This window comes from Telmatherina bonti (genome assembly GCF_933228915.1).
Source record: "Telmatherina bonti genome assembly, chromosome: 23".
NCBI classification, from domain to species: domain Eukaryota; kingdom Metazoa; phylum Chordata; class Actinopteri; order Atheriniformes; family Telmatherinidae; genus Telmatherina; species Telmatherina bonti.
The window spans coordinates 11,563,726-11,635,814 of NC_136632.1; the positions used below are offsets into that span (position 1 = coordinate 11,563,726).

Sequence of the window (72,089 nt, forward strand, 5' to 3'; positions counted from 1 at the left end):
ATCCATGAACAAACATAAATGTAAAAAACAATTTGCTAGAAACAAGAAAAACGGGGAAAAAATTCATTTTCTGACATATTGTGCACACAAAGAAAAAATCTATTTCAGGCTCAACCTAAAACTCATTAAGTAGTTTTGTTGCTTAATTCAGACTAAAACAGTTGCAAATATAAAGTGACTGAAATCGTGCAGCCTGAAATAACAGTACAACCACATTGCATCAATGTGTGAAACGTTACAGCAGCATAGGAAAGACAAAAACAGCCATTTCCCTACAGAAATGCATCTTACATCAAAAAGTCTCACCAAGAGATGACGCTGTTCAACATCATAGTTTTGGGATCATGCTGATGCTTAATGTCTCACTCTTCGTCATATCTAATGTCTTGCTATGTGATCATGTACATGTTTGGTGTTGAAATGTGTTTTTTTTTTTGTGTTCATGAACTTAAGATGTATCCAGAATGGGTTTTTTTTTGTTTTTTACTGTCTTTTCATTTTTCCATTTATAAACATGGGATTTAGGCGTTTACATACTTGGTTATAGCTAATACATTTGGTTACTGGTTTAACATGCATCATGTCATCATGAATGCTACCACCCAGAAAAAAAAAAAGATATACCTTAAATTCTCACAACTTTAATCATTTCCATAATTTTCTAACAAAAAACAAATATAAGTTGAAGAATAATGGGAAAAACTACTGGTATTGGACATGAAATTTAGGTTAAAATTCTGCTGATTTACAGCAAACTCCCTCCATTTATATTATTTGGTGGACTGGATAATTTTTCTTTGGCCAATTATTAAAAAGATGACAGTCAGGTAACACAGTTCTGCAGATCTGAAGAGTTTTCAGAGGTCAGGAGGACCTCACAAAAAAACACAGCCAAATATATGCTAGTGTTTGTTTTATTGGCCATTCGTTAGAAATTGTTATCTTTAGAGACACAGAGTAAAGATCTACTTTTGAATATAATTTGCAAATAGCATTTTGTGTTGTGTTCAAACAAACAAACAAACACATATTTCTAACTGGAAACTTGAAAATCTGGACTTCTGAGGAGTTGAATGTAGTTTCATGCTGCTTTCCAGAATATTCAGAATTACTGACATAAGGTCTCATCTGAAATACCAGCTTGTCTTTTTTAAATGTCCTTTTATTCAGCATCCAAGTTGGATCTTTATTGTGTCTTTGTTGCCTTTTTTCCACAACAAAAAACACAGAAAGGGGTTGAAGTTAGCAAGTTTAACTGAATATAAAAAGTCAAACTGAAATGGACAAAAGGCCAGTGAACTCTGAACTTTGGCTGTACTCTAGCATCCACTTCATGGCCACCACACATTTGGACATGAAATGGGTTGAAAAAGCAATCTGGGCGGCCTAGCCTGATGGATAACGACAATAAAACAAGACATTTGGTGTTTGTAATGTCATATGGTGCAATAATCAATCAATGTACTTTTGAAGACATGTCTGTAGTACAGTATTAACATTCACAAAACACTTCTTATTGTTTTAAAATGTGAGAAACATGTGAGAAACCTTGAATTAAAACAGGTAATTTGACGCAACTTTATAATTAAATGAAATTCAGATGTTGCTCTGCTCACTCTAAGAAAATTACACATAGCTGTGTAGAAATACCATATTTCTCAGAAGTAACTATGCTTGACTGATAGCAACTTTACTTTAAATGTTTTATTATGTTGTTCCATAAAATGAAAAATGATGACACATTTTTCCAGATAATTGTACGACAGACAGCAGAGCATCAGTTCGGTGTCTTCAGCATATTTTTGCCCTAAAACTCTACAGCTGCTTATGTGTGCCTGAGCCCCCTCAGTGTCAGTCTGTTCAAAGTAGCTGCTTCTTGGCACAAAGGCAGACACAGTGAATATGAACAGAATAAACTCCAGACAATAAAAAGGCACCACATCAATAACGGCTCGGCTTGGCTTAGTAGGGGGGCTTATTGGGGGGGGGGGTTATGTGCATAAGGGTGTGCCCGAAATCCAATCTTCCACATTTTCTAACACGTACAGCAGGCTTAGTGCAAATATTATCACGGCATCTATTGCGAGGCAATCTGGCCTTCCCCATATTGTTGGCTTTTTTGTGCACAAGCGTCTGTAAACAGCCGAGCAGAAGCTGAATGTCGCCTCTGTTGTTTTGCAGCTCCGGGAGAGGCTGTGTTGGTAATGAGCAGTAAGTTCAGCGGCTTCCAACCTCGCTGCTGCTGTGCCTCAGCTGGCCTGCGCAGCGTACTGGAACAATAGTGCTGGCTGTTGTTTCACTCCAATGTCATTTTGTTAAGACTCTTATCACATAAGCAGAACTGTGTTGAGGATGGCTTGTCAGAGTAATCCCATTACTACTTTGTGGCAGTTTAGTCACCTTCTCTATTTAATGCCTGTAATCTCTTTTGAGCAATATTTTTAAACGGCTTTGTTATCCTTTCAGCTCTGTGATGGATTTTTACATTTAACTAAAGAAAAATAGTAATTCAAAGCGTCTTTGTGCAGTATTACAGACTTTAAGTGTATTTGTTAATTAAAAATGAAAAGGAGTGAAAATAGACCACCTGCGATGACAGAAAAACTTAAAAATACATTGAAATGGATTTATTAAATAGTCCTTATGACATTGTTGCATAAAATAAAAAGTTCAATAAACCTGAGAGAAACTTAACATGCAACTCAAAGATAATCATTTCAGAGTAGTTAAAAAAGAAATAAATTGTGAAACTAAAGGAATGTGTATTTACAATAGCTGAAAAAAAAAAACAAAACAAAAAAACGTCACTAAAGACCTTCGCAGGGAACATGGCAACAACATCTTGTTGCAAATTGGAAACTTGGCATGAATGATCCCAGTCAGTTGTATTTGCTGGTCAACACAGTGGGATTGCTCTGCTGTGGTTGGTGGTTACGGTTGGTTGGTCCCCAACACTGACAGCATATAACAAACCTTTTAAATGAAACATTTAAATCAGTTGAATATAGATGCTATACATACACTACAGTACAGCTCTTAACCCTGTACATTACATACCTCGTGATGTAATGAGCTGGATGAGTTTTTAGTATTTATGTTTATTGAGTATGAGATATGTGCTGTGGATGGATTGTTATTTATTATCTATTGATTTTAAAATAGAACAGGGTTCTTGAGTGCTCTGAAACGTCATAACACGTATTGAATTTGTGTCTGTTATCTGTAAAATGCCCTTTGGTGACTTTTGTTGTGAGTTGGCATCATAAACATGAACTAAATGGAATTAAACTGAAGCAACACATTATTAACGGTTTTCTGACAGTCAAATAAAAAATAAATAAATAAAAAATATCAGTGTTTCAGCAGATTCAGTGATTAGCATTTGCACCAAGACAGTTTCTACGTTTAGATAGGAGTTTATATTCCTGTTTAATTCAGTATAAAAGTTAATTCCACTTTAAACTGATGAAAAACGACCATGCAAACACTTAATTCCTAATGCAAAGCATATTCACTTTTTTTTTTTTTTTTTTTTTAAATATACATCAAAAGAGACCCTTGTATAAAAATACATGAAAGAAATGGTAAAATGTCATCTAACTGCTCTTGCAGCACAAAAACCTGTTCCAATTCTCCTTTTTTTTTTTTTTTTTTTTTTTTTTTGCAGTGGCACAGCTATCCAAATGGCCCCCAAAGTCCCACTTGGAGAGCAAAATGTCCCAGTTGGAGAGCTAACTGAACAGTACTCCTTGATCGTGAAAAGGGCCACCTTACCTCTGAAAAATGGAGGAGCAGTGCCAAAGGGTGGAATTTGGTGCTCCACGTGTGATAGAAAAATCCATGCTATCATGTTGCAGCTCATCCTTTTGTGCTGTGACCTCGCACCCACTCAAACTGCCTGCTGACCTCTGATTTAATAGAATCACGGAAAAGATGTTTTAGAGAGGCTGTAAAGGGCACAAGATCTGTGACGTCTGAGTGTGTTAACTTAAAAACAGAACCAGAAGGAAGATTATGTGACTGTCAACAGCAGTGAAAAGGAGGGATTGTTTCGCTAGCTGTAAGATTCCCACTATTAGCTATATAAGCTAGTCTGTCTAGTGAAATAAAAACATGTTTATTGTTTATTTATTTAGTTATTTGTCATCAGCAACACATTTTGTACCGGTATAAATAATGTGTAAATGCCCAAGTTGAGGAACAGCTTCTGTAACTGGCATGTGTAATGACATGTTAAATAGCCATGTGCTCCGTTGCGCATGCTAATTAGCCACTTGGCGCTCCATGCATGCTGGTCTTTGTAAAGCTTTGATATGTAAAGATCATTAAAGAACACAAGGATGCAGGAAACCATCAGAATTAAGGTGTATATGCTTTGTTCATGATTAAACTATCCTGTCTATGGAGTTTTATTTATTTATTTTTTTTTGTTTAATCACAAAAACCAGAAATAAACACTGATTTTGACAGTTGACATGTTTCCCAATTTATTAACCAAGAGTGGGTCAAAAAAGTCTAAAAAGTCCTTAAAGATCTCTGAATTCATTACTCATGGCCTTTTTCCAAGTACATACACATAAACTCAGTATAAATATTCAGTGCAGCATCTGTAACGCCAGCTGTTGACCACACAGATGTCATCGTGGCATTAAAATACCACATCTTGGTAGAGTTGTCTCAGAATTCTTGCCCCATTGAACAAATGACTTTCCTTCAGTGATTATATGAGGCCTCTATCTTAGGTGCGAGCAGTCACGTCTATTAGATCTATAAATCATGTTAGCTGAGGGGTGCGGGGTGTAAGGGGGTGCAGTGAGAGCTCAGGGTCGTAAATCTCATTACCTGAGACTGCTGCCGACCCCCCCGCCGCCTCATCCTGTCCTCAATCTCTGCCATTATCAGCTGACCTTGACCGCCAACACAGACACTTACACTCAATCAGGGCTGGAGAGCGTGTGCCTGTGCCTGTGCCTGTGTGTGTGTGTTTACCTGCCACATTTCTATTGTGATATTTGGAGCTCCGCCCAGCTTAAATGAAGGAGTGGGAAATTTTAATGGGAATATCAGTTTATTCTTGCTCCTGTCATCTTGCCATTGGCTCATTTTGATCTAGCCAATCTGCTTGTCTCTACCACTTTGAAGGTGAATACACACATTTTTAGTTAAAATATTTGCAGATTTCCCTCCATTTCCTACTAACATCACTAACATCACTACTGACAAAAACCTCTTAAATTTATGTGTCTTACAAAGAAGGAAGAAAAATAGAGCTTTTTTACTTAGTTATTTACAAAATACATTTTCAACAAAAGTCCTTTAGGTTTGACTGATACCTAAAATGATTGATTAGACATTTTACTTTCCTCTATTAACCAGACAGATTGCTTTGGTCCTCGGTTCAGGTGTGCTGAGTCACTTTCGATGCAGCTGTATAATGGCTATTAAATGCACACCTGTAAGCACATCATGGTTCATTTAAAATCTAATGATGTAATGTTGAAAGGCTGACCTGTGAGCATGGAGCACTCAGGCTTTAACAACTGTCCATCTGTCAGAGAGGTGGAGCAGAATGGGAAAGGCTTCAGAGAGCATTTAGCAACAACTAAAAACATCTCAGGTTAATGTTATTTTGATGTCTTGTAAATTCCCTTTGAGGGTTAAAGTGTTGCTCAGAGCGACATTAGCAATGTGTCAGAGCAGCACGGCTCTCTTTGGCAGCGTCAAGAAATTAACTGCTTATCTAAAATTAAATGTTTTCCGTGAAAGTTTCTGGATGATGGAATGGAGCATTTTCTGTCTTTCTTTTTTTTTTTTTTTTTTTTTATTTATTTATTTATTAATTTGCTCAACTTTTCATGGTCTATATAAACACAGTCCATTTACCATGTAGTGCTATCATCAAATACTTTCACATCTGCACCACTGCACCATTTTTATACATAAAATAGACATTATAAGCAGTGTTGTTAGACAGATGTGTACACCAGATAAATCCTTTATGACTGCCAGTGTATATAGACTAAGTGTGCAGCATTAACAGAACTGGAGTAGCATCCACTTTGCAGCACTGCCTTCCAGGGTACACACCTGCAGCTACACAAAGGATGGCATTTGATTGCATCATGCAGAAATCATAGTTTCTAATAAACATAGCACTTTGGCATGATGGACTGGTGAGAGCTGCCAGCTTTCTAGCAGATGGGAAAGAAATGAATCAATCTCATCTCTATCTTTGTTTGCATTTTGTTGATTCAAATTTAAATATTTTTCCTGTGAGGTTTTACGGCGCATAAAGAAAATCAAGTATAAAGGAAAAGTGAGTTACCCCAAGTATAGTACCTGCCTGGAAAAATAGCAATCATATTCTGTGTTCTCCCCAATGCCAGTCAGATCTGGTGCAGATAAGCAGCCTTGACAACCTCAGTCATTTGCTTTGGGATTATCCTCTTAACTTGATGAAAAACCTATTTAATGAACTGTACAATCACAAAGAATTGATTTCAAGTTCATTTGTGGTAAAAGTGCAAACTTTCCAGTGTATCCGTCACGCTGGTTTGCTTTGAAAAGCATGAGAAACTCCAATTCATGGAGTAGATTTTACATGAGAGCTAATTTTGGGGAGCTAGCAAGATTTGAAAGTAGCATCCTGTCTTGGCTCCTCCCCCTCTGGTTTTGCTCCTTGCCTGATCCAAGGCTTTTCTCTTACCTCCAAGGAGGTTATGTTTTTTCCATCATCTATTGGTTTGGGTTCTAGATAACTCAAAAAGTTATGGATGGATTTTAATTACATTTTTTAGGAGTTGTTGAAAATGTGAAAATGAAAAAGTGATTTAATTTTGGAGGTGATCTGGATCGCCGTTTGGATTCAGCAATTTTTTAAAGGCCGTGGCGGAGGTTTGTGCTCTCCGAGTACTTTTCTAGTTTGCAGCTTTTTCCACCAATGACTTTCTCTTTCTTGGCTGTTCAACGAGAGGAGGCAAATAAACCGAGCCGGGTCGAGGAAATCCTTCCTGCATTTTCTCAGCCATATTTGCCTTCCAAGTTTCTTCTTCACTACTTTGTATTTTCATCCTAACACGCTATTTATATGCGTGTGCGTTGCAGGAAGAGGAGGAGGAGGGGAGCCGTGAGAAGCTTGCGAAATATAAGAAATGAACAACTTCAATTCGAACCGAATGTTAGGATTGGTCAGAGTTTTTACAGATTTACAGTAAACCGAGGGATCTAACTATATTCCTTATTGTTCATGATTACAAAATGTATAGACTATCAGGACGAGGAACCACTTCACCCAGAGCAAATAAAAAAATGTCTCTGAGCAAGATCACCAACCCCAGCTTTAACATGTTTAGTCAGTCTGATAAGAAATACAAAGAAACACTTGCCATTTATCTTTGGTTGGTCGTCTTCTTAACTGGACCTGCTCTGTGGACAATCCTTGTGGATTTGGGTTAGGCACAAGGGTTTCATTAACTGAGCATTTCATTTTGTTAATGCTCTTTCACTCCATAATAGAGCCTCCTGTGAACACAGCATTAATAATGTTTAAGCATTAGTAGAGTTTAAAATTTTTACCTAGCTGGTATAATTTAGATCTGCAGTCATCACGGATGCAACAAATGCAGAGGGAAGCCAACATTCACATGTTTTACAAAGAGACTATTTCTTTTTTGGCAGTTCCAGCAACATAAACTTGGCAAAACTTGGAGAAACAACGATAAAGTGCCGTCAGGTCACCCAGGGTGAAATGTCTTTTTGTTGTGTAAATCAAGCCTCTGGCACTGCCCCTAGTTTCTCTGCTGTCTGGCTGCGATCACCTACTGAGCTCTGACTAGTCGCACCACAGAAACAGAGATAATGAATGTTAGATTTCCACAGTCTGCTGCAGCTGCTTGTCTCCATAATTTTCTCTTTTTCTTCCTCTGCTTTCTGTATTTTCTGCAATTTTGATCCCATACAAATCTCCCTTTACTGTATGTAAAACCAAATTATTGCACATGTCATTTTTTGTGCAATTAAACCATAATTCCAGATAATTGCATCAGTCACTCCAGGAACCTGGCAGTATGTCTTCATGCAATCAGCTGCTGTACTTCAAAGGAATAAAAATAATTAGACAACTAACACAAAAATCACTTAATAAGAAATAATGACATTAACAGGGCCTTTATTATGGATGTGGTGGTGATTCTGTTTGCAGCCTTCTCCTCTTCACATCATCTCCTAAACTCTTTTTTTCCTGTTTCCTGCAATGCGTCTTAATGGGTTTTCATGCCTGGAGCAGATTCAAGGCTGGAGTGAGAATCTTCTCCATTGTGGTATGTATATCTGGCTGGCTCAATAATAAGTCATATGAAAACATTCAGCTATCACACAACCCCCAAACTGTCACTTTTCCACCACTGTGCCTTTAGGTAAGCAAGTTCACCGTGAATAATTCCACCATAGCAGCAGAGAGCAAATTTGCCCAAAGGAAGATCCTGAAAAGTACATCATGTCTACCCCGGAGCATCTTTCATGGGATGGTGACAGCTTCAGTCATGTTTGATAGGTGAGGGTGTGCAGAGCAGTAATCACTAGTAAATCCAGATATAACACAATGCAACAGAAGACATGACCTGGGGCAAAGCAGTCTCTATGTATTCACTTACACTAATAAGTAAGTGGATTTTGAGATCATTGCTAACTGGACTGGACTGTCCCAGTACAGCCAATGGACATATGGTTATATATTTGTTCTTTGTTCACTGTACAAGATGAGTAGTATGGCTAACTTTTGGGTTAAAAAAATATAAGATATGTCCCATAATCCCAAGGATACTGACAAGATTAATTATGACCCAGAGCCGACTTACATCTAAAAACAGGTGCAAATGATTTTGCATGTGTAGACTTTTATGAATAGAAATTTCAGAACCAATTCTATCAGAATAAATGCTGCAGGTATATTGTACATCCAGTACCAGTCAAAGGTTAAGGCTTAACTGCTCATTCAAAATGGATTGGGTGGGTGTGTTCGCTTTATAGTGGATTAAAGGTCTTTTAATGTCTTGGGTAGGAAATGAAATAATGGGGATTCCTGTCAAGGCAAAATGACTTTGTCCCTTCGGGTACAAGTACATCTGCCCAAGCTGCAATCTGTAAATGAGTTTCTCTGAGTGAAAAGAGTATGTGCAGCTCTGGAATAAGTTTTAATATAACATTTATCGACCAAAGCATTCATAGAGACTCCAAAACAGTCTGGTGCAAACTGTTGAAGACAAAAAAAAAGGCTGCAGAATTTAAATGATTTTCATGTAAAAAGTTGAGAAATATGAAGTGCTGAGTCAAATTCTGTGATTTAATTCAACCCTTAAAGTTTACACTTTAAAAGAAAAGTTTACACAAGAAAAAAACAAAAATGTTTAATTATATTTTTTCTTTTTGTTCTTGTAAATAAATAATAAGAATCAATGTCTTTTTAAACAAACAGCTAAGCTCACAGTAGATAACACAGAAACAATAGTAAAATGGTCTAAAATGGAAACAGCAATGAGATTACAAACTCTTTTGGCATTACATTACCAAACTAAGTGGTGGAGATGACTCAGGCAGTTTTATTTCCACTAATCTTGTGAAGCAGGTTAAGTTTTAGACTTTAGGCCACTCACAAATGCCCTGGGCGACACTAAAGTCAAGGAGAAAAATGAAAGCGGCCTTGTAAAGTGGTGAAGACATGGTATGACTTCACTTTGTGACACAATTAAAATCATATGACATTGGCAAGCCCATTGTTACAAAAAAAATCATTTTGCTATTTTTCAAGCCAGTTTTTGTGGAGAACAGAGAAGGTTTGGACTAATCAGCATCTCCTATTGGCTTCTTTAGATGGGTTTAAGGTGTGATAACAGTCATCAATGGTGACTCGTGTCGTATTGCTTATGGCTTTTTCATGAATTTTTTTCTCATTACATGTGTTAAATTATCCCTATTAGTATTTATTAAAAGTGTCTGTCCTTTGCAGGACTTCTCAGATGTAAAAATACTTGGGCTGTAAACATATTGTGTATGCATATAGACAACCTTTCAACAGAAGAACCTAGCAATCTAGCATGCTTGAGCTCATTGCACAATTAAAATCCCCATTGAAACCTGCTTCTTTCAGTTTGTAGGTCGCTGCTTCACCGAGCAAAGGTTGTACCAAAAGACACCTATTGACAGCTGGACTATTTATTTAAACAGATTTGTTCTTGTTAGGCTGAAATGATGACCTGAAGTGCTTTCATGATGGTTTTGGGTGACATATGCTGAGGCTCTAGCATCATCCTTGACATAAAGTGTCCAAACTTTTATTAGCCTGATGATAAAACCTATCATTTTAGGGGGAATGTGGGAAATTTAGTTTCTATTTTTTTATTGTTTTGGTCTCAGTCACACACACACATACCACAAATGTCATTTCTCTCCTTGATGTACTCTCCGGACCACCTCACACTACCACGTATCAGGTTTGTTTTTCTCGTATCTGCTCCATCAGAGAGTTGCTGGCTCATTAGTGCGTGGTGCCCCTGTAGGGTCCCCGGCCCTGCAACCTCGCCAGCCAACCTCCAGTAGCCCCTTGGGCACTAAGCCACAAACACAACAAATCACTGAAACAAAAAATCCCTAATGCCTGAATCTTTACACTTCAAAAACACAATTATGCTAATGCCAGGAATCATTTCCCATTCCAGCTCTGATTTAATGCGGCCTTTTAGTGGAGAAAGCTAATTAGAGGCTTTAATTAACATGTGCGACACAAACTGAGAGAAGTGTGAAGGAGCCTGTCGATCATGGAGGAGCTCAGCGAGGGCGATGAAACGGGGAGAGCGGGAAAGGGAAGTCTGAAAGCAATGCAAATGAGGCGAGGGTGCGCCACAGGGAGGCGTGGATCTCTGCCGCTACAACGCTTTCTGTAAATATCACTGTGACCCGTAGACAGAGTGGAGTCATCTCATTAACACAGACTGGAAGGTGTCGCCAGTGCTGAGCCCGTGAGGGTCAGCGCTGATACGATGCAACCTCAGCTCAGCCAGCGTACCATCATTAAAACTGTGACAAAACACGCAATTTAAGCCCGTCTTCTGTAATGCTGATATTTCACTCCATTCACATCCTCCTCTCCTGGATAACTACCTCAGGGAGGACGCAACCAGTACACAGCTGGACATTTTCCTCAGCTCTCCGTGCTAATATTTCTGTGTACAACATGTTGCATAGAATTATTGCAGTAATAGTTTTCACACAGCCTGTGCAGATTTCTGTAAATTAAACAGCAACATGTAGACAGGAGTCACCTCATTAACACAGACTGGATGCTGCACTCTGCATTGTAGCCACACAAAGTAAGCTCAGGCTTCCTCATTATTGGTGTACACAGATACCTCTTTAGCTTTTTGCAGCGATGCAGTTTTCACCTGAAAATCAACGAGGCCGACGTGAAATGGAAAAGTGAAACATTAGACAGTAGCTGAAAAGAAGAAAAGTCAAAGAAAAGCAGCGACTAACGACTAAACCTTCACACTTCTTTTTTCTCTTATTTGCAAGTTCTGTTGCATAGTCGGTGCACTTTAATTACCGGCATAAAGATATCTCAGGCCTTGTTCATTTTTCATTTTAATGATTTAAATACATTTAAAGTGGCTCTCACTTTTTTGAGGGAGGAGTTTCATTAACACACATTAAGCTGGTGGTTGTGTAGGCTGCAATTTTCATACTTGATGTATGGAACAATAATTCTGCTTACATTGTTTCCTCTTGATTAGTAGTTTATATATTGCTTGACAATTGCCTCGGTTGGCTTTCCTTTCTCATGCAAGCAGTTTTCATTGAGCGGTTTAATTTACTATAATACATTTCTGCAGATTTAATAAAGCAACTTTTCATTTTTTATCAGTTTATTTTTTCCACATTGAGGGGTCTGTATGGGCAACAAGGCTCATTATGCTTTATGTATTCCACAAAACTGTGTAATAGATGAGAGTGATACATCTTCAGAAAAAGTCATTGTTCTTGCAGTCTTTGTGTCTCTGGAGACTAAAGTCACTTTGCTTCTACTTTTCTGAAGCTCTTTGTGAGCTAGTATGACTAAATAACTCCAGTACTGTATGGGCACAAAATTTTTTTCTCTTGGGAGGAAATTCTGCAGCGAGGGACCTAAAAGTGTAAGTGGAATGTGCAGCTTCTTCTGATGGCTGCATGTATACTGCTTTAAAATTCATAGAAAGAGTAGTACTGCTGTCTCCTAGATATTTTTTTCAGTGTTGATTTGTACGATTCTTCTTTACATATTTTAGTCAAGTTGCTAACTCATGCATCATGAGAATAAATATTTCTTTGTATTTTTTGCTCCAGTGCATTGCAAACCATATAGCATGTACTAAAACTATACAATGTCATTGTGACACATCAGACTAGCACTTTATAAAGTCTGGTTTTTTTTTTTTTTTGGCTACTCTCTACCTCTTTAGGGCTCTTTGTTATTGACTTTGAGAGGAGACTCACCTCAGAGTTCGGGACAGCCAGTCTTTTCAGTTTCAGTCGCAGCTATCACTCTCAGTACATCATGTTCTGTTGACCTGCAAGAAGTACAAAAAAAAAACAAGAAAACTCAGCGACATCAAGAATCCCAAGTCAGATTTATCAAACCATATCTTTTGACATGTTTTGTTAGAGATAGAAATATATTTATTTATATATGTTGTGTTGCATATTGTGTTGGAAAATGTTTCTCTCTCCAACCAGAGAAGCAACTGTGGGCACTCCTGTGCCCATCCTCCACCTCTTGAACAAATTTTTTCATACAGCCGTAGTTCTCACTTTGACTCAAGATCTGTGCAATATTTTTATCTAAATGAAATAAACAACAGGATACATGTGATGTAATCCTCATTAAATTTATATAAATAATTGTATAATTATATAATTAATATGTTTAACCAAAGGTAAATGTTTCATTAAGGATGACCAGGATTTTCATTTTGTTTTAGACTTATGTGACTTATCTCTCGGTTTGGTCTTGGAGGCCACAGTTTTGATCTTCTTGCAACTGTTTGCATTTACCAGAAAGGTTTGGTTTATGCTCCATACCTGCTAAGATCTAATGTTCAGATCATGGTTTGATTTAAGAGCAAGCCCTTCACATGACCAAATCTGTTGTTTGTTTAGAGAAAATGTTTAGAGAAAAATCTAATCTGCGCAACTTCTTACAAAGAAGGAACTTTAATAGTTGTTCATTGCAAGGTGTGACAACCAGATTACCATCTTAGTGTTAACCGCCAGTACTGTTTTTAAACTGTTTTTTATTTTCCTGTAATTAGTCGACACTAAAGGAAAATGAGCCAATTGAAACAGTCTATCTCAATGGTTGAGGTCATCAGATTTGAACTTCTGTCCTTCGAATAAAAAATTGGAGTTTACACTCCAATGTCAATGCAATATATGTAATTTTAAATGTCCTGTCTTGTTCTGATTGAACTTAAATATGTCTTCAATCACTGTCCTGATGGGGCTGCATGAAGGATTTCTGTAAATGAGACATTGATGTTGTTTTGTCATGACGATTTGATACTCTCGCAGTGAGACACAGGTGCATTTTTAACATTTCAAACAAGATGCCCTTGTACAAACACTCACCTGAATTAACAATGCAGCAGGGCAACACTCATATTATGCACTTCACAGTCAAGGTCAGTGACTACTAAGTGGATATAAAATATGTTCCTTGCTAATATGATAAAACAGAAGCTTGTTTTCTCCAAGGACATCAGGAGAAGATGGCAGTGCTGAAAGTGCATTATGGGCTCATACTCTTTTAGTACCATTTGGTTATCAGGAAATATTACTTATTATTATTATCATTATTACGCTGCATTTATTTCAATTATAGTCGCTGACTAAATGTCACATATGGCTCCATTTTAAGTGTCGGAACAGTTATAACTTCACCAAAGAGTCATTACTGCTAAACCTCTCAGGTGGTTTCATTCAAATGACTTTTTCCAACCTATTTTATTTCTATATTGATCTGGGATTTAACCCACGGTTGAGCTAGCTCCACTTCCATCCCTTACAACTGTAAAATGAGTACAGCTGCAAAGATTAATTGATTGGTCATGCAAGCCCAGTAAAAGTAACAATCCTTTTGATAAAAGTTGAACCATTTTCCAAACATCAGTGTCAAAGTTTGACTTTTCTGTTGCATGTGATAGTCAATGAAATATGTTTTAGACTCCTGGCAGATTGTAATGCAGATTTAGAAAATGGCAGCCATCATTTTAGTATGTAGGAAGTTTTCATGGAATTTCATTGAGGACATAATAGTATTTAATGATGAAAAGAATTTTTGCTTCATCCCTCTATCTATTTATTTTAAAATGGAGGCCTCCACTGAAGTATGTCATGAAAACGTAATAAACACTACAAAGTCTCACTCTGTCAGTAAACAGTATTTCATGCCGCTCATAAAGAAATCAATATAATGCAGAGAGATGGAGCTGAAAAAAACAAATGGAAGTGTTGCTGAGGCTGGCATCAGAGGGGCCTTTATAGTGAACTTGATTAAAAGAAAATTGCTTTCAAGTGCTCTCAGCAGGCTGGGAGGTTGAGTGGGTGTGCTCTTGTGGGTTTCGGGGTGAAGAAACAAGATGAAGAAATGCTTTGAAACTGCCTGAGGACAAAGAATGTGGGGGCACTAGTGACAACACGGTGGCGCAATATCACAGCTATCACTTTCAATCCATCTTTATTTACATGTCACCCCTATTAGCAAAAACTGTGCATAAAAAAGAAGAATTTTAAAAAATAGTTTTAAAATAGTCTTTAAAACCATTTATGTTGTTTTGTTAGAGATTTGTTGGACAAATTCTGGCTAATCTGCCCTTAATGCACAATATTCTTTACATCAGATAGGGATTCAACACATCTGTTGCATTATCTGAGACAGGGTGGTGTTCTTGTTGTGTCAAATACACACATAATTAAACCGCATAACTATGAATCTCGGCTTGTTAAATATCCACCTGACAGAAGTGTCAGAGGGATGGGGATGTTTCATTTTGAAACTGTCAAATTTGTTTAATTTATTCCTTCTTGAATTCAAAATTACATCAGGAGATCAAATACCGTTCCTGATTTCCATGCAACTTCCAGCTAATTGGCTTTTAGAGAGTTGAATAATTGAACCTCTTGGTTTTAAAGTAGCCAGAGCTTCATGAGAAATCCATTGGAAATCCATTACTGTGCAGAGCTAAACTTATATATTTTTTAGAAGTGCTATCCAGAAATTAAATTTGCATTTGATGTGGTTCAAATATATTTCTTCACCACTGTGCTCATTAAAACATATTTTGAGTCTATGCATGTACAAACTTAACATGAGGAACAAAAGTGCATGATGGCACACAGATGTAACTTTTATACAAGTGCAGCAACACCTAAGCATGATTGCATCACTATGTAAATGTGTTTTGCATTATTTTTCTCTTTTCCATTGCAAGCTTCTTAAAGAAAACTGCTTTACAAGTGTACAGAAAAATCTGCAAACAATGAAAATGATTCAGATCCTCTTCTTCCTTCAGGTTTACTTTGATAGGCTGTGCTTGAGTAGACTGTGTAGACTAATTCTCTGGTATCTGAGCATAATCTGAAGTGATTGAACACTGCAGCACAGTAAACAAAGGAGCTTTTCAAAGATTTTTTTTTCAAAATAACTCTCTTGGTGAATAATTATTTAGCATGCTTCAACAAAGTGAGCGTGTTAAGTTAGCACAGCTAAATTACAGCTGTTACTCCTACTTACTTATTTAACTTCTTACTCATTTATCTAGCTATGAAAATTTTATATTTTGATATATTTTTATTTCATTTGAAATATTCTCAGTTCAAGGTTGCCAATATTGAGCTTTAGATGTTTAAATACAACCTAATATCTCATATGAAGCCACTGGTAGCAGGTTGTTAGCTAGGCTAGCATGAAGCTGAAACACTGAAAACAGCTAGTTTGACATAGTGTGAAGGAAACAAAAGATATACTTACACCCCATGTTCTTATTCACCGAGCGTTAAATTTACCCATTTGTAAAAGCCGATGAGTACCTCTGACATATCAACAAGGTTTTGTTGCAGCATTACTGTTTGATGCTATTAGCAAATTGCTAACTGTAAGAATTGCAGAACTAGTCTGATGGCTATGCAAACACATTCACATGAAAAATGAAGGATTGAGGAGCAAAGACTTTCATTCTAGAGACATAAGTTGGAATTCTGTGGAATGACATGTAGTTTTGATACTAAAAACTACTTGATTTAGCTTAGGACAGGGCCAGTGTTTAGCTTGTGATACAATGACATGAACCCTGAAAAAAAATATTTTTCATTTGAGAAAGAGACTGTGTACAGTGAGTTTATATGTAACACCAGCTACAGCTAACAGCATGTAGAAATTACTGAACAGATAAATTGGGCAGAGACCCAAATAAATTTTAATAATTAATGTTAGAAAGGAAAGCTACTACAAAACAATAATAAAGATTGAAAATCTACCAAAGAAAAAGCTAAACAAACCAAAAATATAAACAAAAAAAAAAAAAAAACATCTAAAAATTATTAAATGCAAGTGGCACAAAATGTCAGAAGAACCACTGAATTAAATTAACACTAAGAGACAGCCATAACAAACAAGTTCAGAGTTCAGTGCCAGACTTGAAAATATAATAGCCATTCTCCATCATGACTATGAAGGAAAACAGAATGCTAACTAAATAGTCATATTTTACATGCAAATGATTTAAAGGGCTAAAAATAGATTTTTAAAAATGGATAGTTAGGGATGATACACATTAATGGTCATAAAACTTCCAAATTAACCACTATGGACTCTAAAGGAGACACCAGCACCTTTTGATAAATGCATATCATGTAGCAGAGTGGGAGACCTTTGGCCAAATTTAGCTTATAGTGTGTTGTGCATCTCTTTCCACTGTAAATCTTTTGAAAATGTCATTAGTTTAACCTGCATAAACACTAAACTTTAAATGGATTTTCTTACCAATTAAAGGCTGTATCAATACCATGATGAAAATGTTCCTATAGAACCTTTTTAAATATCCATACAGACAAAGGCTCACTCTGCTACAATGCATCAAATGCCAACATTTATGTTTAAAATTGTACATAGTTCCTTATATAAAAAAGCTACATATTTATGTATATGGTTTTTTTTTTTTAGTTTTTTTTTTAGAGAGGTAAGTAATTAACAAGTTATAAAACATTATTGTTAGAGTGAAGAATTTACTCAGAAGAAACCTGGTCCAGTCATGTAATTGGATTATAATGTTTGATGTGTGCATATATTTTTAACAGTGGGCAATATTTCTTATCATTCATAAGAAACTTCAGTGTTTTCAGTGGATCTGCAGATACAACTAGCTTAATCCTTTTAAAATGGCTAATACTGAATCATTTATCAACTTAGCAGACCACTGTTAATCATTCTTGAACACTGTGTTTATTTATTTATAATTGACATGATGCATTTAATAATAATTGAGAAATTATAGTAGTGGATGGAAATGGCACAACAGCACATACTCAAATAGTATGAGCTGCCAAGTCTGTTTTTACAAGTACTTTAAGAGCAAAAAGTCTGAGTTTTTTTCACTTTGGTTTCTTTAGGAATTATTAAGTTGTAATATTTTTTCCTTTCCTTTTTTTTTTTTTTTTTTGCTTTATAGATATTGAAGAAGAAATTCCAACTACCTGCTGTTTAAGCTGCATCAAACCTGTGTGCAGACATGACCAAGGTAAGTTAGCAGCTTTTTTATGAACACCATGATAATTTTCTCATTCAAGCTTGTTTAATTGTAAAATGCTTGTTTAACTTGTAAAATTCCTCATTTGGAGTTGGAAAGCTAAAAACCTTCGCTTGATTCCAGTGTGAGACAACCCAATTACTCAACACTTTACATTACTGTCATAAAAGAATTGTCATGAGGCAATGCTGTACTTCGTTCTCTAGCCTACCAGTTCGGCCTGACTCGTTTGCAAAAGACACAATCATCAATCGTCAGGTCTGAGCAACAAAAGAATTTGATTAGTATTTAGAGAAAAATATGATTTAAGCACCCAGAAATCTCAAGAATAATAACAATAGCTCTTGATTAAATCTCATACATTTTCATGGAAGCTGTTGTCACCACCACCTGCAGCAAGAAGCATGAAGAAGAACAGAAATACTTTCTGTTGTGCTGACATATAATCTGAGCTCAGTACCTGCCTCAACCACACAATTTTAATTAATTATTGTGGTATTTCTATGAGTGGAGGCCATCCAAGCTTAGATGATGGGTGAAGGTAACTTCCTATTACAACGATCTCCAATTTCCCTAAAAACCCAAATGTGCCTTTAAATGTTCAGTATATTGTGCAGCAGCTTATGTGTGTCCATTGAGCCTGGCAGCAGGCCCAGCTTGAACTAAATGGAAGGAAAGCATGGACTGTGTTGCTGGTCTGCTGCTCACATCATTAACTTTAAAGGATTTAGTCTATAAAATGTTTGGATTTTACGATATAAACAGACCAAAGTCTTTTTTTTTATACTGAAGCTATGTAAGGCAAAGCTGACAGTTGCAGTGGTTTGGCATTCGACAGAAGGTATTGCCCACAGACGGACACAGAGACAAGTCGGGACACTTCAGTGACCATGCTCAGATGGGTGAAATCCCCTGGTCCGACAAACTCATCCCACACGATCGATGGCTGCTGTGACAACAGCTCTTCTCGTCACAGGCTGGAGAACAAGCTGTTGTGAAGGTCTGAGAATGGAAGATAGGCCCCGGAGGGGAGGCTTGATTTACGACCTCGAGTCGACATGGAAGCAATGTCGCCCACAAGCCTTAGACGGCTCTCCTGCAACATCAGTCTCCCTCACCCTCTCTGCATGCCTGCTTCGCTGCTTGTCCTCCTTCCAGCGCTTCTTTCCCTGCCTGCTGACAGCAAGAAAGGCTGCAGTGACATACCACCTAGAAAAAATAAAAATAAAAAATTCTCTTCTTTACCATCAGTTCTGTAAAACCCCAAATGTCACCCAGCTGGTTGTAGGTATTCTTTTTATTTTTGGTTGTTGTTTTTAGCCAGAGGGAGAGGATGCGTGTGGATGTTAAGACATATAACACAAGAGATGGAGCTAATTTTAACATGTCATGTCACTTTAGCTCACTGAGAGATAAAGTGAGAACACTCGGGAGGTTAACTGCACTGCCAGACTAAACAACAACCCTGCAGTGAGAGATAATGCAGTATTTTGTAGGGGACATAGCTTCTGAGACAGAACAAGTCTGTGGCATGTATAGCAGCAAAATATAGGCTGTCGTATTCATTGCAATTGCTCAAGAAACATCACATCTTAGACACACTGTAGGGGTTAGGATGTTTTTTTTTTATTATAAGGCAAAGATTAAAAATGTTTGATCGCTTAGATTTGCAAGGCTGTTTTCTCCCTTTGACACTTCTTTTGTAGTCAGTGATTGAACTAGTGGAAAGATTGGACTGGTTTGGACATCTTGTAATGTTGTGTTGTAATATAGATATAAGTAGCTTAATGGGGGAGGCACTGACAGCAGCTCTAATATACAATACAGACAGACTCAAACTGACATTTTAAACACCTTTTACCCGACTAAATGGGATCTGCCATGAGTCTGTTCAGCTCTTAACCATATATTCTGGATCTTTTAAAACCCCAAAGTCCTTCCAACATACAGTGGCAACCCCCTCCCCCCCCTTTAATCTGCTGTCGAGCGAGCGAGCGAAGACACCCTCTCGCCTCCATCTCTCTCCTGAGCTGTATCAATATTCATGGGTCTGCCGGGTGCGTTTGTGCGATGGCTGTCTCATTAGCCTTTGATCCCGTTGCGCGAGGGCTGTCGGTGCGTTGCCGCGCCAACAACAGAGCAGCGTTTGAAGTGTAGAGAGAACAGCTGCTTGCATTGATCTCCATATACTTTCTTTGCCATCCATACGCACGTCCACACATACGCAGATGCAGCCCAAAGGCACATGAATACATGCATCTACTGTAAAACTGCACTTGGCTCAGCCTGGGATGTCACTCTCATAACCACTTTATAGCAAGCATTGTAACACTGCTAACACAGTGTGTAGTTGAAACCGATTAATAGAGCAACAAAAAATGAATGAGCTTTAGTTCTGACAGAGGATAATGTAAATTTAGCTCATAAATTGATAGTATATAAGTTCTTAAATTTGGTGAAGATTAACACCTTAAAGGAACATTTCTTTTTTTCTTTTTTTTTTAGTTTCCTCATATTTTCAGACTAGCTAAAGAATTGATTAATGAAGAAAGTAATTAACCATGAAAGCAGAATTCATGCGGTGGGATCATCTCTAGCTTTATGTGTTTATCAACAGGTATTATGAACAAATACAGTCTCTCAATTTGGCGGGCAACATAAATAACTAAAGACCATTTTAGCAGAGATTACATGGGGAACATAATGTTTCCCATGGAAAATTAATAATGAGTGACTTTTCATTAACAGGATAGCATTGCTAAGCCACAACATCACACAACAAGCTGGAACAAAGCTGCAAAAAGCTCTGTCAAGAGCTACAGTGAGGCTGAGAGAATTATGATAATTACAGAATTACATGCTAAAACCACAACATTTTGCTCAGAAGACTAAATGAATAGTGAACAGAAATGTCCGTGAATGGGTAAATCCTTTGCCAGTCAGCGAAATTTTGCTATAAAAACAGAGTTGAAGCAGCCAACATGAAATGACATCATCCCATATGAACCTTTGAGACAACAGTCAGTGACATTGGATCATTTCACACCGCTGCAAAAGCCTTGCAATGATTTTCTAAATTACCAGCATTTTAATCACAGGACAATTTCGCTTAAACCTTTTTTTTTTTTTTTTTTTTACAGTGTATCTTGAAAAAAAAGGGTCCAGTTCACATAACATCATGTGACATCTGCACAAAGACTAACCCTGCGTTATTGCATTCAATAAGTCTCCCCCTGAAATGGGATCTGCTTCACATTAAGCCCAGTTAAAAATGAAGACTTGGAGCTTGTCTGAGCTATCGCCCCCATAGGAATAGGTTAGCCGATCAATACCGCCAATGCGTGTGATAACATTAAACCACCCTTAATGGCACTAATGAAGAGAGTGGCTGACAGATACTAAGGGAAGGTTGGGTCAGAGAACCAGCCTGTTAGCTGTGAAGAGAGTTCATTACATAAAATCTGATTCTGAATTATTGTCACATTGTAGTTCAGCTTTTTTGCTTCAAGAAATTATGTGAAACAAGTGTTTAAAATTAATTGTAGCAAAATGTTGCAGTTAAAAAAGCTTTTTAGAGCACATGCAGGTAAGAAACAGGATTAAAAATGTCTTCTTTTTTTTTTTTTTTAAACTTTTTTGATGAGTTATTTGTGATCAGAAAGATGAAAAATGAAAAAAAGGAAACACCCTCTGTGTCAAGTTTGTGAACTCTTGTCGCTGTCCTCCGTAACATCAGGTCACAGTGAACTGAGAAAGACCATGATTGTTGGAAATGTTATCAATCTTCAAATGTCAAAGAAACAGCGTCTCAGCAGAATTGCCTCTGACATTTTGATAAATCATACCCCATTTTGCTCCGACGAGACGCACACACATATATCACACACACAGAGCAACCTGCTGCTGAAAAAGACTTGTACTTGGCAGGATCTTTGCAGGCACACTCTATTAAACACCCCCAGTGCCCGACTGCTGCTGTCCTACAGTCTTGATAAAGATGAAAAGAGGGGAGGCACAAAAGGGGAGAGGTAACTTACCTCGCAAGGGACTGTCTTAACTTCTGGACCGGCGAGGCGGGATCTTCGGCTTTTTTCTGTCTTCTGTCTTCTCAGGGATGGAGACTCAGGAGGAGAGGTGCTCCTTCGCTGCCTCCTCCCTGCCTCTGGCTTGCACTGCTGTCTCAGCCCCTCTCACTATCATACCTCCCTCCCCCTTTTTTTCCCTCCTCTTCTACTCCTCCCCTTTTCTAACCTGCTCCCTCCTGTCGTTCCTCTCTCCTGCACCATCCTATTTCTGAAACTCAAGGGTGACAAAGAAAATCAGGGTATTTATCGATAGTTTCAGCTCTTTTTACGGTGGTAAAATTAAAACAAATCTCATATGTTACTGTTGCTTTGTTTAGGTTTTTTTTTCTTTTCTTTTCTTTTGGTTTGGAAAGTCCAAACTCTGTAATGTGAAAACATACGGTAATCTTTTTTCCGTCTTATCCATATAAGTGACTCATTTCCATATGTGAAATGCAGAAATTTCTGCTCGAATTCTTCTTTATCTAGATGGAGGTATTCAATTTCCTGTGTTAATGCAGTTAGCAAAGCAAAACCAAAAGATGTTTTAATTAATCTTGTAAAGATAAGGACCAGATATTTTTCAGAGGCAATAACTGGAAAACTGTGGGTATTTGTGCTTTATAAGATAGTTATTTCAGTTAATGTTTGGGTTCTGAATGAAAAGAACATAAAGAACAAAAAGAGGGAAGTGAAACAGAAGAGGTGCTGATGCAAATCTTGCATTTTTCTTTTTCTGTTAAAAACACAATATTTGCATCAGACGACCACTTTCGGATTCCTCAGTACTGACCAGCTCTCCGTCCTTTTTTCTCCTCATCTCTTTCCCCCTCACTTCCATAGACAGCCCTGCGCTGCTTCTGCCCCTGTTTCCATAGTGACACTTTCCCCGACTCTGCCTCGACATAATCAAGTGAACGGGTTGGGGGTTGGGGGTGAGACAGGGAATTGTGAGTAGGGTGGGGGGACGTTGAAGGAATGGCCGAGATAAAAACATGAAAAATACAGAGATAAAGGAGCAAATAAAGAAAGGAGAAAAAAAAAAGATGTTAATAAAGATGGTCTGCAGCAAACAGCATATTTGGCTCAAGTCCTGATGTTGGGCTCAGATCAGGTGCTGTGGAAAACCTTGGCATATGGCTAAAATAATTATCATGCTCATCAGACAACGAGATGGCCACTTGTGCTGTGCGACGATGCTCCCACCAGAGCTGAAATGAATTATGGGAGAGAGTTGATCAATCTGAATTTTAATGCGAGTGTTGCACAGCATGGGCTTGCTGCATGATGCCAGGAGAGATGGAGTAAACATCTTCGAATGCTGGAATAACATTACACACTGCATTTGTAGGCATTATAAACCATTCTGCTTTAATATTGTAGCTACGCCATCAGCTCGGGTTGACAGTGTGGGCCTATTTGGTGATGAACCCATCACTCTATTTGATGGATATCTAATAAATATTTTACAGTTTCATGTTCCGGTGTCATTAATCTTACCGGCTTTGGTGATCCACTAACTTTTCCTGCAGCTACAACATTATTCGGCACAGTAAAAAAGTGTCTGCTAACGAGAATGTACACTTTCCATCCTTGCAAAAATAGAACCAACATATTTGACTCTGTTGACATTATTTGCAATTGGTTGGGTGACCCTTAATATTTAGGTCCCTCCGCCTACTACATGAAGATGCAAACCAGGACTGTGTGGGACAAACATTATTAAAACACTTTAACAAATATCAACATTGGAGGAAATAGTTCATGTAGGAGGTGTTTGTTAACCCCATAAAACTAGAAAGTGGTCATAAAATTTCGGCCACCCTTTTAGGGGTGGAGGGGGTCTGTCTTTCATCAATATTCATATTCAATAGATAAAAAGTACTTTATATGAAGTTTAGCCAGCTGCTTTGCACCTTATCAGCCCATTAAATGATTATCAGCTTTTATAACTTCCACAGATATGATTAATCAGAGCCCTTCTGTGCCCCCTCTTAGGCTCAGTGTTATCACTTATTAATACAGCCGCACAGTCCACATACACATTACTAGAGGAAGAACTTTACTCAGATTTGACCATTTTTAACCTTCAGTGTGAGACTTTTTCTCAAGAACTGTTCGGTTAGGTTGAGCATCAAAAGCTTGCATGTAGTTGAGTTGGGCAAATATAACAATTTGTCTTCAAAGTGAAGCTTTCACTTGACAAAATGAGAATCTATGGTCATAAATGCAAGAGGTTGCTGATCCAGTGATCAGAATGAATAATGCATGCTGTCCAGTCTACTAAAGGGTGCAGTTTAATCAAACTAATGCATAATTATGGAGGATTAGAACTGATAACAAGCACTAATGAATTTATAACATCAAAAAGGAGGTAATGCCACTATTAGAGATGAGCGTTAAATGATGCAGCTTCATCCTTTTGTGGTCGAGTAATTAACAACATTAAAGACACATCTACAGCTGTTTGCATACCTTCATATTTTACTTTTAGAAGTGGTTGTGTTGCTGCTGGATGCAGCACATGCATTCCTTCCTAACTGATAATTTTGTACAGTTTCCAGCATCCAGGGTTGTGATGTTCCCTGTCATTAAGACAGAAATACATAGCAAATCCTCCGTATGCGTCAAAGATACATTTGTTTAATTTAGAAGAAGCAGTGAGTGTCCTCAAGAGGAATAAAGGGGATTATGTTGTTGGAGATCATAATTTTGTGGCAATAATCACCATTGAATAGGATTACTGTCTGCTGCCGTCCTTCCTGTGTGATCAACGAGCAGCAGCTATATGACTTGTGAATCATCTAATTCCATATCGATCCCACGAGCTACTGTGTTACCGCCTGCTCTGCCAGCAGGAAGGTCAGGAGGCAGGGTGAGCCGCTCATAGACCCGGCACAGATTTAGAGCTATGATTAAAATTATACTTCTGCAGAGAGAGAGTAACCAACATGAGCCTTATAGAGTACCATTTCTCACCACATAGCTCAAATGCTCAAAACTCGCCTGTAAAACAACAAGAAAATTAATTTCTCTTTTATATGAAACACAGTGATAAGACAAAGATTTATATTTAAATCCCACAAACTTGGATTATTATGTAAATCTGTGTTTTTATTAAAAATGTCTTGTTTTTGTCACTTTTGCACATTTGCAACCCTCCAGAAAAATTGCATATCCTCTCCTTCTGTGTGACAAATTAGATCAGCTGGGCTTCCCCCTCCAGCCACGGCGTTGGCAGCGGCCCTGTCATCCAATTTGGTGATAGCCCTGCTTGTAAGAGTGCTACCTTGCCAAGCACAAACTTGTCTAAAAGATTTATGTCTCACTAACTCTAAATTACGATCTCAGCCTGTTAGTTATCCTCAGCTTTAGTTTAGTTGGCAGAATGACTGACAGCCGGCTGATTGGGGAGCTGTGGATTTCTGTGCCCTCAAGTCAGATTCTGAGGGGGGGATTCGACCAATTACAGCTCAAGGGCATCAAGACAAGGTGCAGAAGGTTGACGCCAGTGCAGGTTGTACTCTAACCCCTGATGGGGTTGGTGCACGCTGGAGGGTACAGAAGGATGCAGAAGCAGGGAACAGCAGATATTAGAGCAACACAATGAGACTTGGCAGGTTATGTCTCTCATAACTGAAAAAAGGACTGTCAAGCTACAGAAGGGAAAAAAGCAAAAAAAATGACAAGAATGAAGTTTGAACATGGTATTTCCTCTCTTTTGTTAATGAGTTTTGTAGATTTTACTTGTTTTATATTTATTTTACTTCACAAGTTCATTAATTTCCTGCTTTCCTTATTAAATTTTAGTAAATTCCAGAAAGAAATTAATATTTCCCTAATTTAACACCTCATTTAAACCTAAACAAAAAGGTTTCCATGCATGCAGATGTTTTCATTCTTTTGCTTTTTCTTGCCAGAGTTGTTTCCAAACTTAAATCAGAAAACTTCCAACAATGATCTTTTTCACATTTACAACAGCTAAACCTACATTGAAAAAGTTTTTACTTTCTTCTTACAAAAAAAAGGTCTAAACGTTAGAAATACTAGAAACAAATTACATCTATGGTGTGTCAGACTGCCCTCATTTTACATTGATCAATAGTGTTGTGGTTTGTAGGCTTTTGCAGCCCTGAGCTATGAGCTCCTTGGGTGACAAGTAGATCAAGCTATAAACACGCATGTTTTTAAACTCAACCAGTGAAGATCCCACTGGAGCAACTAAAAGATTTGTTGTATTTCTCAAGACCTGATTCCTGAAAAATAAGCAGATTTTCCTTTTAAAAATACATCAACAGGTCAGATTTTCAACTCAGTTTTAAAACTCTGTTGTGCAACGACTGAAAGGGCAGTGATACTCGCAGTTGATTGTTGAATAAAGCTAAGAAGTCCTGTACAAACAGAACTAACAGAGTTAAAGATTTCCCAAAAGAAAAAACACGTGAGTATTTGCAGATTTAATCTTTCGGTGTATTTTATTCTATTCATTGTTAAGTTAAAAAGTTGAATGTTAAATGACCAAACATGCTGTAAAATACTGTAAGCAGAAACATTTAGGTGTGAAGCCTAAACATGTAACTAACACGCATCATCTCGCGCTAATAACTGGTAACACACACTAGGTGTTTGCAGGATATTATGATCTCTACATGTCATCAGTGTGTGCCCACTTCCAAATGACTTGAAAATTAAAGCTAAAAACTGGTTTAAAGTGGATTCAGTAGCAACGTGTCATTCAACATGTATGTATTAAATTATTTTTCATGAAGCAGTGTCTACTGTTTGTACAGTTAAAGTATGTGTGTGTGTAGTGTGTGTGAGAGCGACAGAGTTTGTGAAGAAAGCACACAGAGTGAGAGCAGACGCCAACTTGTAAATGATGTCTTTCATCTCTCGACTTCAGATGTGGCTGTCATCCACTTCCATTATACGGTGGGATGAAGTGGGACACACAAGACAGACCATAAGACAGGAGGGTGAGAACAAAGGAAGCCAAAAACACTCACACACACACACACACACACACACACACACACACACACCTTCTTGGTCAGTTTGGACGTGTCTTAATGAAAGAAATGGTAAGGAATTACTCTTCATACTTGAGCCTTCTTTGAAATGTTGTTGGACAGATCATTTTGGCGATATCTGGGTGTAGAATGAGCTGCATCCTCGGCTCCCTCGATATATAGCACAGTGGTGCCCTTGAGAAAGCCACTTAAACCCCAAATCGCTCCAGTGGAGCCACTCAATGGCCAGCAGCAGGAGACTGAGTGAATGCAGAAAGAAAAAGGCTGAAAAGGTGGCAATGAAACCCCCTTTTAAGGATATTTTTCATCAGAAAAAAAAAGAAGGCAAAACCCATAGGAAAGAAAATTCATTCAAGCTTAAGCTACAAGGTGGAAAATAAAGGTCCCCAAGGGACGTTAAGTCGTTATATTACAGGACATTCCTATATTAGACTTGAACAGACAGCCATGTTTACCTTGGATATCCCAGATCTCAGTACTGCCTTTCACTCTGTCTGATCAGATTCGCTTCTTATGTTTTAAGTGATGTAGACAGCAGTCAACAAGGACCGACTGAAAGTTAAAGCCTCCTGTCACCGTGTTCCGCCGCCGTTAAATTTCTCTTTGACAAAGTGCTTTTTTCCAGTCACTCCAGCTGCTTGCTGAGGGATTTATCTACACATTTATAGACAAAGTAAAATATTTCCCAAATGATCCACTAATCGGCTCTTATTAAGAAAATAAAGCATTTACTGGTTCCGAAGCTGGAAATGGTGATGTATGCTTTGTATAAACATTTTACACCTTTAAGACTGATTTGAGCCTTTACTTTGAACACGAGACCTTTTCAGTACATTTAAGCACTTTAGAAATCATCTAAGTTATCCTTTAAACTATTTTTAATAAATAAAATGCAGTTTATTGTGCTTTGTTTTAACGATGAGCCCAGTTCTACTCCCCTGTGGTATCATGTGAGCTGAAAATACAATCAGACAAATGTAATAGTTCATATGGCAGCAGGAAAACAGTACTAAATAAGTTTAACAGCAACAGAGAGGAGGAAGAGGGGGGCGAGGGGGGTATTCATCCTGCACAACTGATCTTAATGAGAACTGCATGCAGAAGAGGATAAGTAGCACTCCTCACCTTACATACCAAGACCTTGGCTGCTGAGACGGCTTCATTAAGCCCACCAGAGTATGGACTGTCACTCCTGAAAACGGTCAAGGCGGCCAAAGGAATGGGAAACAACAACACAGTAATAACATTGACATTTACAATAGGCGTCGGGTATCATATCCAATTTCTCCATGCACTCTCTTAATTCCTTTTTAATTGCTTTTCCGTGTTGGTTCCGGGATAAGGCTGTCTCTCTTCATTTATGAAAATGGAGAGATGGGGACAGTGAGTGTGCGTGTATGGACAGCTGATGGTGTGTGTGTGTGTGTGTGTGTGTGGCTGTGAGAGTGGATGAGAGGTTTTAGCGGTATCAGATGCTAAAGTTGTGGCGTTGCATTGAAGGCTGTTTTAAAAGAAGCATACACTTTTTTTTTTTTAGTTTAGAAGATTTAAGCTACTATCCTGACTTATTCATTCAAAAAGAGATTCAACAAATAGCATATAGGCTGCATGTTTATGTTTATGGCAACACATTAAAGCATCCTAAAGAATGAACTATTGTTTTAACAGAAACAAATGCAGATGTATTTTCAGGATTGAATAGGATTGTTGATTATTTTCACTAGCTGTTGAATCTGCATCAATCAGGATGCACCAGTGAATTCAAAGTGATTGTGACTCCCATTAAAAGTATTTTATGTGGTAGAGATATACTGTTCAAGCTCAGCTGTTATTGTCCCAGGTAGTTGAGCTCCCAAATACAGGACTGGACAGGCATACGGTGGCAAGCTTGTATTTAAACAAAACTAAATTCCAACTTAGTAGAATTAAAACAAGACAGATGGGCTAGAGGATGCACTAGCATATAAACTGGGAGAGGTGATTAGATTAATAGATGCAGGTAAGTGATGACTTAAGTATTTAATGATGAAGCAATGAGTTGGAAGTTGTTGAGAATATTTATGGGCAAAGTAGAAAACCGGAAAATAAAACATAGACATCAACCAAGGACTAAGATGGCAAAAAAAGTGAAATAAACTACGAAACATGGAATTAGTGTCAACACTTATTAAGCACAGACAAAGAGTGAAAAACTACAGCAAAACACAGCATAGTATCAAAACTGACAACCAGGGGATCTTAACATGACACTAACCTTTATTCGGCAAAGAACTCTTTTTTTTATTCTTTACTGGACAAACAAATGCCTCTACATGCTAATCCATAAAATCACAGAGCCACGGTTCTCCACAGCTCATCCCAGCTTCCTCACGAAATCAATCTTTAGCATAAAAACTGTTAGTGCTCACCACTAAGTACTGTATAACCTTTGTTATTTAAAGAAAAAACATATCCAAGTTGTAAAAGCTTGTAACATCCCCCAATATTATAATAACCCTCTTTTCTGTGGTTGATTAGTTCAAATTTCCAAGTATTTAAATGAACACATGATAAAGGGTTAATCCCAAGAAATCAAAAGACAAACACAATGAAGTCAACCAATTGTAACACCAACTATTTCATTGAGCCACATGTTCACTAAAAGTATATTTCCCTCAAACCTAAGCCCACCGTCTTCTGGCTCTGTAATAACTCTGTAATAACTACATCGATATGATTTCCTGTTCAAATAAAAACAGAATGAAAGGAACAATCAGTATTTGGAGATCAATTTTTTTTCTCTTGACTGAATTTAGGAGATGCAGCAAGATAAAAGCAGTGGTCTTGCTCCAGGTATTTTCAAGGCCGAACAGTAAACCACATCGATCAAGCGTCAGGTCCATCACGCTGGTGACTGACTGACGGTACAGCCCATTGCACCACGTAACTTGGCAACCCTGGAGTTACTTTTATCCAGCAGAGTGTGTGGTGGTTAATCAAAGCCCATAATTTCCATAATTCATGGATGCCCATCTGTTTGCTACCTACTCCCATGCCCAGTGCAGAATAAACTAATTCAGGAGAGGGGCCAAGGGGCTATTTAATGACAGCATCCGCCATGGCTTATCCACACACAGTAGAGGACACATACACAAGGCACACACAGCAAAGTCTAATCAATCTTCTGGCACAAACTATAATTCATTCTAAACACAATTGTTTAATCCATCTATGATGCAATATTTGCTTCATAATTTACACACCGAGGTAGACAAATTGGGTTTCGTGAGTGTGTAGTCAGCCCGATGGTATCGTGCCTTTAGAAGACTCACATGAGATCTCTGATCTCCATCCAGACAGTTTCTCACAAAAGTCTTGTCACACGCAGGCATCACAAAGATTTACTTCTGATAAAATCAAACTACTTTGATGTAATTGCAAGTTCTGTGTGGCTCTTTGATAGAGTCAGTAGAGCTCAGGATAAAGACAAAAGCTGGGACTACAGTCGTATGAATCAGGGATAAGTAAGGCAGCCAATATAGCAGTATACCTGGTGTTTCCATGGACTGATGCACTGATAAAATGTATTTTTAAATCTTTCAAATGTAAATATTAAACTTACTCAGTGGTGTTTTAAATACTATGTAATATTTGAAATACAGATAGTAATCCAATGATATTAATTAAACAGGCCAATGCTGCAATAAAATCTGTCATATTTTCCTTTTAAAAATGTTTTCGGAACAATAACTGCATGGTAGATTAGTTATTTTAAGATTTATTTAATGATAAACACTTTATATGTTCTACCTTAAGGCTGATTTATCACTACCAGTGAATATTATTACAAAATTACCAAAAAAAAAAAAAAAAAAAAAAGGAAATTTGTCTTTAGTTGATGTTATTCCATTGCATTAAGTGTTTTTTTTCTTTTGTTTTTTTTTTTTTGTTTTAAATACTTTTAGAAAGTCTGTTTATTTCACTTTTAAATGGTGTCACATCTGTAAGAAACATGCATTTGTTGGATCAGCAGCAGAGTTGTGTGTGTGGGTTGTACCTGCGAAAAACTTGCCAATTCAAAACTCTTATTCGGCCACTGAGACTTGTTTTGCGTCATTTTATCAATCAGATTATTAAAGTTTCAATTACCTTGTAATGCCCTAAATGCAGTGGAGTTTCAACATAAGAAACATTTTTTAGTTTGCTTTATTTAAGATTTCCAGTACAACTGCGCGGTGATGCACAGTAATAGAAAATTGATCAATCTAATGATAGCGCTTGGTAGAAAGCAGGAGCCTGTTGCAGTTGAAAAAAATTATATAAAGTTAACAACATTTATGGCTCCAAATCTTCATGTATCATCTGGTGTGAGAAGGTCACAGATGTAATCAGAGCACCTCTGACCAAACTGCTCAGCTCCATTTAAAGTATTAGAGCTGTAATACACGGGGGAGACTAAGGGACAAATGACTTTTCCCACTGAGAACACCTGGTGCGATAGCAAAAGTTCTCCAACTTTGTAAAGTATCAAGAGAGTTACTACAAACTTGAAATAAATCTGAAATTGGGTCTTTTCTAAGAAACCTTTATTCCAGTCAGTCTCCATGGTCTGCCGTCTAAAACAAAGCAGGCTGCATTGCCGAAGGGTCGGGAATGTTTCTGACAGCTGTTGGACTTCTGGAGAGCAGGTAAACAGCTGCGGTCTCTCAGTTTCCTGCAACTCAGAAACTTATTAAAATAGTTCTTTTTTTTTTTTTTTATCTTTCACAGATTGAACAAGGGTCATCTGTCCTCTTATCTTCTTTTCTATTCCACAAAAGTCACTTGAACTTCTCCATCTCAATCAGGAGCCACTATGAGATAATGTTTCTTTTATATTAGGATGACATTAAATCTCCTTTAAGTATCACCCCAAAATATAGTCCTTTTAATACAATTTCCATATTATATTCCTAGTATTAAGTGGGAAATAGCCTGCACTGATTCTTATAAGTCTTATTTCTTTTGACCATCCATTACTTCCAAGGAAATGTGGTCAATGGCCCCAGGGCCCGAGAACTGCAGGGCCTCTTAAGCCTCAGGTTTACTGTATGTCTGCTGGGTTTTGTAATTGACCAGTAGCTAAATCCCTTCTTCTAGTCGGAGCAGCATTTGTCCAGCCAGGACTTTAGAGAAAGAAACCCTCATTAGCTGTATTTCCTCATGAGTTTTGTGTCCGTGTTGTAGTCTCATGTAAGAGTTAGCTAATTAGCTAGCTTGCAAGTATTAAATTATTTCTTCCAGTGGAGGATAGAGGACATAATATAAATGACTAAAGCAGCTGAAAAAGAACTGGAAACAAAGTCAATGCAAGCTTAACTCATTTCTTAGGCTACTTCTGTTCAAGTCTGTTAGCAGCAGCTGTTTTTTAAGTCAAAACACAAGAAAGCTGATAATGTAGAAAGCATTTTTATGTTAAAATAGAAAAGGTCATGAGCGAAAATATTTCTTATTGGTTCAGCTGTTACGTATGTTATTTAGAGGCAACTTTCTTCTGTACCCAGGCATTACCCCTAGCACTTTGCTAATCCTGCATATTATATTAAAAAAAACATTCAGTTTGATTTAGTCACAATGAAGATTTGATTTTTTTTTTTTTTTTTTTTTTTTTTAACAGTATGATTATTTGTTTTGTTTGTAAACATAAATAAAACCCCAAGAACTTTACAACACTGCAGGGTCCAATATCAACAGAACTTGCCATTTATCATTACATTTTACGGTTTTTCTTTCATTTTTATTTTTTGTTTGTTAGTTACCTTCGTTTTCTCTCCCTTTTAATTCAGTTTAGGAACCAGCATTACTTGGTTTGGTTTAGGGAGTCAAACTGGACCACTACTTTGAACACTAAAACTCAATGGTTCTTTTTTGTATTGTGGTCTGACTCAAATAAGCTCTCTCGCAGTGACCACAATATAAAGCTCCATTTTCTAAATTCTTGTGGTAACAAAAACGACCCTAAGAAGTGACATTAAATGTGACTCAGACAAGCGATAAACAGACATTTTGATACGCAGATCACAATTTCTCTGACACAGACACAAACCATGAGATATAACACAATAGAAATAAACACTATCCAGTTCTATGTTGCAGTTTATTGTTTTCTGGGATGTTTTTCAATACTTTTAATCACTTATTTAAACATTTTACATTAGAATTAATTTGATCTTTAGTTTTTGTCTTCATTGCACCTGAATCCAATTATTGTACCTGACAGATAAAAGAAAAATGCAGTTGATTTTGAATGTAAACAATACAAAATTATAACATTTTGAATAGACCATTATTTGTTTTAATTATGTTTTTTATTGTTTATGTTAGTAACTGATGTTAAAAGCACAGATCATTCAATGAGCATGATGTTTACAGTGAAGTGTTGATGTAAACACTTTGAGGGGTGCTCCAAGAGCAGAACTACACGCAAACCCTTTGACTTCATCAAAACCCAAGATTGTGCGCCCATGTATACTCTGGTGTATCTTTCATTTACACACGAGGTACAATGTGGACAAGCTTCCACAAATAACATCACTTTCAGCTGTTTTTTCTGCATTGTGTTTTGAAGCCACTGCTACAACCTGCCAAACTGTTAAAGACCCCATAAGAGCAAACAGTGGATTCAGCTTGTCAAATGGCTCCAGACATTGTGAACAGCATTTATCCAGAATTGCCTTCTGTCCATTCTGTCTGGGTAATTCTGTGTCTTGAAATATCCCTGAGCTGCAGCAATTCTTAAATAGCTTTTAAAGACCTCTGGGTGGCTGATTCCATCAAGGCTCCATCATCCCATTTATTTATGCACTATCACTGAAAAACGCCACTGATGCCACAACAGAAGCCAATTATTGGCAATGTCTTTAAGCATGAAATGGGATGGAAAAGATATAACCAGTAATGATGGTCATGTTTCAATGAAACAAAAAATTCTTCTACATTAATAAATGTTACTTTTACCAAGAATGACATAAAAAAGAAATAATGAAGAGATTTTTTTCTGCCAAGTTCATCCATCATTATGAGTCAACAAGGCAAAAAGAAGACAAAACTAGATGCTCTGAGCCACTAATTGGGAGTCCAAATAAACCAAGCTCACATTAGCATGCACACAGTGTCTATAAACCGGCACTTTGTATATAACAAATTTCTGTAAAAAAAAAGTCCAAAGTCTGATGTGATATGTAGATATTTACTTCATGCCACTATTCAAAACTCTCCGTCAGCAAGAGCTGTGATTCCTTTGTTACTGTCTCATGTGAGAGCTGAGATGGTTACCATGACAATAACACTGCGATACTCTGTGATAGAGCAATCAGAGAAAGGTCTAGCAAAACTTGTACTGGGAATGTCTCCAGTAACCTTTGAGCTTTAAAATCAAGCCACTGAAGCCAAATGAGAATGGAGCACACTTTCTCCATATAAAGTCACCGCACAAACACAAACGTCTTTACATCGGCTCAAATTATGGTTCTCGCTTGTCAAATAAAGTAACTGCAAAAACTGTCGCCACAAATTACACTAGAGGAAAAAATTTTATGTTTGTGAATGAGAAGAAATCATTTTAGCTGCATAAATCAAAGCAGGTCTGAAACAGAAACATTTTCTCTTCTGAATATTGATTTAAAGCAGAGAACTGTGGGGAAAACAATGGAGTTCAACACGTCTAGCACATGTTTAAAGTTACCATTAAATAGCAAAACAAGATGATTCCTTGTTTATCTACATTGTGGTCCCACAGACACATATTTTAAGAAATTAAACAATATATAACACCATGAAGAAATCTTTAAGTGTGTCTGTTATGTCTTTGCTGACCCAGACAATGTGGTGCATTGTGCAATACAGACATGTCATCAATATAAACCACTTAAATACCATTTCTGTTTTAATGGGGGACTTCTGTTGCAAGAACAGAACATTGGCCTTTATCTTTGCATTGAAAAGAACCTATTTATTGACCTTTGTACCAGTTTTAGAGCATATTTAAAGTATTTTCATTCAATTTGGGTCTGTGGGATCAGCCTAACGCAGATAAATAACTCCTTTGTTTCTTAAAGTTTTCCTTTTTCCACAAATTATATCTTCATGTATGACACATGTACACAATTCTTATTTGTCCCAAGCTAAGCAACATAACACACACACTACATATATAAAACATACATTCACCTAGCCATTTGTTTTTTCACACTACCTTTGGTTCATATGAGACATCTTTAGTTCATTAAAATGTTAAAAATCAGATGAAAAACAATTAGTGGCACCTTGATACACTGAAAGCTAAAGTGCTGAGGCTTTGTTTCAAAATAATTTGCACAATCGTCCATGACTATCACATATGAATACATACTCATGTCATCTGCAGAGTTCCAGAAAATACTTTTTACACAGTTGCCTGAATAATATATGTTTTGTCGCCACCTGGTGGTCATATGACTAACACTGCATTGTTGATGCTGCGTTTACAGTTCATACGTAAAGGCCTCTTACATTGCTCATTCACTCACATTTCACATTTGCAATCCTATTAAATCTGCTATAAAGTCTCTTTTTTTTTTTCATTTATCTTAGGACAGGTGGGTTTCTTTGTTTTACATTGCAGTCTAAATATCACAATTTATTTACTATTCATCATATATATACATAAAGCAGGGGTGTCCAAAGTTGGTCCTGCAGTTTTTCAATGTATCAGCAGCACTTCAGACTCAAATTATTGGATGCAACAGCCTATGAAGTTCTTCATAATGACTTATTCATTTGAGTCAGGTGTGTCTGAACAGGGACACATGGAAAATCTGCAGAACTGTGCCCCTTGAGGACTGGAGCTGGACACCCCTGACATAAAATCTCAAAGCTAAGGAACTACTGACATCACTTGTAATGGCCAGGAATCACCTGAATTGGAGCCAAGCATTTAATCAAATTCATATGGCGCATAATGTTCAGAAGCTACCTCGAGTTCTGTTTCAACATTACATTTACTGCCTGGCTTTAAAACACCAGAGTAAGGCAATCAGATATGGCTATGGTTATAGCACAGGTGTGGTGTCTGTTTGTGCATGCTCATGCATTTATTATTCCTTGTGTATGTATACAAGTATATGAGTCAAAACTCCTAAAATCTTCTCACAATTTACAGCACACAGATACCGTCTGTCTGCAGTGGTCATGCCAAGGGTCCATATGCCCAAAAAACAGATTTGCTGGCTTGTATGTTTTATTTAGTTTTTTTTTTTTTTTTTAAACTTTGATTAAATGATGCTGCTGCATACAGAGATTCAGGAGCAAACTCACTCATCTCTCAGAGTTCAGCCCGTTAAACGTTAGTATGCAAATAGATATTGACATCAGCTTGAATTCCCAGTCCCAGTGAGATGGAGGCAGTGCAGAAAAGATGCAAAAGAAATGCAAGTTCTCTCTTCAAGTTTGTCTTTAAAAAAAAAAAAAAAAATCTTACTCCGTTGACTGGAAATGCCCCTAAAAACCACTTTAACAGTTGGTGGAGTTATGTGTGTTAGGCATTCAGGGTACAGAAAGAGGCCCAGTAACATCAGGTTGTCGGGCCGTTTGTCTGCACAGTTTGTGGTCAAACATAGATGCCTTCCGGATTCAGGCTGGAGCAGACGGCAGACTGCAGAGTGCGAAGGTCGCTGGGAAGGAGTCGAGAGGAGCCGAGTCTTTTCAGAGAGCCACACTCCTCTTCTGTGATAAAAAAAAACACATTACAATCAGCTTTGTGTAAGACATTTTGTAACTGGACAAAAGATTTCATTCCCGGGAAACACACACACACACACACAAAAAAAAGCTAACATTTTTTTAAGGGATACATTTCTTTGTACTTTGATCTCTCTGTGAAAGTCCTGCAGCATTTCAGAGCTGCCGTTAACAGGGTTACAGAGAGTGTCAGCAGTCTTGCCTCATCAATGTATCATCCTGAGGATGCCCACAAGGTGTCACTGTGTCCATACACATGCAACTGCAACGCATTTAGACCATGTGTCCACCAAAATGAGGCAATGACCTGTAAAATGGATCTTTCAAACGCGATGATTACATGTATAAGTCAGAGATTGTGTTGCTGTGTCCATGTTATGTCTGATCGAGTGTATACCGTTGTTCTCTCCGGTGGGCTGAGCAGGAAGCACAGTGACCTTGGTACCAGTCTGCTGAATGAACTGCTGCAGATTGACCTGTCGAAGTTCTTTTGTCAGCCGCTCCAGCTCCTGCTCCTTCTCCTGTGACGGAAAATACACCATGACAACGAAATGAGGCCTGTGCCTCCGCTGATATGAGGACTGGGAACTGAAAAATACACTCAACTACCTTCCAAAGGACTCTGCCGCATTTAGTGCAGCAGCGTTGCGGAAAGTTTTCTGCCGCGTGAACATGAATTATTTCAGCTGCTGCACTCTCATTTCCTGTTTCTTCATCATGTCAACTTTTACTGGGAAGAATTAATAAGTAAAAATGCAAAAAGGGATCATGCTCTGCTCAAGATCCCTCAAGTCATAACCCAAGTGAGAAAGCCAAGGGAAAGAGTTGGCCACAAGACGGTTATGCAACTACAGGGACAGGATTGGGGACTTATTAGACCCCTCTTTAATCAGGCAAAGAACACTGTTAATACCCTATCTTCTCCTTCTCATTACCTCATCCTTGCCACACTATTATGTATCTTATGGATATATACAAATTAGTTTGTACCAGGATGAAAATAGGCAAGAATCCCCTCCACATGCCTAAAAATAAAACTTTGCTTTGCTGCCAATAGCTTAAGGAGCTTAGATGTCTATAGCTCCACCTGCATGCAGGAAACTCACTTTTTGCAGAACCATGTTGTCCCACATTTTTAGAAAATAATTTCAAACATTTTACGAAGCTTCTTCATCGTCTTTCAAACTTGTTTACAACATCACATTTGATGCCAAATACCAGAATGGTGCAACAAATTCCTGACAATCTCGAGGTTGCAGTTTGAGGTTAAAATAAACAGCTTAAAGCTTTCGACATTAAGATTGTGAACTGACCTGTAATCTCTTGCCTGACTGGCAAAGTGAGCGCTCCAACGCCCTGCAGCTGCTCTCCAGCCGTGCTGTTTGTTGGCTTTGCATTTCCAGCTCTGCCTTCACTTTTTCCAGCTGGACTTGCACCTAAAGCAGAGAGCATTAAAAAAAAAACAGTCATCCAAATTTGAAGAAACAATGACACAAATAATTGCTCCACTGTTAAGAGTGGGTAATACTGGTTATGCTGTAACCTGGAGATTTAAAACTAACAATAAAACTATTGTATAAATGCTTGTTTTTCAAATCATGCTATGAAGCACAACAAGTTTAAGCTTAAAATGACATTTTGTAGGGCAAAGAAGATGTTGTTGTAGAAGCTTGTGTGAGATTATTGTCTAAGTTCTCAACATTTCAACATAAAACATTTCACTCTGAGTACAAGCTGTTGTCTGTTTATTAAACTATAATAAACTGGGTGGTACCTCTTCCTCCTTGACTTTCTGGCTGAGCTCAGCCTCTTGCTGCAGTCGCTCCTGTTCCAGGCCTGCCTCCATGCTCTATGTAATACATTTAATAAATACAAAACTAGCATGAGAACAAATGTCTGTGTGTTTTGTATTTTTGGATAAATATGTGTTGTTTTAAATCAGTAAAATAGTGGAATCATGTAGCTTCTTTGTGATGCCAAGCTCACCTGAATGCGAGTTAAGTACTCTAAAAGTTTGGCCTCGCAGTCTCGCACATGGCCCTGCAGCTCGGCTAGCTGATGCCGTAGCTGCTGCTCGCTCTCCTGCTCGATCTGCAGCTCATTTTGCCAGAACTCCTCTTCTTCCATCTCAGCATCGTTCCTCCTCACCTGCTGCTCTAAAAGCAGGAGCTCATCTTCCAAGTTTCCTTCCTGTCAAGTGAGAAATAATTGAAGTTGTTGGGAGTGTTTTTGATCTGACACTTTCTCTAAGTATTGGCAGAGGCAGCGGTGCTTTTACTAACTTCACTGGCCTCGCCAGTGGCTTCCTCCCAGTCTCGCAGCTCTGCCTCGCAGCCCAGCAGACGGCTCTCCAGAACTTGGAGTTTGTCTCTTTGTAGCTGCACCAGTCGTCCCAGTTCTCTGGCCGGACTCCCAGGTACAGAAGCTGTTCCACCCCCTCCAACTCTGCTTAGGTTCAGACTCACACCACCCTGCTGGGATTGTTTGGCTTGCAGAGAAGATGAAAGCATGGGTGGGAGAAAAAAGATTGGATTTTTTAATTTTTTTTTTTTTTTAACTAAAACAAGCAAACAACAAAACAGTTTAACCCCAAAAGTTAGAACACTAAAATTTCAATACATGACAATGATCTGCAAATCTCATACATCCATATTTTATTTACAACATTAAGAATATGATGGCAGCAACACATAAAAAAGCTGGAACAGAAGCCACAAAAAAGCTGCACAAGAAATTAGCACAAAAGCAACCAGAAGAGTATGTCACAACTGATTTGGTAAAGCTGCAACAAATCAGTAACATGACTGGGTATAAAAATTTCAGGGAGGCAGAGCCTCACAGACCTAAAGACTGGCAGAGAAGTGTGGAACAATTTCATAAAAACGATTCATAAGATCCAGAAAAGCAGTAGGAAACTCTGTGTGCACAGGGCATGAAGGAAGGTTAAAACTGGACAGGAACACTTCCAGGGATCACGGTCTGTGATTACAGTTCAATGTGCAATCCACAAGTGCAGGTTAAAGCCCCAACATGCAAAGAAGAAACGATACACGAACATGATAGAAAAATGCCTCCATCTTTTCTGGACCAACACTCATTTAATACTGTTATTTTTACTGTTGTGACGTGTCTTTGGGAGTCTTAAAAGTCGTCGTTAAGTAAAATGTATTATTATTATTTAAAATGGTCTGAGGCAAAGTGTTCGTGCACTAGACTGGCCTGTCTGAAGTCCAGACCTCTCACAATCACAAAACATTTGGTGGATCATGAAACAAAAGATCGGAAAAAAAGCCCAAAACTCTTCCTCTCCTAAAACTCCAGACAGTTTACAGACAGTTACTAAATGAAAGGGGGGATGCTACGCAATGTTAAACATCAGTGTTTTCAGGTGCGTTGCTGCTATCAGATGATTGATTGCTAGATAGATCGATCGACAACTCGATAGCTCAATAGCTAGAGATAATTTTCCAGATTGAGTCTAGTGAGCTAATATTTGAAAATGGTAAAATGTCATTGTTCCATTATTAACTATGTTCTGTTTTATTGGGAACAATGACATTTTAATAGCATTGCATTCAGTTTTTGTTCACATTTAACATCCCAGCTTTTGGGGAATTCGGGTTGTGAAATAAATATATTTCCTAATATATTAACCCACTACCTTCAGAATCTTTACTTCTTCCAAATATTTCCCGCAGACCTCTGGCACCCCCGGTGAAGGTCAGTGACTTGCGTTTGGGCTCCCTTCGTTTAAGCGAGCGATCCGTTCCTGATGGGCGGAGCTTGGCCAGAGGTGGGAGGCTCTGGCGGTAGAGCCCCCGCTCTGGGACTCGAAGCAGCCCTTCAGACGTTGGCCGCTCGCTGACAGACGGGCCGGTTCGTTGAAGGATGAGCTGCACGTCGCTGGCATACTGACCCCACTTGTTGAGGGACACTACGGGGTTTTCATGTGGAGCCAGGTGACGCTCTGTCTCCCGCCATTTCTCAATCAAAGTGTATCTGCCGGTCCGTCCTGGGAGAAAGCAAAAGAGGAAAAAGAAAAACAACTCAGATTTCACCTGAAAAAGATCACGGTTTATGTTTTAGGCCAGCACTTCAGTACAAGCAGCACATCACTTGTCAAATAGATACACAGCACATTTGAGCACTCCTCTCAGCAGATTTGGCATATTTACGTATTAAACAACCAAACAGAATAAGGTCATTTTAAGTTAGCTTGCCTCAACCTTTCTGAACTTTTTCTTTTCTTTTTTTTAAACAAAACATGACTTGAGTTTCACTCATCTTTTAACCCATCTTTCCTCTTTCTTCATTGTTGCATCATGTGAGGCTACGTCCAGGTTTATCAGTTCTGTGAACTGCTGGTCAAAATAATAATGTTATTTTTCAGTAGAAATTGCCTTAAGTTTGTGTTGTGTTTGACTGCTCCAATCGTTCAAACCGTTAAACTGATGAAGGGTTTCTTTGAAGGGTCCTGTTGAGTTATAAAACTGGAAGATTGAACCAAAAATTTCATGAAAAAGATGTAGAAAAGGGGCTTTTCAACCCTTTCATTTGAATTAAAATGGAGCTGAGACAAAGCTAAGTTTGCAGAAATAACTTTGTTAGAGGTTGTTAGAGTCATTTTACTTCTGTTATTTAGGGTACTTCTTTGTTATTCTGTGGGTAGATTACAGCTCATGGTGTGATAAAAGATGACACTGCTTTCTTGTTTACATCCATCCATACACCAATGCTTCCAAGTTTTTCCATTCTTTCTTCTTTGTAGTCATTTAGAAAAAGCTCATCTGAAGCACCAGAAAATTCCAGATATCAGGGAACTGAAATGACTGGTATTTCTCCAGTTAAAAGCTAAAGTCTTTCTTAGATAATGTTTTAGGATCTATGCCATCGCATAGCTTGGCTTTTTTAAGGTAACTAGAGAATGTACTTAACTTGTACTTGGAAAGCATCCCATATCTTAACTGCACAGTGGGAGCAACTTTGGTTTGATTAAACACCATTATGTTTGTCATAAATACATGAGCAAAAGTCATGTATATTCCCATCACTGGCAGCGAAGTAGCCCAGAGCGTGATGCTAACATTATGATTAGCAAATCTCAATCCAACTATAAAACTTTTCTCCAGACTGCTTTATCTTTGCTCAACAGTAACTAATTTTACTTTATGCACTGATGCAGGTAATGCAGCAGCTTCCAGTTCTGACAAACTTGGGTATTGGTGGATCCTGAATTGTTCCAGACCAAATCTGTTTCTTCTCATCCAAGTTGGATCTTGGAAAAATGTCTCCGCCCCCAAAAGAAATTTACCAGCCTGAAGTGATGATGTTGGAATCTAAAAAGCTCTGAGAAAGACAATTCAGCCCATTAGATCTATACTAAACCACTGCAATGTGTGTTTGATTCAAGTGCTGCTAAATAGAACCTTTTTCTTATGCTAAACCAGCTGCAGTCGACCACAACAAGAAGAAATTTTCAGCTTAGATGATCAGTCCAGAGTTGTTCTGTTTTGTTTTGTAGAAACCTTTTAAGAAAATTAAAAACAAAAAAAACAAACAAAAAAACAAACTCAAGTACTTGTGCAGCAGATTTAAGATTTAGCATTGACAGATGACAAATGGGACATTCATGCATATGAAGACTGCTTGTCATCAGCATACAAACAACCAGATTACTGTAAGTTACTTGATTTGCTAAACATTGAAAGCAGCTTTAATGCTGTCAAAGGAGCAAAACCAATTCAGTGAATACTTTCACAGCTCTCCCACGCTGGTGCATTTCTGGCAGATTCAAAGAACTTCACAAGCGTGTTGAGTGAAAGAGCTTTACGGTGGGAAAATTCAACTCAACAAGCGGTGATTGTGTTGGCCAGAGGTTGAATGGTCCGTGTTTTTTTTTTGTTTTTTTTTTACCATGTCTGTGTACTCCTGCATTCTTGTCTGTACACATGTAGATAAGAGAAAAAGACTGCCTATTACCCCCTTACCCCCCGTCTAGCACAGTAAGGGTCCTTGTAAAAAAAAAAAAGAAAAAGTGCATTCATCACTATAGCTATTTACATCAAAGTGCCCCTCCTTGAACAAAAGGCACAGTGGACACAAAAGATAGTAAAAAAACCACAATTCTTCCTACACTGTGAGTCTGACAAACAAGCACATTTTAACTCTAACCCATCTGATGGGTTGGTGAAAACACAAGGGATAAATCATTCTGTCTTAATGGGGCACCCGTCTCGATTTGGGCTCAGAACGGTTCACACAATAACTAACAGTAGATGCAGAGTGTGAACCTATCTGCAACAGCACATGTCAATAAACCAAATAGGCCTACTGCAGTATGACTCATCTCATTCTGTGGGCCCTAAGTGTGTCTGACATCTTGCACAGTCAGTATTGGATGGTAATTGCATTAAAAATGTGGAAATTTTTTATCTTACAATCCATTTAGTTGAATTTATGTTTAAATACATTTTTCCGATCAAATAAGTAGCAACAAATTGTAATCAATCTTTCTGAACTTACCGATGGCTTGTGCCAAAGCAATGACTACTTCCTGGCACGTTGTGAACTCCGTGACCCCACACACAATGCGCTGCACTCCGTCCACCCACACTTTCAGCTCCATGGCCTTCATCCAGAGGCCCTCATTCCTCCAAACCACAAGGGGGCGCTATCAGTGTTCGCTTTCCATCCTTAAAGAAAAAAAAAAAAAAAAGCAGTTTAATTCAACTTTTAGGTATCACAAAAAATGCACCTCAGTGTTAAACAATCATCTTTGCTCCAGTAATCCATGTCTGAAATAATACTGGATTCTTTTACATTAAAATTTTAACAATATTTGTACTATTATTATTAAGAAAGACCAGAGACAGGGTGGCGATGTAAGCTACATAACAAATGCACCATAACTAAGCAGATGGAAAGGCTAGTACTCACTGCAATGGACACTTAGAAGGAAAATAGAGGATCATTTTGATCTTTGGGACAATATATAATATCTGAGAAGACACTGGTCAGAAACACAGTACAGAAGTAGTCTATTAATGAGCAGAAAATCATCAGGAACACCTATGAAAGCTCAAACTGAGATTAACATGAACACCTCGGAGAGCCACCCACTGTGAGCCAGCCCAATGCCTTATACTCCAGCCAAGTGCCCAGGGGACCAAGACACCCCTAACTCTCCGTTTACCCCATTTACTTTACTATTTTATTCACATTTTTAAAAGTTCAACAAAAGAAAGCCTGCTATTGGCTGTAGAACATTTATTTCTAAAGCAATACTGAGGGCTAGAATAAAACAAAGTTTCAGAACTCCCTCATGGTGTGTCCATTTACTAATTCATATGTGTATTTTGGAAGTCTGGAGATCAGCTTTAAATAATATGTCAAAAATAATCAATTTCCCCTGTTCTTCAAGGTGTGCCGATATAGCCATTAAGCAGGCATTATATATCTGTGTTTGGAGATAATGTACATAAGAAGAATAATGTTGAGTCAAATGCTATTTACAGTTCAGGCAGAGCATCTTGTGAGAACTAAACTCTGAAATGCTTTGAAAAGAATTTCTACATGCATCATTTCTACAAGAATCCATGAAGCATTATGTCCTATTTGAACACTTTCAGCTTCAGTTTTATGGACCCAGTTTTACAGTTCTGGTTCTGTCTGCTCTGTCAATCAATCATCAGACAAAGCAATCAGTTTAACCAGCAATGTTCACGACAAGCTCAACACAGGGGACAGTTTAGCTGCTGAAGAACCAGGTAGCTCCCCCAGGGGTTGCTGGAGGCCAGTAACCACTGCAGAACGTAGGCACAGAACGACTAGCTTGCTCCTTAAGCAGAATAGCTCCCTCTGTGATAAAAACTTTTAAATGTGAGCAATTTGGAAAAGAACACTTACACAATATCATTACAAAACAATTCCACCCTACTTCATCTGTTTCCAGTTATTTCCTTAAATGACTTCACAACCACTAGAGAGAACAGGATGGAAACAGCTAAAGTCCATGTCAACACTTGTTCTCTGGAAGCAGTTCCATATAACGCTGCTGATAAATTACTGCAAGAACACCCTTGTGGTGCAGCGATTGCAACCGTGTAATAGAACTCTTCCAATACATTTTTCATTTGCTGGTGTTCAGTGCCGGAAAGTGTGCGTGCACAAAGAATGAGAGTCATTTTCAAACTGCTGACACAAGCGCCTCAGCAGCGAGGCAGCCATTATGAACCTGGCAAGGCCTCAACAGCAGCTAGAGCAACAGAGCAGTAAAGGAGCAGGTGCCTAATGCTTAGTTCTGCAACCCTAGTGGGTTAAAGTGCTCCTTTTCTCATGAATGGGCCATCAGCTTAGCTGTGATGCTTCACATCCATATCACTTGATATGTAATTTAGGCACCTTCCATCTTCATCACAGCTGGAATGAGGCTCCCATACCTCCTGCAATTTAACTACTTTTACCCCTCAAGATTTAATACAACTAAAAGCGCATCATGTTGCATACTCATCTGTACTGAAGGCATCTGGTTGGGGGAAGGTAGGATTATTTAAATTAAAATTATTATTGTCAAATGAATGAGATTATTTGCATGAAAGGAGCTCAGTGGGATCTGAGACAGAGGAAAGATTTTAGCAGCTCCCCACCAACAGTAATGGAGCTGCCATGCAAGATGCCAGCTCTGCAACTGTAAGCAACTTTGGTTTCGGTTGCCTTCCCGAGCACACCGAGGCACCATGTGGAGGAGCTGACAGATCAAGCCACCAACCTTGCAATTAGTGCACAAACTGCTGCGCCGACTGGGCCACAGCTGTCCGTGGTGAAAGCCTCAAGGGACAGATGGACAAACAAAACAAAGCAGGTGCTCCATGTATAAAGATCAGCACAGGAAACATGAAGTTATTGATCCGTTATTCTCTCATCAGTCAAGCAGCAACCGAAAAATGTCAACTGAGTGAAACAGTTCACACAAATGTCTGACATGGCTTCATGTCTGCGTCCTAACAGGCCTGCAGGATGCCTTAAGACTTTCACAACTGTGGCTCAAATGTGGTAATTGCATGCTTATTAACGCACTTTACGCAATATCCAAATCGCACTTTGTAAAAGCCAAATGCCACAAACTGGTGAATGGGATCTCTACCTCTCTGTTCCACACACACATTTATGAAACTTCATCTCAGCATAACAAGTGCATCTGTGTGAAATTTCACACTCTCGTTTCATACAATCTACTATCAAAACAAGGCAAAATAAGTAACAGAAGACTTCATCCTTATCAGCTGTGTGGTAATAGTGAGATAATTCACATCCAAGTGTGACTCTAATAAACAAAAGTCCATCAATTAACCCGATGGGCTGATGTGTTAAGCTGGAAGAGGCTTCGCTTCACCGATTCTGAAACAAATGTGACATTGAAGATGTTTTCTGAGCCTTAAATTACATCCCAGCTAGTTTTATTACCTAAAAACTCCTTTGTGTTCCTTAAAGAAATACAATTAGACATCTAGCTAGACATCTATCTAGTTAAATGTCTAGCTAGTGTAGCTAGCTAAGCATCTAACTAGTTAGCTAGACAAACAAATACTTTATTGATGATGAGAGGGAAATATAAAGTTATTATCAAAATAAACAGAAGAGGAAGACTGTTTAAATGATGTTACGATGTTGGTATGGGAATTTAGAGTTACATGTATTACAATTCAATTCAAATTTTATTTATATAGTACATCTAACACAACCTTTGTTGACCAAAGCGCTTAACAAAATTGAAATCAACTTAAAAGTATGCGTACCAATGGTATCAATTAAAATATCTTTGGTTTAAAAGAAAATACTATGAGAACATGTATTAGAATATTAAAAAATTATATTTACAGAGGAAGACATTTCCATGGGTGAAATGGTGAAACTGAACAATTAGGACGTCTGATCTCATCTCACAAATCAAAAAGTTATAATAAAGCATTATCATGGAGTTTTAACAGCCTGTTAACAAAAGAGCTTCACTTTCCTTCCAGTATGTTGTGCAGCTGATGAAAAGGACTGATGCTAACCAGTTTGTTCCATCTATCTCCATTCTGTCCAATTGTTTAACATTGAACAAATGCTACTTCCCCAGGACACCACAGAGTCCATGCTGGTACTCCCCACTTCAGAACATCTCCAGCATCAACTTTCCTGTACACAACACCTGTGTTGATCCTCCAGTCCAGTCTGACCTCCAAGTCAGCATCCATGTACTGGTAGCTGTCCACAGCCTAACCCTCACCCAGTATCCTGACTGGTTTGTGTGCCAGTAAACTCAATCTTCATACTTTTTTTCTCATTCACATTCAGAAGGAGAGGATTCCTGCAGCTCCAGTACAATAAGTGGTTCATCAGCCACCACAGAGTCACATCTCTGGATGACTCTGTGGATTTAGACCTTTGAAAAGAGCCATGACCGTAACATGGTTAGGACAGTAAAAGGCAACACAGGTTTAGCAGCAAGTTTTAGATGTTTCTCGAAGCCTGGAGTTGCCTATCCTTCAGCTATGGCAGGGTGAAAGCAAATATGGACACACACTCCTGCAGGTTTTTGTAAACTCCCTCCTCTAACACACCTGATTCAAATTATATGGATCCAGGACTGAAGATGCCTACCCCTGGACTAGGGTAAAACTGCACATCTTTCGATACTGAGTGAATGAATGCATTAAAATATTCTGTCTCTGCCCAAATGACCATCTTAAAGGAGCAGTTAGCGCCATTCCCCCACTAAACCATCCCAGCTAACATCACATGTGGCTTGATAGCTTCTCATATCAATGGTTCCTTGCAGTTAATGCAAAGTAGCTGTGCATCACCTACCAACTAATCTCAACTGGTTCCTCCAATCCTCTACATGGACTTCCCACCACTTTCTCAGAATGTAGGTGGGATACAAAGCAGATTTCCCACCCACAAATTTTTTTTTAAAAATCTTATGAACAAGTTAAAGTTGAAAAAGTTGGAATTCTAATAACACAAAATACAGATTCACATGCAGACCAGCTGCAGATCATTAATAAAACCAAAATCCGAGACATGCACACTATTTTGAGTTTCTTGTTTTCTGTGCTATCGCAGAGTTATCGACATGTTACATGCAGTCTAACAAGTGCAACAGAGACCTGAGTGACTTTGAACATGGAAGGGTTAATGCCAGAAACAGCTTATTTATTTGTATTTCAATCACAATCATTTAGATTGTTTGCAGAGAAAAGTCTGAAAAAAATATCCAGTGAGCAGCAGCTGTTTAAGCATTTTTATGTCAGATGTTTGAAGAGAAGAGCAGACTGGGTAGAGATGATAGAAAGACAATTACAGTAACTCTAATAACTACTGGTTTGGTTCAAGGTGTGCAGAAAACCATCACTGAACAGACAACACAGATGGATTACAGCAGCAGAAGACCACACCGGGTGCCATTCCAGTCTAACAACAGGAAACTGGGGCTACAAGTTACAGACTCAACAAAACTAGCTGGATAAGCTGCAGCGTTCGGGTGGTTGGGTCAGAATTTGGCATTTCTACATCACTGTGTCAGTCCTTTATACCTTTGTAAAACATGTTCCTCCTCCACGGCTTCTTCACTCACAGGCTGACATATGCAAATAGATGTTTGCTTTCATCAGAAGCAGCACATAGGGCCATAGGAGCAGACAGCTGTGCAGCAGCAGATGTTCAGATGTTTTATCATCCAAATGAGCAGGGTTGTAGGCACCATAGCTTTGATCCTGAGTCCTGAATAGAGCTGTCTGAGCTACTTAGATGTTCTCAGTGGGCGACTCCGAAGGCAGTCAGGTTTCTAAGTATGAGCTGAACTGCACAGGTTATGAAGCCTCTGTCCTGGGAATGTTAGGGTCAGCGTGTAAATGCCATAAAAACTGAATTCATGACCACTGAAGTAAGTTTCCTAATGGACATTTCCTTAACCCTGTTGCTAAGTTGTAGCACGTTGGTAACTGTGGCGACTGTTGCTATGATGTAGCCAACTTTACCACACCTTCTTTACAGCATCGCTGCTCCTGCTCCCAGTTTTCACTTTCAGTCTGGTTTTAGTAACAGGTATTCTGCTGCTGCTGTTGCTGGCGAGTGAATAAATAAATAAATAAATATACAGGCTACATAAATTACTATGCTGCAACATGGGTTTCTATTTTTGGGCGGCTTCATTTTAAACGTGTAGTTCCATATTTAGACCAGCTCAGGAAGCTGCGTCCACACAGCTAGTCAGAACTTGTGGGAAAGGTGCTGCGACTGCTGGAATTTCCTTTTTCATTTGCCTCTGTTTAATAAATTGCCAGACTTGGTGCTCCACATTCCTACTTCACGTAGTAATTTATTCACACGGGATCCAGCTCTTTGTTTCAGAAACACACACTCTTGAAGTAAAAATAAGAAAAATGTGAGCATTCAGTCGCTGCTATCATTTCATGTAGTTAATTGAAATTTACTATAATTTTTTTTTTATATTAGATTTTAACTTAAACTGTAAATTTTGTTTACTTTTCTTCTTTTTTATAATTGCGGTGAAGAAAAAGTGGAGCTGTAAGGTGACGTTCATTTATCGGCTGGCTTACAGTCCAAACATCCAACACGGTCACACACTCTGACCTGGGACTGAAAGAATGATGATGGATACAACCTGTGGAAATAAGATGCTGCCAAACGGTGGCCAGCATCACTCAGGCATTATGTGAGGAGGAGCTCAGACATTTGACATTCCTCTGCATCAAAAGAAGTCAGCTGGGCATCTAGTCAGGATGATTTTCAGACACCTTCCAAGGGAGGTGTTTCTGGAATGCCCCACTGGGATACACAGCACCTGCTGAAGAGATTACTTTCCCAGCTGGATGAAAACACCTCAGAGTCCCCACAGAGGAGCTATAGGAGGTGGATGCATTGAGGGAGATCTGAGAATCACAGTTCAGGCTGCCCTCCAATGGATGGACAAATCTATTAATATTGGCTGGTTTGCTGAAGTATTTGAACTTCAGTGCAGACATGTTTGCCCCCATTTCCTTGGCTTGTAATGGCTTTGTGCCTTTGAAGATGTGCTTTATAGGTTTTTTTTTTGCCAATTTCTGCTTTGAAATGTATGGATTTTCTTCCCTTTGTTTAAGTTTTATTTCCTGTCAGAGCACACTGGGACTTTTCAATGAGAAGTCTTAGCCGCTGTAGCTGCAACAGAGCATTTTAAACAAAGGATGCTCTGCAATAATGTAAAGCATGCAATTTTAGAACACTAGGCCTTCCTTTGTGTGCAAATGCAACTAAGAAATACCCCTTCCAAGACGGAGCATTCCCTGCAGAAACCATCTTGGTGAGATGTGACAATGCTAACACCATCTACCTCTTCAATATATTATGAGCCAATATTACTTTCCCCCCTCCTCCAGTATTTGCCCAGTACTGCAATGGGCTGACAACCTGTCCAGGGTGTACTCTTCCTCTTGTTTAATGGTTGCTAGGATTGACAGACTCCCTTCAACACTTCACTGGAATAAATGGGAATAGTATTAAGTATTTATTGTTATCAACCAATACCAGCAAAACTAGTAACAGTTCCTCAAACTGAAGCTGGACTGCGAAACATACTCTTAGCATGCAGGAAATAATGTGTTACTGCATTTTCCAGGGTTGTATTCCCTTACATTATCATGAGCTGTTCCTGCATGACCTGGAACTATACTGGCAATTAGCACAAGATTAGCACAAACCAGAACAGAGCAATAATTAGAAGAAAGAAGGGAGAAAAAGGAAGACAGCGAGGTAATGTAGATAAGGACTTGTTTTGGTTGCAGTATGAGGCACAGAGCTGCAGGCAGGAAAATGTTGCTGCTATCGGTACAAATCCTCTTTTGCTGCAGCCATTTGGTTTCAGACATGAGGAATATTATGCTGTCTGAGCTATAAACCACTGAGCTAATCTTAGTTGTGACTTCAGTCAGCCTCCCCTGAAGTTTCATTCTCAGGATGCCACAGGAAGGCGGAGGGGATGCAGGGTGGCAAGTCAGGGTTCCTTATTAGACTTTCCTCAAATAGGATTTTTGACAGGAATCAGAAAGGAAACACTAGTAAATGATTATCTATTTTCTCAGAAAGTAGCAATAGAAATGTGAGAGGGTTATAGCAGAAAAAAGTCAACTTTTTTCTTTCACACAGAGTTCAAGTCTGGTTTTAAATGCAATATACTAACTAAACAGATAATTTCCTGTCATGTTCAGCTCACTGCTGTATAAATCCCTTGCTTTATTAAAGTTTAACAAACTCATTGATTAATGTTGAGCTGCTGACCCTTGCCTTTTTTTTTTTGTTTTTAGCTTGACTACCGACAGACAGAAAATCATTGCCATTGAAATTCTGATTTCTTCCCATAAAATGCAGTGACCTGCATAATTTTAAAAACACAGTGTCAGAGCAAAAAATGTAAATACTCTTCTTGTTGAGACTTGGTAATGAGTTTAGACTCTTCCCAAGTCGCAGCCAAAATGAACAAACAGTTCAACACAATGATGCAATCAGAAGCCAATTTTTAAGGAGGTTGTGACAGCAGGAGGGGTCCGCAGCAACAAGTTGTGCACAAACAAAAGAGCATGCTGTAATGTCTGCAGAAGCCCACATGGGTACAGCAGCATGATTGGATGCAAACAATCCCTCACCATGGCGACAGCTCTTGGCTTTGTCCAAGCTTTTTACACAGATGACTGGACTGATCACAGAGCACAGTCTGGGAAAGAGTACCAAACAATTGGCAACAATTAAGAAGCAAACCTGTGCTTTTGCTGCCACTTCCTCTTTGTCTCCTTTGAATGCGGGTTACGAGAAAACATGGGAGGTGAGGGCTGCAGTGGGGTTTCTTAGACTTAAGATTAAAAGGGGTGCTGGAAAAGTCTTACGATGGGTCTACAGATAGAGAGAGATCAGTTTCAGCTGGAATTCATGGAATCCAGTAACAGGAAACACAGCCAAGAGTAAAGTTAAATAGCAAGTAGGCCACAATAAAGTCCTCTTATACAACATTATTCTGCTCCCTACACTTAAAGGTGCATAAAAATCAATATGTTGATGAAGTTCAGCAGTCTGATAAGACATTCTAGGATATCTATCAAAATAAATCCTGAAAAAATGGTCTCAAAATTCTGTTTCACTCAAAATCCGGTCTTGTCTTCAAGCTTTGAAGTTGAAGTTGAAGCTGTGCAACAGCTCAAAACCTGCTTAGTCGGGTTTTTTTTTTGTTGTTGTCTTTTTTTAAACTCTATGTTGTTATAGAAATCTTCTCATTTAAATCTAGCACTTAAATAGTTTAAACCTAAACTACTTAAAGTGGAAAATGAATTTATTAAAAAAATTTTTAGATAATTTCCTTCTGTTTATCACATCTTACATGACATAACAGTTTTTGGAAGCAGGATTTTGAAGATGAAAGCTAAAAATAAATCTGTTGGCAATCCATTCAACTATAGAGCTGGAAACTCACCCAAACCCACATGTGTCAACCTCACAGTGGCGTGAGAGGGAAAGTCGAAAGATTACAGAAGTTAGGAAGATTAATCCTCCAGGGACCACGGCAGTGTAATATCTCAAGCCATCCTGTCCTATTGTTGTTGAAATACTGCAAAGTGAATGACATTTGTCATCTCCAGAGCCAGGCTGGTAGAGTACGGCTAAAATAGCAACAAGAAATGCTAATGTCAGCAGGAATTTCAAATACAAGAAGCAAATGAAATTAGATTTCGACCCTTGTCCTCAGACAAGATGTCACTTTCCTTGATGGAGTGTCCTGGAGACTCAGCTGCCCTCACTTATACAGTAATATACTCATGACTTTGTGCTTTGGAGTTGGCATGCAGCCTTTATATTAAATAGTAGCATCCCACTCATCCTTCCTTGTTCTTTATACAGAAACTGGAAACACTGGCATGCATTATTTTAATTCCACAAGAGAATAGAGATTGCACTAAAACTGATAATGCCTCGTGTAATCTTTAAATTGTCTTGCTGCGGTTGTTTGCATTTTTGCAACATTTTCATCTGTGAGATGCTTTGTGCTGCTGAATGTAGATCGCTTTTATAGACCCCACAAGCATTAACTTTATCAGTTGAAGACAATGACGTGGCTCCAGATTTTGAAAAAGCTTGAGTAAGCTGAGTGAAAAAGCCTCAGGAAGTAATCAGACTGGAAAGCATTGCATTCAGTCACTGTCAGTCATCTATTCTGTAAGGCACAATGTAAGATTTCACCATGCAGACGCAAGCACGCACACGCTGCTTTTTGGATGGCACTATAATTTAAGCCACGGAAAAACAAGTTGTTTGGGCAGTTATTTATCACCATTTCTTTTTGCTATGTGTAAAAATTCAACATAAAGTAAGAAAATAAGTTATGCGAGGATTAAATTAATTATTTTTCCACAGCTGCAGGAAACGAACGCCACCCTCCAGCCTCAAAAGTTAAAACTAATCAGGTTGGTGGAGACAATAAGCTTGTAAGACTGGCAGATAAGCTGACCACATGGTGGTGGGAGGGAGAGCACACTGAAAGATAAACTGCACTGGATTTACTATGCTAAGTCTGTTAAGAGTTTTCCACTGCAGAAGCATGCAGACATTTACCTGATCTTAAACACAAATACATGCGATGGTGGGTCTACTACATAAAAACCTGCCGTGAAATCCATCGTTTGGATGATCTATGTGTACACATGTGGACAAAATTGTTGACACCCTTCGGCCGATGAGAGAAAAAGTGACAATGGTCACAAAAATGAGTTGAATCTGATTGAAAGTAATAATAAATAAAAATTCTATGAAATTTAACCAATGAAAGTCAGACACTGTTTTTCAACCACACTTCAACACAATTTCATAAAAAATAAACTCATGAAACAGGGCTGGACAAAAATGATCAGAAGGGTTTTCAGAGGAGGCCAACCAACCAAAATGGAAGAGACATTAAGGAAAGTGACTTTCAGTTTTGTACAAAGCTTGTTCCTTTTTTAAAATAACATAACGATACAATCTGGCTGTAATTGCTTTTACTTCCTTTTCTGAAACCAATCAATTAAGCTGACAAACAACATTTTAAGGGGCTAAGTTTTCTCTATGGAAGCTATAAACAGAATCATTTGGGGTTGAAGTTAATGGATACAGTTTTACAGACTGGTCCAAAGAGGAAAATAAGTTTTGTTTAATAAGAACAATACAGAATCTAAATATGAATACATGGGGTTTTTGGTTGAATCCTCGGTCCATTTAAAAACAATCTTACTGATGTTACTTTACAGAAGAACAGAATAAAATACTAACTTTGAATGTGGACATACCTAGGTCAAGCAACCTTAGTCCATTAGTGGATAAAGATGTGCTGCATCTTTGTACAGCACAATGATCCTACAACAAAACATGCAGTGGCTTTGAATAGATTTTCCCATGCTTCCTTGACACGTGTGCTTCAGGGGCTTTTTACTCTACTGTGGCTGTTTGACTCGGTTGGAGGAACTCTTGTTTAAAGCCACTGCTGAGTGAGCACTTATTGCCCAACTCTATTAAGAGATCCATCATTGCAGGGCTCAGCAGATCCACTGACCACTTACTGAGACTCCCTTCCTGCTAACTCATGGATATGATATTTTCAATAGGTGTAACCCACCTTTTTACATTAAATAAATGTGAAATACAAATGTTCAGGAACCATCATATTTCTAAGATGCTTTAAAGAAAACAGAAGGAAAGACATGAATCTTATTTATATCCGCCAAGCAAAGTTACACACCCGCTGACCAGTTATCAACTCCTAGTGTTTTATGGCATTTTTCGTGCATAAAACGCTCAAAATAACAGTAAGCAGTCAACTTAACAGTTTACATCTTAAATGGGGTTTAAACACTTGACGCAAGTGACTGACGCATTGAAGTTGCGGTGCGCTCAGCTCTGTGCAAATCTCAGTCACATACCTGCTTTCAGCCGCAGCTCTCTCTGTGCGGCAGCTTCTACAACTCTCGTGGTGTTCTGCAGCCTCAGTATGTCTCGCTTGAATAAGACCCGACACTTCCCACGGCATGTAAAAGCGAACCATTCGTTGGAAAGCCCACCGCAGTTCATCCGTGTCGACTGCTGCTTGCGGAGTCAACAGCGTGCGCGCGTCACCGCCTGGAAGAAGAAGCTGCGTGGATGTAAACACGAGCTCGTCCGCTCACCGGACATCCGACAAGGCGCTGAACACATCTGCTGCTCTGTTAGCAGGCTGCTCTGCCCGTCAGCACCGAGGTCCTCACTTGGAAATGACATCGGAACAGAACTGGGACACCGCAAGGCATGATGGACCAGTTAAAGCTGCAATGCACTGCGCTGGTAAACGCATGTGGACCGGGATCCCACTCGGATCCAATGCAGTCACTTTCTGGCTGAGGATGTGAAGAAGCGCAGTAGGACATGTGGCGACGCACGTGCTTTCATCCTACATATCGTCACAATATGGCTTTCTGTCACCATTATAGGCGTATATATCCCATTTCAGAAACTGCTGGTTTTGTGGGATTTGCACACATCATCTGTGGGGTTCACAGAGAATGATGTGAAAAAGACAGAATGTACACTGAGCAGCTGATATTTCAGCTCCAACACTTTTATAGTTGTCAGAATTGCTTTGTATCAACAGTTTAGGCTTGTGATTGTGGTGTAAAAGTGTGAGGAATATTTTCTTTCCATATTTTTTGGTGCTTTAGTACTAACTGAGTATCATTTTTAAACACAACACCTGAGTATTGTTACTGACCATGTCCATCCCTTTATGATCACAGTGTAGCATCTTCTGATGGCTACTTCCAGCAGGATAACACACCATGTCATAGATCTTAGATAATTTTCAGCCGGCTTCTTAAACATGAAAGAGTTCATTGTGTGCTCCAGTGCCAATGGTCAAAAAGCCCAAAGTGCTTATAAGCAACTGTCATCTTAGGAGTATCTGTATTTAACACTCCCTCCCCAACCCCATGTTAAATGAAACCGCAAATATAGGTAGGTGTGAAGAGAAAAGGGGTCTCAAACATTTATTCATTCATTCATTTTACACACCACCTCAGTTTGACCTTAATTATTAGCCTCAGACAAGACATCTGACTTAAAATCTTTTTAATCTTCCAGTTTTCCACATAAGTTTCAAATATTAACCCTAACTTTTTTTAATATCTCTTGCCATGAACTTGTTTGAATGTATGCCAAGTCCTGTGAGCTTTGGTAGAAATGCCATCATTCAAATAAGTTGCTCTCTCATTGCATGATGCAGCACTTTGTTTTTACCCAGCAAGTCTTATCCGGCATCGGCCCCTGACATCAAAATCCAGTTGCGGCAGAAAATCCTTCCAAAATACAAAATACACCTTTCCAAATGTCAGATTTTAAATGAAAGTATCCTGGTTTTAACATAGTTGATTGTATAGGCCAATTTTTTAAATCTCCTGTGACAGATTACAGTTTAATATGGTCATATTGTCATATATATTTTCCCTATAAGGATCTCATTTTTAATGTCTAATGACATAATCGGCCAAATTCATGCAGCTTTCACGATTCCAAATGCACACACACTGACCCATTTCAGAATTTGAGTTTACTTGAAATATTAATACTGATTGATTCCACAAATGTTTGATTGCTGTTATATTGTGTTATATTCTTCTGTTATTGGCAATATTATGTGTTTTTTGTCATGGGACTACAAATGGAAATAAGCATTTTGCTAAATCCAGTTTATTTACAGCAATTTTTGCCTTTTAATCAAAATGCACTGTCCTTTTCAAAAAAATAAAACTTAATTCAGCACCTGATGTTCATTAATTCAAATGGACTTCTTGTGTTATTGAAATCTGAGTACATTTGAGCCAAAATGCAATCAGGAATATTACACTGGAGAGCAAAATGTCTGTATAGATATGTGACATAACGTTTGTTTCAGTCTAAATGCTGTTTAGAAATGTCCAGAGTCATCTGGGCATAAAAAGGATTGATGTACACATTATGATGTCACTCAGTAGTTTGTGGACTACTGTTTTAAAGTTCTGAATAGGATATTTTAATCTGAATTTTGACAAGAATAAAAAGGAGACATCTTCCCATGTCTCACACTAATGTGAGGATCCAGGTTTTTACAACACTGAGATGAGACAGTCAAGTTTAACTTTTACTTTTTAATGGAACTGATAAGTTGTATACCTATTGAAGCAGAAAGACTGTGCAGACTTCAGTATGCATTACTTTTAGTTTTTAAAACATGATGCAGCATCCTTGTGTTTTAATCAAAACGGACATTTTTGACAGAAGATGTTGACTTTTCTGACAGTTTCACTTAAAAAAAAAAACACTAATGTCATGTATCATGTCCCTGTCATGCCCTTGAATTACAGCCTGACATACACTGATAGAATCAGTAGCTGAATGTTTACCAGGCACTTCTGCCACAAAAGTCATTAAGGTGTGTGCATCGCTCGACCTCTGAAGCGTCAGCTGTACACCATAGTATCTGGCAGGAAGCTGTCTATAGTACATCCTACAAATTGTCAGAGTCTCCAGGGATCATCCTTGTTTGCAGAACATCCCATGAGGTCTAGAGAATTTGGAGGATTAAATGTTTTCCTCAGGCCATTTGCGCATATGTTTAGTATTATTGCAGGATGTTTGAAGGAGGTACAAGGTAGGATACGCCTAAGTAATAGTATTGATGAGTATTAATGGTAGGACCCAAATTATGTCAAGCTACCAAGTATTTCAAGTGCTTTTCACTCAGTCTAACGGCTGTATAAATAAAGATGAAAATAAATAAACTTAAGAGTCACAACCACCAATAAAAAGATAAAATAAGACCAAAAAAAGGTCAAATTCTCAACAAATTCTTTTTAAAAATCCATAGTAAACTAAAAGTAGTTTTAGTAGTAGACTTTCCACAGCCTCACCTTCCATTGCTCCAACAAAATGATCTGTTTTCTGGCACCTTTATGTCTGAATCACCAGATAACTCAATTATTTTTAGGATTTCCACCCATAAAACATGGAGCGCCTCTTTTCCTTGCAGCATCAATGGGCCTTGACCCTGTCAAGGATTCACTAGTTGTCCTGCTTGGACAACTAGCAGGACAAAGTGCTGGAAGGCTATGTCCACATGCCAGGAATATACCAGAAGAGCTGCAGTTGTGCAGATGCAATGAGCCACCTGTCCAGCCGTGACAATTTGGCCTTTGTTAAAGCTGCTCAAATCCTCACTCTTGCTTATAATTTCCAAAAAGCATCAATGTCAAGGACAGAGTCTTCTCATTCATTCATTCATTTTCTAAACCGCTTTATCCAATTCAGGGTCGCGGGGAAGCTGGAGCCTATCCCAGCTGGCTTTGGGGGAAAGGCAGGGTACACCCTGGACAGCTCGCCAGTCCATCGCAGGGCAGAATCTTCTCTTCCTGCTTAAATATTTCCCAATCAGTAGCAGGTACATCAGTGGGTTTGAGCTTTGTTTTATTGCACAACTCAAAGTTACAAAGGGGATTCAAATAAAACAGGGTTAAACAAATGTCTCAACATCAATCAAGTCAAACAAATGCCACGATTCATCAATGTAAACGCAGTCTTTTTTAATTTGCCCCATGAAATCATGATAATATCATTTCAGTCATTTTCACTGAATAAAGTCTTTGCCCTGCTTATTTAAAATTCCAGTCAGGACTCGTGTCTTCATGTCTCAGAGCATTAATCATGACACGAGCCTGTCCTGCTGACCAGGCAGAATCCAAAATGACCTTCAGCTTTCCAGTATATTCCAGTTCAGCTTTGCTGCTAAACGTTCAAACCTAAAAAGTTGCATTTTTGTTAAACTTTCAATAAGTTTGACATTTGTCTGCAAATGTTGTTGTCTCTGTTTGGTCCGCTCTTTGTTGTACAATTAAAGAATCTCAAATACGTGGATTTAATAAAAATCCCATGACATGGTGATTTTCCTCAGTCATTTGTTTTGAGTTATGTAAGGCTGTATCATTTAGAATTAAACTCTGTAATTAATACCAGACATATGGCTCAACTGTAGCAACAATCAAATCCAAACTGATTGATGCTTTCTCGCGGGCAGTGGTGCCAAGATTTGACAGATGCATCAAGGATTTAAAGCTTCAGATGTTATACAGGATAAAGCTGAGCTGCTGCTGATCATGTAAGGTATTAAAGCTCTGTTAATCAGAGTCAAAAGCATCCACTAATAATGACTTTCCACATTTGCAAAGCAGGCAAAGTCTTGCTGGATTTGGCTGGAAAGGTTTGTCCAAAACACCTTATTTCTATGGAGAAGGTTAACAATTCATCAACGTTTTGCTGTGCATGATCAGGTCTTTTATCTGATTCGGTCCAGACCTTCTCCTTTTTTTAATGGATGCTTTTAAATGTAAAGACAAGGCAACACTTGTGTTAGGGGGAAAAAGTTATACGGCGACAACATCAAGAATTAGATCAAGCTAAACACAGAATTCTTATTTTAACCTCAAGTACACACTTAGCTCTGTTTTTCAATTCAATTCAATTCAACTTTATTTATATAGCGTCAAATCACGGCAATGCCATCTCAAGACGCTTTACAGACAGAGGGGAAAACATAATGAAGGCCAATTCATAATAGCCTATATAAGGAAACCAACAGATTGAGTTGAGTCCAACTCAATCTCCCATCCTGAGCAAGTACACTGGCAACAGTGGGAAGGAAAAAACTCCCTTTTAACAGGAAGGAAACCTCCGGCAGAACCCGGCTCAGGACAGGCAGCCATCTGCCTCTGCTGTGTGGGGGGAAGAGGACATCATGTGTCCTCACCACTCTGATAAATTCTTGAATTTTTATGTCTGAGAGGACCAACACGTTCAGCTCCTGAAGGCACTTCTGTTTTTAGACCTTTGACGTTGACCTTGTGCTGCTTTTGCATGTCTGTAGCAGAGACGTTTGCAATCAGACCATGAATCCATTTCTTTTCCCAAGCTCTTCAACATGCTTTCTCAAACCACCTCTCTCTTTACCAGTCACAACACAACCCCCTTGACCCCACTTAGTCCTGTAAGTCTACAAACACTCTCACGCTCTTCAGTTCTCACACTGCCTCCCTTTTCATGGCCTTTATCCTCTCGACCTGTCTGCCGTGTTTGGCACAGCCAGCCACCAGTTATTCCTTGAACCAGTGTTGTAGGCCTCACTACAGACTTTGAGACCTGAGGATTTAAGAGCAGATGGTCTCTTTAGACCCAGAGAATATATTGTAGGTTTACTTGCTGGGATAATTCAAGCTCCTAGTCTTTAACTTCCTCTGTTGTCACAAATATAAAGAAGTTTCAAGAAGGCTGTTTTGTTTTAAACACAGATATACCCCAAGCACAAAAGAATCAGTACACCGGTGATCTCAGCGATTTCAAGCCTGGCTTTGGTTTACTGTAGTGTAGCAAGAGGGATTTGTGCCTCTGCTACATGAATCTGCCCTTCAGCTTTTTGGTTTTCTCATGTAAGAAGCAATTTTTTGGTATTATCATGTTTGGTTGGCAATGCTTTAAGCCACAGGTGTCAAACTCCAGTCCTTGAGGGCCAGTATCCTGCAGGTGTCTCCATGCTCCAACTCACCTGACCAAAATTCATAAATAAGTTTATGAGAAGCTGCACGATCCATTTGATTTGAATCAGCTGTGTTGGTAGAGGGAAGCAACAAAAACCTGCCAGATACCTGCCCTTCAGCACTGGAGTTTGACACTTCTGCTTCAAGCCTTTTTTTTAGGTGCCGTGGCACTGAAAGGTGGCTCACCCAGTGAGGATCTGCCATCTTCTTCAATAACAGGGCTGATATACAAAATAAATGTGTCTTCTTTATTAGCAGGAAATGGTATCCTTTTCTTTGTAATTGTCACCATAAACACTCTGAAACCCATAGAGAGCTTTTGAGCTTCCACCTCCAGTTATGTCAAGCATTATATCAGTGTAGTCACCTCATTGAAGAACTTGTTGCCCATTTTTGAGGGGTTTTTTTTTTTGCTTCAGCGTCGAATTTTGTTGCTTGGTCTTCAGATTCTTCCATCTAAATTTCACTTGCTCTGTTCTCCCCTCTTGACCCAGTGGCATTCTGTCTAATTTCATCCCAAATGTCTTTTTTTTTTTCCACCCTTGAAAAACTAAAAAATGCTACTATTAGAGCGTTATACTACCCACCACCCTTAAAGTATGCATCGGTTTCTGCAATTGTGAAATAAGCTCCTGATTTGACTGAACACAAGTTTAAACAGATCGGCTAAGTGTTTGTGCGCAACACATATTCAGCCTCTCACAGGATGTAGAAACATGTATGTGAATCATACAAACAGCTTTGGGAAGGCTGATAGTAACTATGCTGCAGATCCTGCCAAGCCAAAGGAGTCACAGTCTGTCTTTGGAATTACATGTCTTTATAGCGTTTCTTTGCATCAGCAACTTTCTACTATGCTGTTGGTGACAATATTTAAGTGGACAAATCTACTTTGAGTGATGCACTGAAAGCTGTGTTAACTGCATTAGCCAGCCAGGTCAGTCAGTTTGTTTAATGATCACGTTACCCAGACCAAGCAAAAGGTTTTACTTTTGGGGAACATGCCCGTGTCAGCTGCCCTCATTTGCAAATAAAAGCATGTTATGAGAAGGAGTGGGTGTAGCGACATAAACTGAAAGTGGACATACAACGTTAATGTCCATCTTGTTGGTGATGCTGATCTCATCATCCCAAATTGTGCTGGGAACTGGCCTGGGTTAGTCCACAATGTATGGATCCTGAGAGAAAGTTTTCTGTACAGAGGGCTCCAAACCAACTGACTCTAGAGGGTATTAGCGTATTTATCTTTGTAACGGCTGAACAAACTAGTTGCAAATGTGTACATAATGAATTGTTGTAATCACAACATGATACAAATGTATTAGTTGACCAGTTTTAAGATAGTTTTATTACATTTTGTTTTTGAAATCCACACTGAATCCACCCTTCTGCTGACATCTGAATAATTTAACTTCTGCATGTTAAATGTATGGCTGCACGGTGGCGCAGTTAGCACTGTGGCCTCACAGCAAGAAGGTCACTGGTTCGATCCTTGGCTGGTTTGGTCAGTGGCCTTTCTGTGTGGAGTTTGCATGTTCTCCCCGTGTATGCGTGGGTTCTCTCCGGGTACTCCGGCTTCCTCCCACCATCCAAACACATGCATGATAGGTTAATTGGTCACTCTAAATTGCCCCTAGGAATGAGTGTGAGCGTGAGTGGTTGTTCGTCTCTCTGTGTGGCCCTGCGATGGACTGGCGAGCTGTCCAGGGTGTACCCTGCCTGTTGCCCAAAGCCAGCTGGGCCAGCTTCCCCGCAACCCTGAATTGGAATAAGCGGTTCGGAAAATGAATGAATGAATGAATGTTAAATGTATCCAAATCCCCTAAAAGTTTTGAACAACACAAACTAAAGGTTGGATTCAGATAAAATCCAAGACTGATTTACAGAATCCTCTTTGTCTTTTGAACAACTGGTTTTCAAGTTTTGACCCAAAACAGATAATTTTTATTGGGTCTTTCGAACAACTGGCTCCAGAAATGTGCATGACGATTGTCTTTGTGTCATTAAAATGAGTCAGAAACACTTTTTATTTAGGTCAAAAAGTTACACAGTTCAAGTTTAACAGTTGTTTTTTTTCGCCTTTGGGGAAAAAATGTTGTGGTTACATGATGGTGTGTTGGTTTGCACCACTGTGTCACTGGAAGTGAGAGCCTCTGATTTAAATGTCAACTTCTGTGTGGTTTGCAAGTTCTTTCCAGGTACTCTGCTTCCTCACATAGCATGTTAGGTTAAATGATTATTCTAGATCGACCCTCGGTATGTGCATCTTTGGTTTTTTATCCTGTGATCAATGTGCAGAAAAATCTGATGCATCCATAAAACTCAGATCTTAAGAACACAGTCTGTATTGTTATTTTAAGGGATTTAAGTTGGATTGGTGTGTTCAAACATAATCAACCAATTTGGAAGGAACTTAGACATTCATAGCAATGCTTGGAAAATGGTTTTAAAGATGGATTCATTCCAGCTTTGAATATCTTGAGGTTTTCTCCTAAAGAGCTAGCAGGCAATTTATTTAATCATCTCTTAATACATTATCGTTCTCCAAGTTATCCTAAGTCTTCTTCTAGTAGCAACTTCACATTGATTCTGCTCAACACTGATTTAATTGATGTAATATTAATACCAGAAGAATTTTAGTGTCATTTCAATATGACTGAGTCACACAAATTCTTCTCTAAATTGTTTTTGTTCTTAAAGCAAATGTGGTTGACTTCATATCAAATTAAAGTGGGTCAACCTAACTTCACTACTTAAAATTAGCCAATTTTTCATCAAAAATGACAAAAGATGATATAAAAGACTAGCTATAAACTTTAACACAAGCATGTTTTCATTTTGTCTCTATTTTAGATTTATGCTTTCCATTTTTCATCTTTTTATTTCCAGCTCTGGCTCCGGTATCTGCACTGGCAAGCTGCACAGACTTAAGAAACTCTGCTTTGTTTGAACCGAGTCTCTCCTCAGCAGGTGAAATCTTTGTCCCACTTTCGGGAAACACACACACACACACACACACACACACACACACACACACACACACACACACACACACACACACACACACACACACACACACACACACACACACACACACACACACACACACACACACACACACACAAATGGGTCCATTTGCTCACACAGACTTAGGCTCTTTAAAAACTACACACAGCTGTAGGTAATGCCTCCTAATGAGCAGTCAGCGCCTGCAGCTGAGCTAATTAACACAGGTTAAAACTAACAGAATGTTTTTAATCATTTAAAAGTGTGCTTTTAAACCAGCAGAACAACTTTAGAGAATACTTTGTTGCACAGGCAGGAATCTTTTTTAAATGTCTTATTTTGTATCACTGTACTGTAACGTGTTTTACCTTCATTTTAAATTTGGTAAACTTGATTTTTAAAGGTGCCGTTTACATCTAAATGTTTAGTTGTCCATTACTTCTTTTTCTGCTTAAAGTACTAGAAGCTTCAGCTTTACTTAAAAAAAAAACAAACAAACAAACAAACAAAAACCCTATAAATAAATAAATAAAAATAAACACAGCTAGCATTCTACTACTGTTAGCTAAAACGCTAGCAGCAGCATGCTCGCTGTGGGCATTTTATGTTACTATTAAGTTCAAAGAGTTGTTAAAGATTCATAGATCGATTTGTATGGTGTAAAACTCTTATAGATGGGTAGATGAAGCCTCGTGAAGCTTTTGAGACTTCATCCCAACTGTTTCAAAAAAGATTTGAAGCTTTAAATCCTAAAAGACAGATCATACCATTGACATGTGCTAGTCAGCTGCAGTCACAGCAGCCATAAACTTCCCACAATTCAGTTTATTCTACTTCCATAAATTCAGTCTAGTCTTCATTCAGAAAGTCATTGGTCGATTATGAAAATGTTTTTGAATGTCATTTTGCTAATAAAATATGTAAATTTGATGCTCTGTCGCTACTTACAATTACTTGAAACAGGATTTAAATAGAAATGACAGGTTTGTGTTGTAAAGTGAGATATCATTATCCAAAACACTGTATTTTGATATCAGTGTTTTGGAGGTATGACCTTATAATTACATTATGATCATAATTATTGGTGGACAAAACAAACCATTTATTCATTTTCTAAAACCATCACTGTGTTTGCAGGGAGACAATTAAAAAAACGTAAAACATCAACCTTTATGGATGACACAATTTTAGATGTTCTCACACATGGTATTGTTTTATTTGCATTCTCAATTATTAGAGCTCTGTCACAAATAAAGGTCTCTCACAATGAACGAAGCAGCACCAAAGATTCAAATAAGTAATCTCACTTGTGGTTTTTCATAAGGAAGCATGAAGCCTTCAATGACTTTGGTCACATGGCCAAGGAGATATGATAGAAGCATCGACACGATGATCCAAACAAGTCTGCCTCAGTAGAATGAACCAGGCTTCAGAGTTTCAAGCTGAAATTCCCCATCTTTAAAAACTCTGTCTGCTTTTTTCACCTTTCATGTGACAAATATGTATTTGTAAAATAGCACAAGCTTACAGAAGCGTGTACCTGCTACAGTCATGAAAAAAAAATTGGAATAGTATCTCGTTATAACGAGAAACTTTCTTGTTATAACGAAAAACATATGGAGCAACACAAACTGGTAACAACTCAGAAATAAAACATAAACAAATGAAAATTAAGCATTTTTGCCTTTCTTGTTGTATGACCAGCTGCTTATCTTTTTCTGTTATTTTGCATTTTTCAATTCACTTCTATTCAGCTTCATTTGGATAGTGCCACTTCACAACAATGTTGTCACAGGGAACTTTACATACACATCATTTTAAGCCAGTTCATACACAGCCTATTATAGAAACCAACTGATTGCATTGAATCATGACTTCGATCGAATCGCCCATCCTGAGCATGCACGCGGCAACAGTGGGAAAAATCTCCCTTTTAACGGGAAGAAAACCTCCAGCAGAACCCAGCTCAGGGAGGGCAGCCATCTGCCTTGACTGGTCGGGGTGGAGAGGACAGGAAAGATAGTAAATTGCATTTTGTTGTTTGTCCTGTTTTAATTTTGAGTAACTTACCTTCTCTTTGTGGTCATTCTGTGGCCCAATTTCAGATACTTTCTAAGTATTAAGTCATTTTGCATTTCTTTATAATGATTCTACATATCATTATAAAATCACGTTTCTCCCTGGTTATTATTTATCAGGTTTTCATGCTTAGTATGTCATGCTGTTTTAGCTGTTTAGTTTATCTGTTTGTGCTATGTAAGTAATCTTCTGGTATTTGTGTCTCCTTATCATCATTTTACAAATAGTTTTGTTCAAAGATTTTTATTCTTCCTGTCTCCCTGTGCATGCTCAGATGAGGGATATAAGACCAGATTTGGTGCAAACCCTGCAACCACTTTAAACCTTCTTAGTTTCACCTTGATTGCATTTAATTTCAGTTTTCTGTGTCTTACTAGGATGGATGTTTCTAGTTTAATATCAAGACCTACTGAGTCCTGGTACCCCTGGGCCTGTGTCTGATTGATCCTCCTAAGTAACCTGTTGATACTCTTTGTTCCCACTCACACAGTCTGTCCCACTTTGTGTCACCAAAGGGCGAAACTTCATTCCAGACATTCTTAAAAGGTCCATTGGATAAAGACATGTGGAAGCTATTTCTTTAATAACTTCAGTTCAGATTTCACATATTGCTGAACAATCATGTCAGCAGAGAGCAATTTGCCCTGAGTGGTGACATCCCCGACAATAGCTTCACTGTAAAGCAGAAAATGTCTACCCTTTAGCCTGTTTCGCACGGCTGCAGATCTGTGAATGAGTTCTTTCTCTCTCTGTAATAAACATGTTCAGCCATATTATGTGTCAAGTCCAGCATGTCCCCCCACTCCACTGCCCTGCTCCAGTAGCAAACAAACCTACTCTCATGTTTCCCTACACCTGTTACCATTGGCTATTTTGGTATTTTGGGTATATATTATTTCTGTGGTTATTTATAAATATTCTTTTAGCTATTTCATGGAAAAAAAAAATGTCAGAGCTTCAAAGAGGGATAAAAAAAAAAGCATTTGACTGTTTTCTTTACTCTAAATAATCCCATGGTTTTCCCTTTCAGATATAGATACACATAAAAATCTATTAACCTTGTTTCTTGTGACAAAATGAGAGGTTTCTTATGAAATAAGTCTGGTCCAATTCTCAGAGCTGCATAGGCTTTGGAGAAACAAGTAACCTATTGTTCAACAGATTTAGCTCCTTCTGACTCCTTCTCTTTCTTCAGTCAAAACCAAGGCTTGAAATCACAGCTTCACTCACCAAAATGGTTTGATAAATGTCTAATTTAGACATTATTAGCAGAACGGAGGGAAGTGGAGACTCTAGTCTCTTACACAGAGAGGTCAAACTGAGAGCCAGAACATGTTAAAATACATAGGATTATGAATATGAAACAATCTTTGGAGGGCACGTTGCACTTTGGGCCAGTTTTAGAAATTAATCTGAATTATTTCTTTTCATCCTCTCAAGGAAAGTTACGGCTGCAATAATACTACACTACTGCCCTCTGCAGGACACACTGAAAACGCCACTATTTCTTTGTTTTGGTGATCTGAAAGAGGGTTTTTTTTTTTTTGTTTTTTTCCTAAAGGAAGTAAAATTAAAACCAAAAATTTGATTTATTTAATTATTCTGTGTCTGTATCCTTTGTTAATTACAATTCACTTTGTATCTCATAATGTCCACACATGAGCTTAAATTAAGCCTCTATGAGTGCTCCTCTTCCCAGTTTTTTTCAATTATAGACTGTGCAAAGTGTAGCTAACTACAAAGCAGGGGGAAAAAGTTCAAATGAATCTTCAACGTAATTTTCTGTGCTGTCTGTGCCGGTCAAGGTGGACTGTTTATTCGTAACATGTGTTTAAGAGGATCCACATGCAGATATGGGGGAAGAGTCTCTTGCATTAAGTGATAATTTCTACATGGGATATTGTTAATTTGATTAAGATTTAAATACAGCCTGAAATTGAGTGAGGCTTTTCGAAATTTCCCAGTTGAGATCCGCTTCATTAAATGAAGTGGATCTCTGGGGAAATTTGGCTGTTTAAATAAGGAGAAAAAAGAAACAGAAATAATCAAGGTGAAAATGGGGGGGGAGTTTAGTTACAGGGTTTCTTCATGTCAGCTGTGAATTTTCCATTTGCATTTTATCTCATAGTTCCTGTTTCTGCGTTAAAATAATCTTCAGTGGGATGATTGAGAGCTGAATATAGATTTCTGTTAAAAAAAAAAAAAAAAAAAAAGTCTTTGAAAGGCACCCCCCCCCCCCCTGTCCTGACCTTAAAAGCCTTACCCTCCAGGGCTGATGCTGATTGGCACCTGGTCTCCTGACTCCTCCCCCCCTTCAGCTGTGCTGCAGTGCAGCCCACCCTGCCAAGACCCACAAGGTTAAAGCTGCTTCAGGGACTCAAAGTCACCCGGAGGCCTGGACATGGACATGAGAGCCAAACATCTGGGACAAGCACAGACACCGTGTCCACATTTTATCTGTAAATAATTGAGACTTTTGGCTTCGGTTTGAATCTTTATTTAAACCCTGCAGGTCAGGCTGTCCACAACAATACTTAGCATATTATTTTTAAAACTGATACGTAAAAACATTTTAACCATTTGCTGTTCATTATTTGAATAAAGGAGCCAAGTTTTTCCTTAGTTAACAGATTTATTCACAGAAATGGATGTGAGGAAAACGCTGTTGGCTCACCATTGCTGAGCTGTGGCAAACCTTTTTTAAATCCCCATGTTTGTTGCAATAATTATCAAGCAGAAGGCATGAAGAACACAGTTGTAGGACAGTTTAACATTTATCTGCCTTGTAATTTTGTTTGCTAATTAATCCTGATATATTTTAAATAAATAAAGTAATAAAAATACATTTAAGAACATTCACCATTTACTTGTAGAAACAGCATTAGACTTTAACATACGTTTAGTATAAATGTGCCACATTGTTTGGTTTCACAAAGTGTTGATGGTTCCTTCAACCGTCCTGCATATTGTGGACAGTCTAATGTTTTGTAGTTCTTTGCCATCATCTATTGAGATGCCAGTACATGAAAAAAATACATGTCCACTAGAAACAATTCAATGTTGATTCATTATCCCCACGACATGGACTTCGTTTTCTAAACCTTGAACAGTCATCTGTCAGTGTCTTTAAGCATGAGGCAACGTGGCAGCAGACAAAAGTATTCAATGTTTGTTGATCCACCTTCTGTTCATTTATGCCATCATCTAATATCCATCTCATTTCATGAAATCCAAGTAAAATGTTTAACTCTAAACTAACACGTACAACACAAACTAAAATGTGTTTTTGAAAACAAGTGCACTTCACAATGATTTGTCGGTACTTTGATGAGAAAGATCCATTCAAAGGTCTACATATATTTAACAGACATGGTGAGAAAATATTTCAACTAGTAAATAAAAAACAAAAGGGGCCTCAGCTTCGGGATCCATGGATCCTCTGCTCAGTTCTGCATCGAGTTTACAGCCTTTGTTGTCCTTGCATTGATGAAATCTGATTTCTTGAAACCACACTGTTGAGAGAGAGAGAAAAGTGTTCGCAACAGACTCAGCATTTACCGTACTAACACACTAAAAGCCAATTTATACCTAATTTAAGATGACGATGCACAACAGAGTAGCGAGAAGGAGCTTCATTATTTTTAGTACATTACCCACATTCAACACCAAACAGTGTAGTTTAAACTAAAGACAAAAAACATGCCAAAATCCCTCATGTGTTTCACATGTTTTGCGCATGTGAAATGTGGTTTATGGAACATTTTTATGGTAGAATGTGAAACCATGCAAATGTCCATGTGAAACTCACATATTCACATGTAAAACCTATGGGATTGCATACAGACCTATGTCATTTTGGATGGTCACATTTTTTCACATGGAAATTTACAATGGTTTCACCTGTCATCACCATAAAAATGCTCCAAAACCACATTTCACCTGTAAGGTAACCTACAGCCACTCAAAAGCAATGCCGGTATAAAGAACATTTACTTTTAATACATTTAGATCAAAAAAAAATTTTTTTTCATGCACTAGCAGAAAGTGGAGTCATTAGATATATGTAGTAATGTGTGAAAATCAAACAGGATTAGCAACTAATTGCTTAATTGAGAGCAATTATATAAAGTTTTTAAAGCTTTAAATCCTCACAAACGGTGCATAAATTTAACAAGCATACAGAGAGATGTCTTTGGTGTTATTAGTTTGCAGACAAAACACAATGACACGTTTTTTGACAGGAAACATACACCATCACCAACCCTTATCCTGGTATTTGGTGTGGTGTTATGTGTTAAGGAACTCACCTTTTTGAGGGCTCCATGCAGGTCACTGTGTCGCCACATGGTTTGCAGCAGAATACTTGCTGCTGGACCTGCTCGGCTCATCCCATTGCTAGGAGACAGAAATGTAATATGGGTCATACAAAACCCTTTTTCATCATCATTTTTGCATGATATATTTTGCTTCAAAACTTTTTAATCTTCAAACTGAAGGTGAAATATATTTAGATATTGAATAGCCGGTACTCCGACTTCCTCCCACTGTCCAAAGACATGCATGTTAGGTTAAATGGGTACTCTAAATTGTCCCGAGGAGAGAGTGTGAAAGTGAACGGTTGGTTGTCTCTGTGTGGTCTTGTGATGGACTGGAGACTTGTCCAGGGTGTACCCTGCCTCTCACCCAATTATACTGGGATGGATGGATGGATGGAGATGAAAAGTCAAACTAATCGAAGAGGAAATTACTAACCCATTGACAGATTTGCTGATGTCCATGATCTTTGGAAGAGCTCCGAGGCCGATGATGGCTTTGGCGATTTTCATGTCGCTCTGGCTCAGGTTAATGAGGATATGACACACAGAAATGGTCACCTCACTGGGAATGTCGGCGCCGGTGTCGTCATTTGGTAGCATCTTCACCACATCTGACAACACATGGTCCGCTGCAGGAGGAGAAAAAAGAAAACTCGTACGTGTGCAGTTTCAGGGATGAACGAAGGCTTTGTGGAAAAATGGAGGAAACGGGTTGAAACTGAATGTCAAAGAAACTTATTTGACTAAAGTTACCAATGGTGGAATGCAGCTCCTGGTAGCGAGACAGGTTTCTTATCAGAGATATGGCCATCCTCCTCAACTGACTGTCCCCTTCTTCTAAAACCTTCCTAATGTGATGGAGTCCATTTTCCCGCCAAACAATAGTGAAGGCGATGGCTTCACTTATCTGTCAGGACACAGAAAAACAGTTGTAAAGGTGCACATTTTCATTTGGTTTGCAGGTCTAACATTGTGCAGCAGTTATGTTTGCTGATGCTAAACAGTCCTGTGATGTGTTACGCTTAGTGGCCTCCATTCCTTTTGCATCTTGAATCTATTAAGCGGTGCATAGAACTGAGTTCTCCCCCTTCCTCACCGCTCCTTTTCCTGCTGTGATGTTCTGCAGCGCCCCGATGGCAGCCTCCTGTGTGAAGTGACGCGTGCTGCAGGCCACCAGTGACAGGAACATCCTGATGGTGATGGGGCTCCACAGCCACTCTGTGCCATGTGGGTCGGCCTTCTCTTCCAGCAGGTGGGGCTCATGCTCCAGATTCTGCATAGAAACCAAAGCTCAGCGGGTCAGTGGGTTCTTTGTCTCAAAGGAGGAACACAGATTGCCTTTCTTTATGGATATTTATGGTTTTATTATGCAGAGAGGACAAGTATAGCTTGTGTTTTAGTAAATCATCATGTTAAATAAATTTTCTGGCAGCAGTTTTGTGCAAGAAACCTCAATAAACAATTCAGTGCATTTGAACATTGTGAGTTTGGCTTCATCACACACCATCAATAATGCTCTTATGACTGCAGCCTTCAATGTCTTCAATAAGACAAAAAACCCTTTTTCTTTTGCATTCCCCCTTAATTTTTAATAATAAGCGTTAAAAACAGTTTAAACAAAGCTAAACGGGACGTCTTCAGTCTTAGATCTGTGGCTGTCACAGCAGCCGAACATTTTACAAAAGAAATGGACTGTTCATACATCTTTTAAAAACACTTTTTTGTCTTTGTTAGCATTTATTTCAGTCTCACGCTTCAAGTACTGCAAACTATATAGTTCTCTTCATAATCCATTAAAGCACGACCACATAAGCTTCTGACTTTTAAACTCTGTGCTTCTGACTTGTCTTGATGATACACTGTCATTCACTTTACACATTCCTGAGGTTGCCATTGCCCTGCTGTGTCCCAAGTCCTACAAACCACACTTCACAACTTTGTGTTCCAGCCCAGAGCATCTGGTGACAGCTGCATCTTGCTTTACAGCACCGTGTCACTCGTCAGCAACTGCATATCAGCATATTGGCCATTTTGGATGCACACTGTGCCTCATTCAGCAAAAAAAAAAAAAAAAATCCAATAGGACATTATCAAAGGAAGTGAGGAAAAGAAAGAGAGAAAGAGACAGAGCAAAAGCTATGACAACAGTCAAGATTAGACTGGCTTTTACAGGCAGGAGAAAGCTCAGAGAAGAGACAGGATGCTGAACAGATCCCAAATTAGCCTTCGTTGGGGGATGCAGAAGTGAGAAAATCTGCAGAAATTAAGAAAAGCCGCTTTAACTTCTAAAACCTAAAAAGGGGTCAACGGTGAAAGTCGAGACTAATATGTGTCAGAAAAAATACAACGCGATCCTTGACAGGCTAGCTGACCGTTACATCAC

General features: G+C 38.5%; 2 protein-coding genes across 2 annotated transcripts in view; both read right to left on the reverse strand.

Moving 5' to 3' along the window:
- Positions 1 to 33,175: 33,175 nt before the first annotated feature.
- Positions 33,176 to 54,966, reverse strand: rassf8b (Ras association domain family member 8b). Its single transcript, XM_079263008.1, has 9 exons — positions 54,639 to 54,966; positions 43,180 to 43,349; positions 40,319 to 40,669; positions 38,940 to 39,145; positions 38,644 to 38,847; positions 38,432 to 38,506; positions 37,971 to 38,093; positions 37,055 to 37,178; positions 33,176 to 36,642 (listed from the first exon to the last, which is right to left on the reverse strand). The coding sequence occupies exons 2-9, from the start codon at positions 43,289 to 43,291 to the stop codon at positions 36,527 to 36,529; spliced, it is 1,311 nt and encodes a 436-aa protein (XP_079119134.1). The 5' UTR covers positions 43,292 to 43,349; positions 54,639 to 54,966; the 3' UTR covers positions 33,176 to 36,526.
- Positions 54,967 to 68,833: 13,867 nt separating this feature from the next.
- pkp2 (plakophilin 2) overlaps positions 68,834 to 72,089 on the reverse strand; it is a gene marked incomplete at both ends in the record, with an annotated part of 10,425 nt that continues 7,169 nt past the window's right edge. Inside the window, 5 exons of the mRNA XM_079263126.1 lie at positions 68,834 to 68,902; positions 69,698 to 69,785; positions 70,143 to 70,335; positions 70,460 to 70,613; positions 70,803 to 70,979. Coding sequence (XP_079119252.1) covers positions 68,834 to 68,902; positions 69,698 to 69,785; positions 70,143 to 70,335; positions 70,460 to 70,613; positions 70,803 to 70,979 — 681 coding nt within the window. The remainder of the gene's footprint in view (positions 68,903 to 69,697; positions 69,786 to 70,142; positions 70,336 to 70,459; positions 70,614 to 70,802; positions 70,980 to 72,089) is intronic.

Bases quoted from the DNA above. Each gene is read 5' to 3' on its own strand.
- rassf8b (XM_079263008.1), bottom strand. From the start codon at position 43,291: ATGAAGGCCATGGAGCTGAAAGTGTGGGTGGACGGAGTGCAGCGCATT. The intron at 38,094-38,431 runs GTACCACCCAGT...TCTCTGCTTTAG, and splicing joins AGAAAGTCAAGGAGGAAGAG to GTGCAAGTCCAGCTGGAAAA. The intron at 37,179-37,970 runs GTCAGTTCACAA...TTTCCGTCACAG, and splicing joins AGTCAGGCAAGAGATTACAG to GAGAAGGAGCAGGAGCTGGA.